Source organism: Diabrotica undecimpunctata, chromosome 2 (assembly GCF_040954645.1).
Source record: "Diabrotica undecimpunctata isolate CICGRU chromosome 2, icDiaUnde3, whole genome shotgun sequence".
NCBI classification, from domain to species: Eukaryota; Metazoa; Arthropoda; class Insecta; order Coleoptera; family Chrysomelidae; genus Diabrotica; species Diabrotica undecimpunctata.
The window spans coordinates 43,531,014-43,603,102 of NC_092804.1; the positions used below are offsets into that span (position 1 = coordinate 43,531,014).

General features: G+C 32.8%; 1 protein-coding gene across 1 annotated transcript; it reads left to right on the forward strand.

The window, feature by feature from the left end:
• Positions 1 to 46,924: 46,924 nt before the first annotated feature.
• Positions 46,925 to 50,079, forward strand: LOC140433662 (facilitated trehalose transporter Tret1-like). The gene is made up of 2 exons (XM_072521641.1): positions 46,925 to 46,969; positions 48,709 to 50,079. The coding sequence occupies exons 1-2, from the start codon at positions 46,925 to 46,927 to the stop codon at positions 50,077 to 50,079; spliced, it is 1,416 nt and encodes a 471-aa protein (XP_072377742.1).
• Positions 50,080 to 72,089: the final 22,010 nt, after the last annotated feature.

A 72,089-nucleotide genomic window follows, 5' to 3' on the forward strand; every position in this document is an offset into this window, starting at 1 on the left:
AAATAACGGGCTGCGCCAGGGACACCCTCTTTCCTGTATAGGGTTCAATCTGGCTCTGGAAAAAGTAATACGTAAGTCACATATTACAACTATTGGTTCAATCACAGAATACACCAACCTAACAAGAAGCGAAACGAAGGGCTTTTTCGCAATCCAAATTTGGCGACTCCTCTCTTGCCTTCAATCTTTCCCTGAATGAAGGACTTTTTGGCGGAGCAAGTCAAATGTGAAAATCATTACATAGGCGGTGTAGCGTTCCTAATAAACAAACAAGCTCCCTATAAAGTAACAAAGTTCTGTACAGTATCAAACAGAGTCATATATCTTGTCATCGCTTTGAACAGCAGATACAGCTTACAGATAATACATAGATATGCACCGACAGCAAACTCAACAAAACAGGAAGCTGAATCATTTTACGATAGCAAGGAACCAAGAAAAATTACACTTTGTAATAATCACAGGAAATTTTAATGCGAAAATTGGAACAAAAGAAGAGGGCGACACACAATATATCGGTCGCTTTGGGCTGGACACCAGGAACGAAAGGGGTGAGATGTTGTACAAATACTTAAACAAGGAAAATTTATTTTGTCTCAACACTTTCTTTAAAAAATCTAAACAACATAAATGGACATGGATCAACCCAGACAAGAAAACGAACGAAATAAACTATGTACTCTCCAATAACCAAAACATATGCACCGACGTGACAGTACTAAACAAATTCTATACCGGGAGTGACCATAGATTGGTTAGAGCGAATATTAAAATACAGACGAGAGTAGAACGAAACAAACTTATTAAACGAGAACGATACCCAACCACCGATGTCCTGTTTCAAAAACAAACGGAATACCAAAAAGAGCTAAGCACAAGAGTAAAATCAATAGAGACACTGAAACAAATGGATATAAACGGACTAGCCAATAAAATAAAAGTAACTGTAACAACATCGGTTAAGAAAATATGCTCAAACACGAAAACAGCCAAAACATCAAAATTCTAAACTAATACAATTAAACTACTCCAAGAAATACAAAACAGAACAGATCGAACTTAGGACAGCTTAAAAAGTTTAAACAAAAACGTAAAGAAAGAAATTAGGAACAATCATAGAAACTATACTAACAATTTAATAAAAGATATAATACAAGATAACTGCAATATGAAAGTACTGAAAGCAAAAAACTCAAGCGGCATAACAAAAATCGTAGAAATAAAAAATGAGAAAAACGTCACCGTCCGAGACAGAAAGGAAATAAGCGAGGCCATTGAAAAACTCTACACTAAATTATACTCGGTAAATACACAATCACAACAACGACGTACTAAACGAACAATAATTAACACCGGCTCAAAAGAAATACCGGACATAACCGACTATGAAATAAGAATGGCCCTAAATTAACTAAAAACGAATAAATGTCCGGGAGAGGATAAAATTAAGGTTGAAATATTGAAAATTGGTGGCAGAAAAATGGAAAAGGTATTAAATATTTTATTTAATAAAGTAATTGATGAAGCAAAGATTCCTCAAGAATGGTACAACTCCGAAGTCATTCTACTATTCAAGAAAGGAGACAAAGCAAACATCGAGAATTACCGACCAATATCCTTGCTATCACATCTGTATAAATTACTAACTAAAATCATAACCAACCGCCTAACACATAAGCTCGATTTCTATCAACCTATCGAGCACGCTGGATTCAGAAAACATTTTAGTACCATAAACCACTTGCACACTGTAAGAACACTGATACAGTAGCGCACCTAGAATTTGCCTCTGGGGGGGGAGGGTTTCGGTTGGTCACCGAAATTTTTTTTATGATGCTACCTCCATTTTGAGTCCTTAAAATGTTTGAGTAACATTGTCGGAATAGGGTCCTGGGGGGAGGTTAACCCCCAAAACCCCCCCTGAATGCGCCACTGCATTGATAGAAAAATGCATCAAGTATAAGGTTCCAATTCATATGGCGTTCGTCGATTTTTATAAAGCATTCGATTTCATCGAATTATGGGCAGTGCTTGAATCTCTAGAAAATGCACGTATAGATTCAAAATACACTAACATAATTAAAAACATATATGAAAATGCCACCATGCAGATAAAGCTGGACGAAAGCACAAAAACTAATCCCATAAGACTACAACGGGGAGTAAGACAAGGAGACACCATCTCTCCCAAACTATTTACCCTTGCTCTAGAAGACATTTTTAAGAAACTAGAATGGAACAACAAGGGCATCAACGTTGACGGATCATACTTAAACCACTTGAGATTCGCAGATGACATAGTTTTAATAGCCGATAATATCCAGGAACTAAATGATATGTTACAACAATTTAATGCAGTTTCAAGAGCGGCAGGCTTAAAAAGGAACTAAAACAAAACAAAAATACTGAGCCGAGACCAGACAAATATAACAATACAAAATCATACCATAGAAAATGTTGAACATTATGTATACCTAGGCCATATCATCAAACTGGGAAAACCAAATCAAGATACTGAAATTAAAAGAAGAACACAACTGGCATGGTGCGCTTTCGGCAAACTAGCATATATCTTGAAAAACACCTCCATTCCTGTAAACTTAAAGAAAAAGGTGTATAACACATGTATACTACCAGTTTGTACCTACGGCTTGAAGACAGTAGCCCTTACCAAAAAATCTGCTAAAAAATAGAAACAACGCATAGAGCAATAGAACGAATCATGCTTGGAATATCACTGAGAGACAAGATTAGAAATACCGAGATAAAACGTAGAACGAAGATTAGGGATATTGTGAAAGAAATTACAAAAATGAAATGGCGCTGAGCAGGTCACGTAGCCCGATATAATGACAACAGGTGGACATGGAGAATTCTAGAATGAAAACCAAGGACGACAATAAGAAGCATGGGAATACCTCAAAAAAGATGGGTAGATGACATAAGAGCAGTGGCAGGCAAACAATGGAAGCAATTGGGAGAGACCCACATTCAGGAGTGGATGGAAAATGGTTGACAAAGAAGAAGTCAAATGTGACGACTTTAAAATCATGTCCGACTATAATTGGCTTCCTGAATTCGAATTTTTTACAGATTTGCTGTCACACCTAAATAAATTAAATAAGAAACTTTACGGCAAAAATCAATTCTTAGATGAGCTTTGGGAATATTTAAAAGCCTTCACACTGCAGCTTAAATTATTTTACAGATGTATAGAGAGGAATGAACTCACCCATTTTTCCAAAATGAGCTGTATGCCACCTATTTCAGAAGAAAACTTACAAAGGTTCGCTCAACAACTGAAGAAACTACATGAGAAATTTGAGAAGAGATTTCTAGATATTTATGGAAATAGAACCGTCGCTTAACATTTTTTCCATCCCTTTTAATGTCAACGTCGATGAAACGTCCGCCAACCCTAACTTGAACTAACAAATATGCAATGCAACACCCATTTGAAGAAACTTTTTCTTAATAGCAGCAAATTGGAATTTTATAATGCCATATCTAGAATACAATACCTAAATATAGTTGCCCACGCACAAAAATAATGGCTATGTTTGGTAAAAGTTATTTGTGTGATCAAACATTTTTAATAATGAAACTAAGAAAAAATTTTATTCATAATGGGCTATTGGATGACCAACTTTTTTTATTACTAAAAATTTCAGCCTCACAAATGCAGCCGAATTATAACGAACTTATGCAAAAACAGTTCTACATGTCACAAAGTTTAGTTCTGCTCTGCCTACACCGCATCTAAAATAAAATTTTAAATTAGATATATCCTCCTGAGACCTGATGTCCAATTAAATGGACATTTACGTTTTATATATTTTTTTGGAAAGAACTAAATTTACAGCGCCGAGTCCCACGGTCCATCGTAGTGTATATACAAGTGACCCTAACAACAGCGCGCCGTATTACTGTGACCACATTATAACTTAGTTAACCTGTTAATCTCAAGTGACAAAAATGGCGGGCAGTTATAGAAAAACAATTGATGGTAAGTAGCTAATTTTATTAGATTATTAACCTAAATGTTGCTTAGTCTAATAACTTAGGATATTATAAATGCATTCATGCGATGTAGTTGTCTTATCAAACCATTTTTAAATTGTTTTTTATCTAAAACGGGGATGTCCTTTTTTATGGACGTCAGGTCCTTAGGCATACATAAAATATTATATTAGACTTTTTTGTTTCAGCTGTGTTTGGTAATAAAAAATATTTAAGACCCGAAGTTGACATTGAAAGACTTCTTGAATGCCTGGAAAATTCAGATATAGACGTTTCAGATTCTGAAAACTCTGATGACGGCTTTGATCCAAATGAAGAATCGTATCAGCCTCAGCAATCAGATTCGGCCCAACATACAGATGATGAACAAGATACAGAAATGCCACCCGAAGATGAATTAGATAACGTGCCACTCAGTGAACGAAAAAAAAAGGAGAACCGAAATACATGGAAAAAAATGGGTGTTTTTGTCCCTCAGCATATAGACTTTACTGAAATTGTCGATACAGTCTACGAGAGGCAAAATTGGAAAGTTGAAAACTATGTCGGTATGTATTTTGATGATTCAGATTTTGAGAATATTTGTAATTGTACAAATATTAAATTTTTGCAAGAAAAAGGAAAACCTTTGAACGTTACTCTAACGGAGGTGAAAAAATTTTTTGGAATATCTATTCTAATGTCCTGTCTAAATTATCCACAAATTAGAATGTTTTGGGCTAAGACAACAAAAGTCAACAGCATTGCACAAGCCATGACTTGTGATAGATATTTTCAAATCAGGAGCAACTTAAAAGTAGTTATTGACGCTGATGTGCCTCAAGATCAAAGAAATGCTGACAAATTATTTAAGATCCGGCCTTTAGTTGACAGAATACGAAGAGGTTGCTTGACACTTCCAAGATACAATGAGGTTGCTGTGGACGAACAAATGATACCTTTTACGGGCGTGTGTAACATGAAACAATTTGTTCGAGGTAAACCTAACCCAGAAGGATTAAAAAATTTTGTCTGTGCCACTCCCAAAGGATTAATATTAGACTTCGATATTTATCAAGGGAAAAATACATTTCTGCAGAATGATGATGATGTTAAGAAGTTAGGTGTTGGTCCATCCGCAGTTATTAAGTTATCTACAACGTTATTAGAAGGAACACATGTGTTCATCGATAGATATTTCACCACCTTACCTTTACTTGAGTACATGTTAAACAAAAATATTTTTTTAACTGGTACAATAATGAGATCCAGAATACCCAAAGCAGTTCATGTAACATCGGATAAGGTGATGACTCGATTGGGTCGTGGTTCATCTGAGCAGGATGTAAGAGCTGATGGAAAAATTAACATAGTCTAATGGTATGATATGAAATCAGTTATGCTAGCGTCAACTGCATTGCAAATAGAACCTTCAGATGAATGTAAGCGGTGGTCAAAAAAGGACTCCCGATATATTGAGGTACCTAGACCAAACATTGTTAAAAAGTATAATGAATGCATGGGGGGAATAGATTTAATTGACAGGATGATAAGTTATTATAGAATGGGAGCTAGAAGTAAAAAATGGACAGTCAAAACCATTTTTCACTTATTTGATCTTGCGATTGCCAATTCTTGGATTCTATACAGAGATGACCATAAGCAACTTGGTGATGCTAATAAAACCGTTATGAAGTTCCTGGAATTTAAAATAGCTGTTTCCGAGTTGCTCCTTAAAGACAACATTTCTGAAAATTCTGATTTTGGGAACACTTCAACATTAGTAACTAGAAATAGTTCCAATCCTAGACCATCACTTCAAACTTCTACTAAAAGAAAGATACAACACATTCCTGCAATGGCATCCGAGTTAAAAAATTCTGTTAGATGCAAGCTTCCAGGTTGCAAGGGTAAAACAAAAGTTTATTGTGAATCATGTGACATATTTTTATGTTTACCGGGAAATAACAATTGCTTTAAACAGTTTCATTTATAATAATTTTGTATTGATGCGATCCTGATGTCCTTTTGAATGGACATAATTTTTTTCATATTTAACAACAAAATAAAAATTTAGAAAAATTTACATGTGTTTTTATAATCAACATCATACGAATTTTACTATTTAATCAAAAAAAAAAAAACAAAAAGAATCAGCTCAGGTCTCAGGAGGATATAAGATTGCTTTTGTATTTCAATCGTTTATTTTGAAATATTGCATATTGAGTGTTTCCGAAAAATCAATATTTTTATTTCAGCAAACCACAAACAACCAAAAATGCACGACCTTGGCTTGCCATATTTCCCGCCTTTTTGTAATTTACGAGTTAACAACGCCATAACATGCATCAAATAGATAAATTTTCAATAGTAATACCACTAGTGATTCAATTTTCGCGATAAGTCTGTCGATTTACTTCTAAACGAAACTGAGTTGCTTGAAGTCTGTACGAAACTGAGTCCGTAGGACGAGTGGTGTTTTCTTTAAGAAACTCAGTTGAGTTTAGAAATAAAAGACAGACTTATAAGCTAAATTAAATCACGAGTGGTATTTTATTAGACTATTTCATGAACAAAGTGATAGGTCAAAAATTTAGTAGAATGAGAGGAAGGAATTTAATAATAATACATTTGATCTAGGTAACCTAATTTTGCAGTAGTGTTCCATATGGTTTTAATAACACTCTTTGTAATCACTACCATCAATTTTTCGCATGTTGAAGGCCCAGTCTTTTAGAATGAATGCTAGTCTTTCGTTATTATTGTCTGCATCTAATTTGTAGTTGCGATCCACACAGAACATCATAAATTGTCTCCATATATAAGATTTAGATTTTCTTGTGTTACTCGGTATATTTTCTTCAAAGTTTTGGTTTATAACTTCGTTTGAAGTGCCACCGAAACGACTCATTTTGACGTATACAGCTACAATAATTTTTTTGGCAAACGTCAAACTTAGCTTTGCGATCGGTATCCATGGTTACGTCGTTGAAAACACGAAGCTGATAGACCAATCAGAATTGAAAGACAGTTGGTGTTTTCGCGATAACACAAGCTGTCTTTGGTTTGTGATTGGTCAGATTATGTGAAAATTTTAAGATGAGTGAAATAGTCAATGTAATCATGAACCAAGTCCTAGTTCTAATAATATCCGCTAGGTAGCAAATGTTTACTGACAGATTGTTATTTTCTGTCAGGATAGTACTGAACCAAGTCCAGGTAGTGTTTGTTCAGTGTACAGTTCTGTGTTGCGTGCTTTAAACCTTTAGTTACAGCCTTTGACAGTTTATTACACATTATTTGTGTTGGCTAGTTGTATTATGCGATGGATATTTTATCTGGACCAGGTGAAGAGTGGTCGCTAGGCGAATTTGACACAGGTAAATACAATGTTGTTATACTTTAATTTAGAATTGCTACTCAAAGTTTTTAATATTGGTTAAAAGGTGTATCTCAGCCTGACTTATTGCACTAAAGATCTAATTTCATATATTTTTTTTAGAAGGTAATACTTCATCTAACTATAACAAGACTGTTATAGTTATGTCGGCAAAATTAAAACTGAGGTGTCCGCCCAAGGGTCTTCTAACCGAAAATAGTTCTCATGATCTGACTCAACCCAGTACATCAAGAGAGAAAGGTATTTAAATCCCTCAAATATTGTTTCAATAAGTTTTTAACTACGCCTAAAGCCTAAAAAAGAATATTTTAATGCTTGATGAAATCAGATGTTTAAAATAAATTGGTTCTAGTGCAAGATAATACTATACAACTAATTGTCAATAATGAACCGATAACAAAAGTTAACCATTTTAAATACCTCGGATTTTGGATAAACGAGACACTAAATCCGGATGAAGAAATTAAAACTCGTATAGAAATTGCAAGAGGAGCATTTATGAAACTTAGATCTATTCTGAGCAATTCTGAGCTGAACTTAGAGCTGAGAATTAAGTTCCTTTATTCCATTAAAATGTTATGTGTATCCTGTATTACTGTATGGATGTGAAACCTGGATTATGAAGGTTAACATGATGAACAAATTAGAAGCTTCCGAGATGTGGTTATATCGTAGAATGCTCAGAATATCATGGGTTCAACAAATTTCAAACAGAGAAGTCTTGAACAGAGCAGGTCAAGGTGAAGGCGACTTAATAAAGATGATAAAAAAGAGAAAACTCGAATATCTGGGGCACATAATGAGAGGATTTCTTAATATTGTTCTGAAGCTATTTTCTTGTGGCATCTTAAAGTAATCACTATTTAAATGGGAATAAGCCACAATTAAAGGTTCAAGTACATTTATTGACGTTTCAATTTCCACTTCGGAAATCGTTCTCAAAATACAAACATTAGTAAATTAAACAAATTTTGTTTTTTTGTTACTTAGTGAAAAATTCTTCTAATAATTTAATTTTATCTGACTCATTTATATTGACAATTCAGACATACATTATACATTTTAAAGTACACGACTTTAAAATGATATTGTCAATATTGTTAAGTTGCGCTCCTGGGGCGACTTTACTTATAAGATAGTTCATTCGATTACATGAAATCAACTTTAATTTGAGAATATCCATCAGAAAAGATCATAGCATGTAATTCGTCTTTAAAAAGACAAATACATGCCATGATCACAGTAAAATTCTCCTGTTAGTGATTCCATAGTAAATTATGAAGGAAAACCAGGAAAAACACCTCACAATACTATCTCGACATGGTAAGTATTTTGTCGTGCATTTAGTTTACCTTCAATAAACGCCAAATTCTGATTTAATATGTTTGTTATTTAAAAAACATAAATAATGTATGCTCTATATGTTACTGACTTACTAATACTGGTATTTTCCTTTTAATAACTTCCTCTTTCCATATGGGTAACCAGATCCTACTACATTCTGCCGAGGAATTTGCGACACAATTGATCTCATTTAGCATAATTAGAGCCGCTTCTTTGATTTTTCTCTTTTTACCATCCGTTTCTTTTAGGACTATATTTGACTCATTCCATTGAACCCTATGTTCATTATCCTATGCGTGTTTACATATTTGAGATCTATCAAATTCTCTATTTTTAATATAAGATTGATGTTCACTTATCAGGAAAAAGGACACTAAAGGTAGGTAAAACAATTGGCTTAAAATACGGTAGTTGAGGTTTAAAAAGAAGCACCTTTCCAAATAAAAATAAATGAATCTTTTAGTGAAATTTTGAGTTTCCGAACCTTGGACATCTCGAAAAAGACAAGTAAACACGGCCTGGAAGACCCGTGGAAGTGCAAACCTTATTGACTGTACAGCAGGATCAGCTTTACCCAACCAGAAAACAAGTGTATTTAAAAAAAAAGGACATGTTGTCTCTGCTACCTTACATACCTCCTATTCATTATGGATACTTCAGAAACCTTCTAGGGAATCAGTCAACTCGTCAAACTCAGGACAACAAAGCAACTGAAGGAAATGATACCGACGGCGACGATATATAATTTTTTCTGTCATCTAAGAAGTCATATTTTGTTTCAATATTTCTAATTAGATCTCTAAGTAATTGTTAAAATACAGTGTATCAATCAGAAATCAAATTCTTCAGAATACATTTGAACCATTTCCAAAATACAAAAAAGTCCACTTTTTGCATTTTTTTGGGTTATTACATCAAATTTGGCCAATAAAAGCAATGTAAATGTCTATGTTACTCATTGACCTTCTTAAATTGAATATAATATACTTTTTAAAATGTTAACGGGTAATTTTGTTATGAAGCTTTAACTTTAAATTGTTGGATATTATCAATCGTAGGACTCTGATGTCCTTTTTAGAGCAGCGATGTGTATGTTTCCTTAATAAAGTGAAATCCTATAATATCGGCCTCATGTCACAACTTTTTTAAAATATAATATGTACAACACGTAATCTGGGTTATTAGACCTTGCTATGTGGCTAGTTTCTACTACACTGATATTTTCACTGTTGCTGGTTTGATAGGACCAAAAACGTTCAGAAAATCTTTAATCCTTTTGGATAATTTAAATTTTATAATAAATATATACCATTTGATATCAGAAGTTGTTGCTTCATTGTAAGTTTTTAAAACTATGATATACAGCCAAACACTGGGATTTTCCTTTTAAGTTCTTAACTTCTTCATTTTTTTTATTTTATAAAATTTAACATCGTTTCTTTAAATTTACCGGTATTTTCATACGAACAAAATAGAAAAATTAAACACCCGTATCTAAATAAATGCACGTTCATGTTATGTATTGTAAAAGTATATTTACATAAATGTATCATTCCGAGGTCAATAAAAAATGAGAAAAATTTAACAAAAGCAACTGTATGTTTGCTTTATGTAAAATATTATCCTTCCATATTATTTCTACCGAATACTAAAAAATGTTAGATTAGAGTTAGTTACATTGGATCCTATAGACGTTATTATCGCGCAATCAATTCAATTTATTATTTCCTAAACCAACATTATCGTGGCACTTATAATGGAAAAATAATTAATGAATTAAATACAGTTGATTTAACATCTACATACTTCATTAAAAAAAAACTCTGCACCTCTTGCAAGAGCAATTATAACTTGCAACGAACTCAAGTTAATAAATTCCCCTTGTAATCTTATCCGGGAATCGTTGGATATACCACATCTAACAAGTGTTCTAGCTATAAATATTATTGTTCCTAAATACAAAAACGAATTTTATTACACTACTCACAAAGAAATCTTAAGTGGCTATACAGACCATATTGTGATCTATACAGACGAGTCAAAATCACCAACATGTACAACCAGTGCTTACTTTGTACCAAAAATGAAGATTAAAAAATCATTTATTTTAAATAATCAATCCAGCATCTTTTCTGCTGAAGCATGTGCTATATACAAAGCCCTTGAATTGTGCTGTGAAAACCAGTGGAACAAAATTGTCATATGCAGTGATTTACTGTCAGTATTACACTCCTTACAAAACTTTAAATTTACAATCAATAGCAATATTAGAAATTTTTCAACAGTTACTAAAACTATCAGATCCATACGGTGTTAAATTTGTATGGGTTAAGGCACACTAGCTAAAAATCCATTACAGCACCCACATATGGTGATAGAAGAATTCAACATTTGTGACCTACTTGCCTATATCAAACAACATATTAAATTTAAATGGGACAGACGATGGATTCAGTTTGGTGAAAGCACAGGCACTAATTTATACAAATTACATGTTATGATTTAACATACCTTAAAGCTTGCCGAGACCATAACGTCATTCCCAAATTTCTAATAATTAACCACCTTACTTCTTCTGCTTCTATTTCCCAAGTTCTTAGAAAGACCAGTTTTGCTTCTTTTCCGTGAAGTTATTCATTCCACTAGACCAAAACTAGATGTCATAAGTATCAATATTTTCAATATCTGGTCATCTATTCATTCTTTAAATGTGCATCCTTTATTATGGGACAGTTTCGACCATATCAACACACAGACAGCTATAAACACTTTTGAATCTAGGACTTAAACTCAGAAGCGCAAATCCTAATATCCTAAACAATTCTTATTACATTATTAAATTCTCAAATCTCATTAATACCCCAAACTACAGACCAATTCCTAATAATCCAACAACCTATCTATAGAAAATAACAAAAGACATTATCAATAAAACTTCTCTTCCTGTTAATATAAAACAATCTCTAATTCCTCGTAAAAAGTCTTCCAGAATACCTTGAATATATGGCCTACCCAAAAGTTACAAACTTGATATTCCTCTCCGTCCCATTGTCAATACATAAACTGCCCTACATAACCATTGGCCAAGTACTTGACCAAAACTCTACAACCTCTCACAGAAAATGATCCATCCTTCGTCAGAAATTCTTTTAATTTTTTCGAACTTCTTAAACAATACCCTATCTCACCGTTAGACATTGTAGTAATTTTGGATATCGTTTTATCCTTTACAAACATTCCTATAGACAAAACTCTAAATATTTTGAAAACAAAATACAATATCCAGCAAGACAACTATCTCTAATTAAACATTGTATGTCCAACACTTATTTCATCTTCCAAAATCAATTCTATGGACAAATAAATGTTGTCCCAAAGGGCTCCCTACTATGTCAAGTCATTGCCAATATCTTTATAGAAAACTTCGAGACCCGAGCGCTATCTACATCAATGCTCAAGCCCACGTGTTGGCTATGATATGTTGACGATACATTCGTCATTTGGGCCCACGGGAGGGATGCTTTGGTGTCTTTCACACCCATCTGAATGTATACAGCCTAGTATCCAGTACGGGATGGAGATGGAAACTGATTTATCCTTACCGTTTCTCGATGTTATCATAAATATTTCATCACTCTATTTATCGAAAACCCACCCATACCAATCGTTACTTACATGTCAACTCTCATCATCCACCTTCACAAATTCATTTAGTCATTAATACCCTTGTCTTCAGATCAATACTTTTTTGCGATGATGCAAGTGGACCCGCTGAGCTCTTTAGTTTAAAACAAGCCATCATTCAAAACGGTTCAGATATCAATCCCCCACTTAATCTGAACCCAAAGACCCTCAGACCCTCATTATTCGAAAGCTTTTCTTGCTTACATCAAAGGTGTCACTGACAAAATCGACAAAATTCTGAAATCAAGAGGAATAAAGGCAATATTTACACCCCAGCATAAACTTTCATCTCTTATCCGATCTTATATAGGCTAAAAGAATCGTAGAATTCAAAATAGGATTTATGAACATTCCATTTCTGTTCGCAAACGATTTAATTTCAGCTCTAGGTAAACACCCTCTTCATACAGGTCACAAAATTAATTTTGAAAACTCCAGAACCATAGTACCTATCCGCTTCTATAAACCAAAAATTATCCCAGCAGCCAAAGAAATTGAAAAAAGGTCAAATTGTCTCAATCAAAGCAATGACGGCATCCGGTTACCTTCGACATGTAGACCTCTCATAAAGAAAATATCGTCCGCTCCACCCTAAAATCAACATCCTGCCGTAAGAAATGTTCGCGCCAACCTCCGCGCCTATCCCCACGCCAACCCCCACGCCAACCTCAACCCAAACCACATCACCATAGACGGTATAAATTAACCGTCCGCTGTTCCCAGTAGCAGTAATGCATTGATTAGTGATCAATGTAGTAGTGTCGGGGGACTCGGGGAGACTGAGACCTGGGAAACCCAGAAGAAGACATCAGAGAGGATGGCGAAAGCTTAGCGCACTGATAAGCGACGCGGTTCAATCCGGAAACCTGTTGAAATTAATATTATATCTTGCAATAGTATCAATCTTAGCTTTGGGTTAAACATTTATATATATATATATATATATATATATATATATATATATATAAATATATATATATATATAATATATATATATATATATATATATATATATATATATACATATACATATACATATACATATAAATATACATATACATATACATATACATAGATATATATATATATATATATATATATATATATATACATACATATATATATATATATATATATATATATATATATATATATATATATATATATATATATATATATATATATATATATGGATATTTACTTTAAATAATGTGGTATTATTTCCAAGAATAAAAATTAAAAATATTTTTCTAGGTAAGTGATATCGAATTAATATAGTATAGATAACCAGCTGATGGCAATGTATAATAATGTAATATTAGAGAAGCCGTCTCTGGAAACAGCTGGGTTGGGATGGCGATGGCATCTCTATCGACCCAAAACTCTTCGATGCGATACGATGCGGCGGTGGTCTAGACCGCACCGGCACTGCCACTACCACCTCCACCACCACCGCCACCGACAAATTTATTATAATGTTGCTTATACATCCCCTACGGCACGTTACATGCTCCATATTCAATTTAAATTCATTAACTTTTTTCCTCAATCTACAGGGGTGGATGCCAATGGCTCGTAAAAACTAAATACACAAAGCAGGATACGCCGGGACGAGATTCATTTATCCGTTCCTTTAGAGATGGCAAAAAATATTACTGCTTTGTTTATAATTAATAAAAACAGTCTACAAAACTAAAGAAAGTTTGTAGGCTTCATTATGGCATTTAACATATTCTTTAAAATGGAAATTAAGAGAAGGATATTTAAAATTATGTTAATTATATCACAAAGTTTAAAAACAACTTCTTCTTAAAGTGCTATCTCCTCGACGAAGGTCGGCAATCATTATAGCTATTCGGACTTTAAAGATGGCTGCTCTGAAAAGTTGGTTTGATGTACATCCGTACCATTCTCTTAGGTTGTGCAGCCATGATATTCTACGTCTTCCTACGCTTCTGTTTCCTTGGATATTTCCCTGCATAGTAAGTTGGAGCAAGTTATAACTCTTTCCATGTGAAATATATCCGAGATATTCCAATTTTCTTGTTTTGATTATATTTAAGATTTCCATTTTCTTTATTCATCCTTTTCAGAACCTCTTTCTTTGGGACGTGTTGTGTCGACGATATTTTCAGAATTGCAACAAGAGGATCACTCTAAAAGTAGCTTTAAAGCAACGCAAAGGAACTTTGTTATATTTCTTCTTCTTAGGGTGCCTTCTCTATTACTGAAGGTTGGCTATAACTACAGCAAATTGCTCTCTATCTTGAGCTGTTATTAGTATCGAATGTGTGTCTATGCCTGTCCAGTCTCTTACATTCTTCAACCAGGAGCATTTTCTTCTTCCTGGACCTCTTCTTCCTTCCACTTTCCCTTCCATTATAAGTCGTAGGAAGTTGTATTTTTCTTCTATGTAAATATGTCCTAGATAACTCGTTTTTCTGTTTTTGACAATATTTAGGAGTTCTCTCTCAGTACCCATTCTTCTTAGCATCTCGTTGTTAGTCACGTGCTCTGTCCAAGAGATCTTCAGCATCCTTCGAAAAACCCACATCTCAAAGGCTTCTATATGCCTCATACTTGTAATTCCGAGAGTACATGTTTCCACTCCGTATAGCAATATGGAATAAATAAACGTTTTTACAAATTCGTTAAATTTACCAGAGCATAAAGAGACATAACGAAACTTTACAAAAGAAAGAAGAAAGTCGAAAACCTTGGTTGAACCAAAAGAAATATTGGAGATCATGGAACAAAGAAGAAATTATAGAAACAGAACCCAGATAAATACAGAGAAAAACATAAATTAATAAAGACCAAATAAAAGAGCATGATCATTATAATTTACATAAAAAAGTTATAGAGTAAGATCCCAGAGCGATCAGATATAACTTATTTTCACACAGATGAAACATTAGAGTCTGAGTAGCGTGTTGTGTGCTTTGAATACCTGCGTATTTATGAAACTTGCTGAGTGACACCTGGGCAGGTACCAGGTGAGAAAGGTAACTAAAAATAAGAGCTATTTAACTTAAATTTACATAACTAATTTTTATACATATTTTGCAGAATATTATTTTGAAAATACTGTAATAAGTGTCAGACACTTGTCATAGACCAGAACTTTTGTCAGACGCTTTAAAGCTCCACTAAAATTAAATGAACTTTACTAACTTTCACATGTCTGATTTTTAAATAGAGATGCAAAAATATTTAATCGGATCGAAAACAGTAAGTATTCTTAATGTATTTGAATTTTTTACTCTGAGGCTCATGCGCACAGCACTCTCGCGCTCATACTTCTGGTTAACTAATTTTTGTGTTTGAGGGATGTTAAGTCATTTTAATTTGTCTGACTGATTAAATATAACCTTATTATAGTTCCAATATTAACATATTTAAAAATCAAATATGTAAAAGTAAGTAAAGTTCATTTAATTTTAGTGGAGCTTTAAAGCGTCTGACAAAAGTTCTGGTCCATGACAAGTGTCTGACACTTATTACAGTATTTTCAAAATAATATTTTACAAAATATGTATAAAAATCAGTTATGTAAATTTAAGTTAAATAGCTCTTATTTTTAGTTACCTTTCTCACCTGGTACCTGCCCAGGTGTCACTCAGCAAGTTTCATAAATACGCAGGTATTCAAAGCACACGAGACGCTACTCAGACTCTAAGGTTTCATCTGTGTGAAAATAAGTTATGTCTGATCGCTCTGGGATCTTGGACTATTAGAGAATTATCTCACACTAAAATCACGAACACACACACCTAGCCGATTAATTGACAAAAACAATAAACATATTAATGACCCAATTGAAATAAAACAAGTATAGACTAAATATATTGAAGATCTTTTCATGGACACAAGAACGGAACCAACAAAAAATTGGAAACTACCATAATATTAAAATCGGAAGTACACCATGCTATAAACAACTCAAAATCTGACACAGCCCCTGCGCCAGATAAAGTTCACATCGAGCTGATTAAGCTTATAGATGAAGACATTTTAAGCGCAATAATTATCTTCTTTAACAACATAATACAAATCTGCTGAGGTTCCTACAGAATGGCTACTATCGACCTTTGTTCCGCTACCAAAAACCATGAGCCCTAAACATTGTAATGACTATAGATTAATCAGCTTAATATCACAATTATTGAAATCACTTTTAAAGTTTTAGACAGGTAATAGACGGTTTGGCTTTCGTACTAACAGTAGAAGCTCTTTATAATTTCACAACTTTTGCTCAAAAATGTCGGGACCAACAAAAAAAAGTTAAAGATAACGTTCTCATGGAATGTCTAAAGCGAAAAGAACAACAAAAATTGTCACCACGACAAGACTGTGTACTTTCACCATTACTACTTAATATATATTCTGAAGAGTTATTTACACAAGCACTTGAAAATTGTACAGAAGAGATGAAGATAAATGCTAAGAATATAAATAACATTCGTTATGCCGACGACATTATCATTGAAAGTGAGAAAGACCTGTAGACGCTACTAAACACAATCGGTGATCTGGGGAGCAGTTTGTTTTAACAATAAACATAAATCAAAAGATTTCGGCTTTCGGCTTACAAAACTATGTTCAGAGCTATGCTACAAGAGAACAATGATGTAAATAACTAATTTTAATTTAACAATTACTCACTTACGTCAAATATTAAAGTAGGTATCCTACTAGGAGAGATCATACGGTAAGAAAATTACAGAAAAATGCTAGTTCTATTTTATTTTTTCTTTCTTTTTATTAATAAAAAAAACACAAAAAGGACTGTACATTGGACTCCACAAAAAACACGTTAAAAAATTTGGTTATGGTACGGGTATCCGAACCTGATCATTTAGTGGAGTTGAAGCAGCAGATAGAATGGGCAAAATCGAATGCCAGCCTTTAAATGATTCTTCAAATGTGACAGTTGACATATGCCATTAGAAAAATAAGATTTTTAAATTATTGAAAATTTGCTGAATTGATATTCATAATAAAAGAAGACATAATTAAAGACTTTTAGTCTGTTTTAGAGTATTGACCTTCTAGAAGAATCAAACTTTGGACATGACATCAAATTTAATAATCATTCCTTTTCTCAATATTGATCAAAATCTGTTTTCTTGTGGCATCTTAAAGTAATTATTATTTTAATGGAAGAAGCCACAATTGAAGTTTAAAATAAATTTATTGACGTTTCAATTTCCACTTCGGAAATTAAACAAATTTTGTTTTTTGTTACTTGGTAACAAAAATTCTTCTAATAATTGAATTTTATCTGACATTTATATTGACAATTCAGACGTACATTATACATTTTAAAGTAGACGACTTTAAAATGATATTGCCAATATTGCTGAGTTGCGTCCCTGGGACGACTTTATTGTAAGATAGTTCATTCGATTATATGAAATCAACTTTAACTTGAGAATATCAAGAAATATATAGAAATATGAGAATATATCAGAAAAACTCATAGCATGTGATTCGACTTTAAAAAGACAACCACATGCCATGATCACAGTAAAATTCTCCTGTTAGTGATTCCAAAGTAAGTATTTGGTCTTACATTTAGCTTACTTTCAATAAACACCAAATTCTGATTTTATATGTATGTTATTTAGAAAACATAAATGATGTATCCTCGATATGTTATTGACTTACTAATAATGGTATTTTCCTTTTATTAACTTCCTCTTTTAATATGGGTAACCAGTTCCTACTGCCCTCTGCCGAGGAATTTGCGTCACATCGCAATTAGCATAATTAGAGCCGCTTCTTTGATTGCCCTCTTTTTACCATCTGTTTCTTCTAGAACTATACTTGAATCGTTTCATTGAACCCTATGTTTTTTTTTATTTTATTTATCCTCATCAACCACTAGGGTTATTAGCGGCAGGTTTATGATACAAATAGAGAAAATAAGATACATATTAAAAGTCATGACTTACAACATTATGGTACAATGTACATGTATGTACATGTAACAAAAATTAAATCATAATTTATTATAGAGTTTACAGTAATTTAAAAAAGACAGAACTTCATTGAATTTTGTAACCAGTGCTTCTTTCAGGCTGTTGGGTATCTTGAATATCGCCTTGGCCGAGGTATACTCTGGACATTCTATTATTATATGGTTGACTGTGAAAGGTGTTTGGCATCTTTGGCACATTGGTAGTGGTTCTTTGGATATTATGTAGCCGTGCGTAAGTCGTATATGTCCAAGCCGGAGTCTGCTGATAATTACCTGGTATTTTCGTTTTGGTGATATAGGAAGATTTTTTGAAGATACGTCTAGTTTAATGCTTTTAAGATTTGCGTTTGTTTAATTGTGTTTGCCAGATTTTATTTACATGAGTCTTGAATAAAGTTTTAGTATCTGATATTAGTATACCTGTTGTAGTCGGAATGTTCACATTGTTTATTGCTTCAAACGCTGTTTTGTCTGCTAGCTAATTACCAGTTATTCCGACATGGGATGGGACCCACATAAATGATATGGTTTTCCCAGAAAATTGGATCCGTTGCAACGCGTCTTTAATTAGGAATGGATTGATGTGTGTAGGATAAACATGTTTAATGGCCCGTAAAGAGCTTAATGAATCTGATAATATTAGTATTTGTTTTTCATTTGTGGTTTTACAATGATTTAGTGTCAAGTATTGCTTGGAGCTCTGCGGTATAAATTCTACAGCCGTCAGTTAATCTAGTAGCGTAAATTACGTTTTCTGATACAGTAGCAGCTGCTACTCCGTTGCAATCTTTGGAAGCATCAGTGAAGAACAATGTGTAAGTGGAATATTTGAGTAAATTTGCATGATACTAAAGCCTGACATCCGCAGAAATGTGTGAATGCTTATCATAATTAAGTAAGGAGAGGTCTACTATTGGTAAAGAAACTGTCCAGGGAGGTGTCTGGTATATTTTTATGGAACCCTATGTTTATTTTTCCGTGCGTGTTTAGATATTTGAGATCTATCAAATTCCCTATTTTTAATATAAGATTGATGTTCACTTATTCTTATTATTGTGAATGCGATCAGCAGTATTTAGGTGAAACATCAAGGCCATTAAATGTTAGAAGAAGTGAACATCAATCTTATATTAAAAATAAAGAATTTGTTAGATCTCAAATACGTAAACACGTATGGGAAAATGAACATCAGATAAAATGGAACGATTCAAGTATAGTCCTAAAAGAAACAGATGGTAAAAAGAGAAAAATCAAAAAAGCGGCTCTAATTATGCTAAATGAGACCAATTGTGGTGTGAAGCAAATTCCTCGGCAGAAGGCAGTAGGAACTGGTTACCCATATAAAAAGAGGAAGTTAATAAAAGAAAAAGAGAAAGGATTACCAACGAAAGCATTAGAGAAATAATGGGAATCAAACGAACAATCACAGATGACCTTACAACAAAACAACTTATCTGGTTCGGACACATACAAAGAATGGACGAACAACGAATGCCAAAAGAAATACTAAGAGCGAAGGAATAAATAAAGAACTGAGAGAGAGGACCATAGAAGAAGATCTATGGAACAACCGGTCTAAACCGACAAGTAGTAGTAGTACTAATAAAAGAAAAATACCATTATTAGTAAGACAGTAACATATCGAGGATACATCATTTATGTTTTATAAATTAAATAACATGCTATTATATATATTAATATATTATTTCTATTAATAACTTTATAACCGAACATGTTACAAAAAATAAAAGTTTATATGGCTAGTATCCGTATTAGATAAAAAAATTATCCTAGTTAAATAATGTTAAATTTACACAAAACTACATAATATTTACTAATGAAACAATATAAATCATTAATGTAAGATTTATTTAAAAAAGTACGGAATAAAAGTTTTTTCAATTTTATCACACAAAGGTTTTATACAGTCCTAAACCTAAAACATATACGAATCTTGGGACAGTGAATTTTCGCGCATCTGAAACCTTATTCTTTTCGTAATCAGGACAGCATTGTGTTGCGTTCCTTTAATCTCAATTCAACCTTATCTTTAGAGACGCACCACTGTTGTCCCATCTTTTGAGTGGTGAGAATAATTAGATGGAAGAACGACACAGTAGATTTTATCTTAGCTACAGAAGCACGTAATGTATGTAAAAGACTCATGAGAACAAGTATGTATTATTAAAGAAATATATTTTTTTGAACCGTTAAACTTATTCTGCATGCGGAAATAACGTTATAAGATCCTAATGATACCGATTCATACACAGAATGTTTGACGAATTGTACTGTTGCGCCTTTCAATTCATATATATATATATATATATATATATATATATATATATATATATATATATATATATATATATATATATATATATACTGAAAAATAAGGCTCCAACTACACAACAATAAAGAAATTAAATAAAGATATCCACCGGTCAATCCGAAAAGACGTAAGAGAAAACAATACAAGTGAAATAACTAAAATAATTCAAGAAAACAAAATTTTAAAAGTTTTGAGGCGAAATACGAACAATATAGGCAACAAAAATATGAACAATATAACAATCAAAGATGGAAACATTATTACTGATAGAACCAAAATCCTTGAGGTTGTCGAATCCTTTTATCGCGAAATGTATGAGAGCACCGACGAAAGGCACGATCAGCCCCTGCCCAAAATCACAAACCATGGATCAGTATTAATGCCAGAAATAACTTCATACGAAATCAAAACGGCAAAATCCCCTGGCATGATGGAGTAGTGATCGAAGCGATCAAACTAGGTGGAAGTAAAATTATCCAGGCTTTGGCCAAACTTTGCACCAAATGCATCTACCAAAAAAAACCCCTTCTCAATGGAATAATGCAGTCATTACTTGATTACACAAGCAAGGAGACATAACAGATTTAAAAAACTACCGTCCCATTAGTTTGCTTTCACACATATATAAACTTTTCACAAAAATTATAAAAAAAAGACTGGGCGCTAAATTAGACTTCTATCAGCCTAGAGAACAAGCTGGATTTAGATCGGGATACAGCACTAACGACCACTTACTAGTGATAAAGAACCTGATAGAGAAGTCTGCAGAATACAACAAACCATTGGCACTGATATTTGTCGACTACGAGAAAGCATTCGATACCATAAGCCATCAGAAAATGTTAAAAGCATTCACATAATGCCGAATAGACCATCACTACACTAACATAATCAAATATATCTACCAAAATGCCACAGCTAGCGTAAGACTATCTGAACAAGAAACAAATAAATTCTTTATACAGCGAGGAGTACGGCAACGAGACACAGTCTTTCTAAAGCTATTCATGACGCTTTTAGAACATACTTGTAAGTAGGCACATCTAAACGAGCATCGTACCAACATAAATGGAGAGAAGCTCAGTCATTTAAGATTTGCAGATGACATCGTCCTTATAGCCGATCGTATGGATGATGCGATAATAATGCTTGAAAAGTTATATCACGCTTCCTTAAAGGTCGGACTAAAGATTAATATGAACAAGACGCAAATAATGACTAATCTGGTACTAAATCGAAATATTGCTGTAAATTAAAGTATGAATTTAAATCGGATTTGCCCATATGCCTCAAAAGGAAAATATTTGACCAATGTCTGTTACCTATACTTACTTATAGAGCGGAAACATTAACATTCACAAAAAGGTAGTTAATCAGATTCGCGTGACTTAGACGCCTATAGAGCGCCAGATGTTGGATGTCTCTCTGAGAGACCGAATCCCAAACGAAGAAATACGTCGTAGAACAAAAACAACAGACGCTATTGCAAAAATCGCGTCGTTAAAATGGAATTGGGCAGGATACGTCGCCAGATTATCAAACCAGATTATTTAACCGATGGACAAAACGTATTTTAGAGTGGAGACCAAGGCAAGAAGCAATACAGAGCAGAGGACGCTCACCAACTAGATGGACTGACGACCTGACGCGTGTCAGCAATAACACTATAAAGAAATATTGTAGATCATAATCAACTCGTGTAAACAAAAAGAAGTTGACAACATATCAGAAAAACCCATTAAGTTGATCAGAAAAGAGCTGAGCGATAGGTTAAATAAAACAGACTAACAGTTACCGTTGAAAAAACCGTTGATACAACTTGTAGTTTTTTGCTGGTAAAGGCTCCTGAGAATTCTGTGTCGAGAAGCGATTCTTCATGTAGTCTGCTTAACTTTTTTTATTGTATCGTATATGCTGGTGATCTCATATAGCTCCAGTAAGAAAAAGTATTCTTCAGGCTATCTGGTCTAATATAGACAGTGAATCTTGACGGAAAGATGGACTGCTTTTGCCAAATGTTTTTAATAAGCTCCATGCTTGACTGCTTGACTTTTTGAAATTCAGGACATTAGGATCACTTATACAGGGATGAGTGCCTTAAGAACCGGCAAAATAACGCAAAAGATAGAACATAAAACGTTGTGAAATAAAAAGAGATGAAAGTAGTAGAGGTGAAAAATTATCGATATTAACCTATAATTTACTTTACATTACATTAGAATTATCGAAAATTTCCTACCTTTAGAAGTTAGCTTATGAGCTTGTTGACTTCAGTCATAGTAATACGTATCACGTAATGTAAGTAAAAACAGTTTAAGTAGGAGTATTTTTTTATCCAAAATTAAAGTATTGATCAATAATAAACTATGATTTGAGACGTCGCATACACTCTTCTCAATACAGAATTATCATAGCTTGTTATTCTGGATTCGTCAAAACAGAATTAATTATCAAATTACTACTAATTAAACTGTTTACTTACATTTGCTTTATTGCCTTCAATCAGTTTTTACTTTATGCGAAATTTAAAAAATGTAAATATTCGACGTCATACTTGTAATATTATGACTTTAGTCTGTGTATCGTGATTATGACTGAATTCAACTAGCTCATAAGCTAACGTCTAAAGGTGGGAAACTATCGATAGTCCTAATGTAATTTAATGTAAATTGGAGGTTTCTATCGATAATTTCCCACCTCTACTACTTTCATCTCTTATTATTTCATAACGTGTTATGTTTTCTATCTTTTGCGTTATTTTGCCGGTTCTTAAGACACTCATCACTGTATATAGTTCATTACATTCATTGTTCCATCCCCGAATGCATTCCTTTTGAACACGACAAATCTTTCGTAATGATTCACTGTAGCCAGGATCCGCCTAATAACCTTACCAAGGTATTTATTCCTATATTTAGATATTTTATTCCTATTTTGTACGAAATAAGGCGCTGTTGACTGGGTAATAGTCTCAGAGCATTTTTCTGTTCATATTGAGTTGTTGGTTCAGAGTATTTTGTGTTACAAAGCTCTATCCCACGCTGCTGATCTGTATATCTCCCTGTCTTTGGCATCAAATACAAGGTTTAAGCGCATTTAGCTTATTAGTCCATTTTACAAGCATATCTCTATTTTGGCAGTTTCTGTTAAATTTCCACAGTATCGTGAGTATTAAAGGTCCTTACGTAGATGCCAGGATAGTAACACTTCTCAAGTCTATTTTATTTGACAAAGTTTATACATATTTGTGATTGATAGCTCTTTAACTTTTATTATGCTGTGTATATCGTTTTAGTAACTGGTATTCACTAAGTGAGCATCTTCTAAGTCATTGCAATATATATATATATATATATATATATATATATATATATATATATAAAATGAAATTATATATATATATATATATATATATATATATATATATATAATGAAATTATATATATATATATATATATATATATATATATATATATATATATATATATATTATATTATTATGATTGTTTATTTTGACTTTAATCTTATTTTATTGAGCCAAAAAAAAAATATAACATTTGTTATCAAAAGTAAAATAAACTCCTTATACTACCTGTGTTCGATGGATTCAAAGATTTTCTAGTTGTCTTTTATCGGGATAGAGAAGAAGGATAAGAATAAAAAATATATTATATTACAAAAATTTACGTTTCTTTATTTTATATGAACGAATAAAACAATTATCAATTTCTGTCGTTATCTTATCAATCAGCATACAAGAAAATAAATCAAATTTTTATAATAATAAGATTTTAAATCTACATACATTTATATTAAGTGAAAACCACTTTTACTTAAATTTTTCTTTACTTGAAACAAGAAACAACAAAACTTTAAACTTTTGATTAGCCTAACAAAACCTCAGTTCTTAAATTTTAATGCTAATGACCATGATGTCAAAACGATCCTTCACAGATATAAAATTCAATTGTACAAAACACTTACAGCTTATTTTCTTATTGAGTTGTATGTTGGAACATACCCAGAAAAGTCCAATCTCCTCAACGATGTGATCTCTCCTCTTTGGCACCTCGACTCCTTCCTAACGTCTCTGCAAACCTCCTGCAGACTGCACAAAAACACCTGATTCACTTCTCCAAACTCAGCTACTTATTTATGACACAAGGACCTCCTTTTGTCAACTTGATGCCGTAAAACTACTTTCACATATACTTCACAAAATGCCCACGGTAGATACAAGGACCTCTTTTAATCTACTTGTTATCTCCTTCTGCAAAACTATTCACTTCTTTTCACAATGCCGGTATCCAAACTCACGAACCATACTCTATCTTGAGACAAACGACTGTTTCTTTCGATGACCAAATTATAACTAACTTCTCCGGTCTCATGATCGGCTCACAAATTCCCATTTAAAAACGACCGTCCAATCAAATGCTCAAATTGTGTTTACCATGATTTTGGAAAAGCCTAATTTCGGTTTCAGAGAATAACTAAATAGCTTACTTTAAAATTGGTTTTGTCAATACACAATTTATACATATTTCAAAAGATTAGAATATGGTCATTTAATACTCGACTATACAAACAATGAAAAGATTAACTTACAGGTAAAATGTCTTCTAATTCTAAACAAAGTTTTTTTGATAATTTTGTTTGAAACGGAAAAAGGTCGTTTGCCAAACAAATTTCTATTCTTATCTACACTAAATCTTATCTTAAATTACTATATACAATTTGTTTATATTGATATCTTAAAATTTTATTTCGATGGATTTTTTTATTTATTTTTCTTTGGTTGGGAAAGAAGAAACATAACAATATATATATATATATATATATATATATATATATATATATATATATATATATATATATATATATAATTTAAATAAATAAATATATTTATATATTATAAATAAATTTATATAAATCCGAAAGCTTGGAATAAAGATTTAAAAGAGTACACGTTTCATTTTTTATTGCTTCAAACCCAATATTTAACGTTTACTTCTATATATATATATATATATATATATATATATATATATATATATATATATATATATATATACCCGATATATATATATATATATATACCCGAAAATTTACTCGATCACATATCAATCAATATCAATGATCAATATATTGATCAAATACCTGGCAAAAATTTCATTACATTTAAAAAATAAATCAAATCAAATATGGATATTGCTATGCTATATACGCTATATCTCACAAATTTGAAAACAAAACTGCGCAGTTTAAATTTAATCCGCCTGAATTATTTTCCTATATTAAGTTTTTGAGCTTATAAACAATTAAACAAAGCATAATAACGGTATCAGATTTTTGTTTCGATACAGGGCAGCGGCAAGCCGCTTATACGTATTTCGACCTCTTTAGGTTTTATCAGTGCGGTATATGCCACTGCTCTGAATCGAAACAAAATCTATCCCGTTGTAGGCCAATAATTATCGAAATAACTATTTACATCCGTAAGAACGATAGATTTTGTTTCGATTCAGAGCAGTGGCATATACCGCTCTGATGAAACCTAAAGAGGTCGAAATACGTATAAGCGGCTTGTCGCTGCCCTGTATCGAAAGAAAAATCTAATACCGTCATTATGTTTTATTTCTTTACTCTGTTTGGAGTACCAGAAACTGAATTCACTACGAATTTTGACTATGATGAACGGCAGGTGGAATGCATATTTTAGATTCCCTTGCCGAGTAATTCATCAAGCTGTTTGCTTTGCAAATTGTAGAAAGCACAGTGGAAAATATTGAATTCAGTTTCGCCAGGTAAGAAATCGTATGATTTCTTTTGTTGTAATTAAACAAAGTTTTAAAATTTTATTAACGATTTCGTTTCAAAATTTCTCTGTATGAGATTGTTTAAAATCACGCCCTGGATTCTCGTGTAAAACTCGTTCGCTAAATGATTAACTTAGATCTGCTCCCAAAACCTAACATAGATCTCTCGTACCGAAACAAACTCCTCTGCCCTATGGATACTGAGTTACCCAATGCAAGTATAAATTGGTTGTACTTACAGATAATGTTGCTATTAAACCTGCTATCCTTGTCTCAGTTCGCATACGAAAAACCAAAACTACTTCCACTATTTCTTTCCAATTAAACACTTTCAAAAAATAAAATTATTTTTTTTTTCTCAACACAAACTTAACACTTAAAAAACGGTAAAAACCTTTCGGTATATAAGTCTTTCGACTTTGATGTTATTCGTTTGAAAGAACAGAAACACATGATGTTTTCTCTACCTTTAAATAAGCTTCTAACGCTTTCACAACAAATTCCCTTTCCAACTTTTTCTCTCTCAACCAATCACAGTCTAGCATTTTCAAATAACCCAAAATTCCATTTCTTTCCTTTCTCCGAAATATCCCAATTATATATTTTGGTTTTTTCTTTCAGCAATCAACAAAACCGCTTTGCCTAAATTAAAATTTTCTCTCTTGTCGGCCTTCGAAATAACAAACAGATGTCTAGTCGTTTGGACTTTCCAAACCAATGCTAAACTTACTTTGTTCCTCGAATTCTTATGAAACGAAATCATTCTGATCCTACTTAAATTAACTTTCTTACTAATGTCTTAATCTATATTTTGATTATAATCTAATATTTGTCTTTGTGTACACCAGAAAGAATCTTTTAATGTGTACTGATCACGTGCTTACATCTAGAAATACAATCTTTGTCAAAATTTTCTTCTTCTTTGGATTTCAAAAACTTTATGCATATTTGTGATTCATAAGATTATATATATATATATATATATATATATATATATATATATATATATATATATATATATATATATATATATATAACCCATCCATAAAAATGCTAAAATGTGGCTTAGAGTGCCGTCTCCCTGCGGAGGTTGGCAATCATAATGGCTATTTTTATGTTTGAACTTGTTGCTCTAAACAAATCAATCTATCTGCATTGATACCAATCATGTAGATTCTTCAAGCATGAGTTCTGCCTTCAGCCAACAGATCTTCCCAGTGCCTTACTTGTTGTTATTCTTCGCCTTGTCTTCAGCTTCTTCTAGTTATTTATGCTTCTCTTGATTGATAACGATGTCAATCTTTTTATCTAGAAGAATTTTTGATCGGTCCCCGTATTTTTACCTTCTGAGTCCTTGAATGTAGAAATATTACACAAAGCAAAGTAAAGGAATTAATTTAGTACACAGGTAAATAATATAACAACAGAAATCACCCTAAACACAACAGAAGCACAACAAAACTTTTAAAAATTAGTAAATTGGTATGGGGATATCAACAGAATGGACCAAGGACCAGACAGGAAAGACCGAGGAATACGGATAGACCATATATAAAGAAAAGTCGAAAGACCTACTTTGTTGAAGAATTGGAATTATGGTTCCTATGTTCGAATTTAAAACTCTTTTTTTCCACCATATCATTTCGTTTATTTAATTTTTTAAATCCGAAATAAGTACATAACATCTGTTATGTTACCACAAAACTTTTTTTATCATATTTTCTTTGTTTTTTGTTAGATCTATAACTTCTTTTCTCAAATTTTGGTATACAATTAAGACGCTCTTTTCAAATGCCAACTCAGACAATTTAATTTGACTAATTGTCTAACATCAGTAAAATATCTAAAATTAGCAGCGTAATCATAATTTTCCATTTTCTCTTTCGTTGCTGATCTTGTCATTTTAAAACTTTTGATATATCAATTAGAATGATAAACGATAAACGAGATTTTTATACGGGTCGTTTTAAGCGTATCAATTAGAAAACTAGAAATGGAGAAACGAAGGAAGTATTGTTTCTATAGATCCATTATGTCGTCGTTGCGCGTGTTATATCTGCCATGTGCACATTTATTGAATTTGCTTTTCTTTGCTTAATGTGCACAGGCTTGGTCATTCTATGGGCTAGTAATATCTGCTATGTGATACAAACTTATTTTTGTAAGGTATTAAATCGAAATTCAAATCTGTCATGTGAGTCCGGAAAAATTCTAACCTCGTACTATCAGCCATGTGATAATGCATCACATGGCAGGTATTTTCTTGTAGTTGGCTGTTCTGCGTTTCACGTAACAGACCGACTAGTAGTGTGAATAACTGTCATGTGTAGCAATATCATTGGTTTTGTTGTGAATTAGCATTGTTTTGAAAAGCAAACTGTTCGTTTTAGTAGTTTAAGTTATTTAGTTTCTGAAGCTGATTGATACCCCATTAAGGTAAGTGAAGGTATACATTTCTATAACAAATATGTGTTTTCAACATTTTTGCTTTGAGAATCAGATGAAAGTATATAATATAACCTAAAATAAAGCAAAAATTTACTTTTTCGTTAACTTTTTGAATAAATATTAAAGCTAAATTATTTGATTGACTTTAGTATAATGTGTCATAAGTATTTATTTGAATTACTTTTTACAAAAATTAAGCGGTATTAAGTTGTTATCAAACAGTTCCGCCAAAAATATTAATTTTTAATTTTTTTTATTCAGAAAATGGACTTACGAGGCAAGAAGATAATGTTAATGGGGCTAGAGGAATTTCGTACAAATAGTGAACTCACAGCTATTACTAACACTACTGATAATAATAAAAACAGTGAACCAGAAGAAACATCTATATCAGTGACCTATAATGAACTGCTTAGCATAATTGACGATGCCTTGAACTGTGAAAATGAAATAATTTTGAATGAAATACAATATGAAAAGTTAATGCAATACGAAAATAAAAATTATGATGATGTTGCTGAAATTGAACGTCCCGAAGATACACAAAACAGAAACATTGCCACTGTTACCATTGATGAAATGCTCCAAAATGAGATTATTGAAAACAGCGACGACAAGGATTGTAATGGAGAAGAAACGGAAGAAGAAAATTCCATTGAAAATAGCAACCAGTGGGAGCTTGCTAACGTCAACAGCCTGAATGAAACTGGAAGTCGCATTTCAAGAAAACGCAGTTATTTAAGAAGAAGAACTGGGCTCAGCTATATTGGTTACAAAAGAACGCGCGAAGGAAAAGTGTCTCATAATACTACTAGAACTCCAAGAAAAATTAAAGAACGCTGCACTCATAACGTTACCGCATAAAATCAGAAAAATAAGTACATTAAGAGAATTTTTCGATGTACTGAAATTTCTCACGATGATCGTAGAAAAATTTTTCAATAATTTTGGAAATTCAATACATAAGGGGAAAACAGGCTTACGTGAAAGACCTAATAGTTACTAGAGATATTAAAGGAAGAAGGAAACAGGTCGATAATAAAACAAAGAAGAATGCAGGTCATGACATTTATTTGCCAAGCAACGATGGCCAAAAAGTCAGTGATACGTTTAATAGATGGAATCAGATTTCTAGTATCCTTCCCATGAACACGAATGACAATCTCGAAGACTCAGAAGATGAACTTAATCAGATAGATCTACCATCTGCTAAATGAAAGAAAAAGTTTTTCGATGAAAGGTTTTTTACCAAAAGTTCCCAGTCATTACTGCAGGTCCTCCTCCACAAAGACTTAGGTGGAATCTATTTTTAGGTCTATATGCCTGTTTATAAACAATGGTGCAAAGAGAACGAATTTAAGCCTGGGTCTAGAAAGCTTTTCACTAGTGTTTTGAAAGAGGAAAACATCGCAATTCATAAGCATAGGAAAGATCACGGTGATCTATGCTGCGGTCAAAAGCTAGGTCTTGTAGATAAAAATACATTTCAAAAGCATATTAAAATGAAAGATGAAGCTAGAGCTACCAAGCGTGAAGCTGAAAAAAGTACTAGTCATCAGAAACTGGTGCTCGCGATGGATATGCAGAGTGTACTTCTCAGTCCAAAACCTCTGGCATCTAAGATGTACTATAAGCAAAAGTTACAATTCCATAATTTTACCATCTACGAAATAAATGATAGTAATGTTACCCTGTATGTATGGCATGAGGTCAATGGTGGCGTAACCAGTAATGAATTCACTTCTTGTATAAATCATTTCATCCCAAACTTAGAAGGAGGCTATAAACATGTAATCTTAATTTCAGGTGGTTGTTATTATCAAAATCGAAATAATATTTAGATACTGCAAAATCTAGGAATATTATTATTGAACAATTATACCTGGAAAAGGGGCATACTATGATGTAAGCGGATTCTGTTCATTCCACTCTTGAACACTACTTTCAGCCTTCCATTAACTCCCCAGCGGATTACATATCTCGCATGAGAGCAGCAAGGTCAAAGAAACCATACCATGTTATTCCGTTTGGTTATACTTTTTTCTTGAATTATGAAGCACTTCCAAGTACACTACGTTCACTCAGACCCGGTAAAAATGTAGGAGACCCTGTTGTCACCGATATTCGAGGTCTAAAATACTTGCCTAATGGAGAGATACAGTTTCGACTCCGCCATAATGAACCATGGGATAGCTTACCTCATAGACGAAAATGTGCCAATGAAAATCCAAAATCATTGTATTCCTCCCCACGTCCTATCGCAAAAACTAAATACGATCATCTCATGAACTTGAAGTCAGTGATAAAACCAGACCACCACGCGTTTTACGAAGAGTTACCGTACGTACCCGATAAAGAAAAAAAACTAAAACATAATCTGTAGATTTTTTTCCTTGTTTGCAATACTGTTTTATAGCTTTAATTTTATCAATTTGTATTTGATTAGGTTAATAAAATCCTTAGATGTGTTTAATAACTATAATTACCTAATTTTTCATCAACTATTAGTAAATTTACTATTTAAATAGGAATAAGCCACAATTAAAGGTTAAAGTACGTTTATTGACGTTTCAATTTCCACTTCGGAAATCTTTCTCAAAATATAAACATTAGTAAATTAAACAAATTTTGTTTTTTTGTTACTTGGTGAAAAATTCTTCTAATGATTTAATTTTATCTGACTCATTTATATTGACAATTCAGACATACATTATACATTTTAAAGTAGACGACTTTAAAATGATATTGCCAATATTGTTGTGTTGAGTTGCGTTCCTGGGACGACTTTACTTGTAAGATAGTTCATTTGATTACATGAAATCAACTTTAACTAGAGAATATTCGTCAGAAAAAATCATAGCATGAAATTCGTGTTTAAAAAGACAAACACATGCCATGATGACAGTAAAAATCTCCTGTTAGTGATTCCATAGTAAATTATTAGTGAAAATCAGCAAAAAAACCTCATAATACTATCCCGACATGGTAAATATTTGGTCGTGCATTTAGTTTACTTTCAATAAACACCAAATTTATGTTTTTGATTTTATATGTTTGTTATTTAAAAAACATAAATGATGTCTCCTAAGAAAACTACCAGTATTAGTAAGTCGGTACCATATAGAGGATACATGATTTGATCCTTTCCCAAGTTAACATGCTCCTTTTCTTACTTGACTGCACCGTACTGAAGACGACCAATAGTCAGAAATACGTATATAAGGTTGCCTTCCATCGATATACCTTTTTTGGTTTTCTGTTTTGCGAGACATGCCATTACATTTTACTTGGTCTCCAGTTTGTTAATCTCTGTGTCCATTTTTCGGAATTGATGACAAAAGTTCGGACAAATGACTCAGAAGTACACCATCAATGTTTAGACCTTTTCGCTCCCAGTCGAGCTGGTTGAATACATTTTCCAATGCTAATATAAAAAGCTTTGGTGAAATAGTATCACCTTGTCTAATACCTTTACCAAGACAGTTTTCAGTTTTTTCGTCTTCATTGATTTTGATGTGAAATGTGGCCTGTTCATAAATGTTTTTAATAACTGTAGTGTAACGTGAGTCTATTCGAACATCCCTCAGGGTTGACAAAAAGGACCAAGTTTCAATACTATCGAAAGCCTTGTAAAAGTCAATAAATGCCATATGTAGAGGTACATTATATTCTGTGGTTTTTTTTGCCAGTGTTCTGATGGTTTGTAAGTGATCGTTAGTATCAAACACTTTTCTAAATCCCGCCTGTTCAACCGGTTGATACAAATCCAGTTTTTGTGTTATGCGGTTGGTAATTATTCTTGTTAGTAATTTGTATAAGTCTGACAACAAACTTATAGGTCTGTAGTTTTCAATATTAGTAGTGTCTCCTTTCTTGTGTAAAAGTATTATTTCGGCGTTTTCCCACAGACTGTCTATTTTTTTTTTCTGTTAGACACTTATTCAATAAAACTTCCACAACCTCTACAACGATGTTGCCGCCCATTTTTAACATTTCAGACGTTATACGATCCTCACCAGGAGCTTTTTTATTTTTCATTTGCTGTAAGGCATGTCTAATTTCCGAAGAAGTTATTTTAGGGAGAGTTTCCGAGCCGACATTTAGAATTGTATATACAGATTTTCATAGAACGTTTGTATTTCCTTGATTATTTGAGTTTTTTCCGTCACCGTATTCCCCTGTTGGTTTTTGATTTTAGTTATCTTTAATTTTCCTTTAGTTAAATTTGATTTCAATACCTACATGTTTCTATTGTTTTCGATGGTTTGCAATATTTGTTTTTTTTATAGACTCGCAAGTCTGACCTTATGCTCGTTTTAACTTTATTGTTGATAGCCTTATACTCTGGTGATTCTTTTGATGTTCTTCTTCTTTCTTCCATTAAATCTAGTGTTGTTTGTTTCAATTTCGTTTTTCTCGGATTTCTATTTTTACCGCAGATCTTTGTTGCAGTTAATGTTGTCATTCGTTAATTTCGTTAATTCGTCATATTTAGTGTTGAATACTGGTAGAGATCCTACCTTTCTCTTTTGAGAGTCTCTTTTGAGTTCACTTTGATATTCCTCTTGATTCATTTCGAGTGCTTCTATGTTTGGTAATTTATCCTGTGTTAATAATTTTCTTCTATCTAATTTCGTATTTACTTCTAACTAATAGATGATCACTACCAGTGTTGACAGAATTCAATACAATAACATCTTTACCAATGTTTTTGAAGTTAGAGAGTATAAAGTCAATTTCATTTTTTACTTTGCCGTCTGGGCTGTGCCACGTCCACTTTCTCTGCATCTATTTCTTGTAGAATGTGTTTAAGCAGAATAGTTTTTCTTTGCTGAAGAAATTTGCGAGCATATCTCCCGTGTGATTTCTACTTCCCAGTCCAAATTTTCCAATATATTCGTTGTCGTTGTTATTTTCGTTCTTTTGCGTTGAAATCTCCCGTAATTATTACGTAAAAAGAGAAAAGTTTCTGAAGGAATACGCAATGCCGTGGGATCTTCGCAATTAGACATAATACTCGTACTTTTGGGCGACAATAAGCACAAACGTTCACAAAACTTAACGAATAGCACAAAAATCGATGATTTTTCTTATTGGTCAATGTGACAATCAATAGAAGTAACCATAGTCACATAAAAATTATTTGCGACGTTTGAAAAAAAAATAGTATGCTCTATTCGGAATAAAAATGACTTTTTGTGCCTTGTCTTAATGTATGTCGCGCACAAACGTACAGCCTCGCCACAAAAAATAATATTTTTACTCCTAATAAAACAATATACTATTTTGATTAAATGGAGATAATATGAAAAGTATATTTGCTGTATTTATTCCCATAACACATTTCGTGATTAGAGCACCAAAAATAACGTTATTATGCATGGAAACAAAAAGGAGGAAAAAAATTATTTTTTGCAGACCAGTGTTATTTTTTTTTTCTAGATATTCACAAAATCAAATTTGTAGTTGAATTTCCCTTAAGGTTTTACGGTTAATATACCTATTTACTATTTGATGTGTGCCCTCGTCTATTATCATTATCTATTTTTATTAATTATCTTATTTATCTTTATTATATATTGTTATTATTTATTCATTGGTTACTGTCTTTTTTAGATGTTGAAATGATAAAAATTGTAGTTTGTATTTAGTTAGTAAAAACTTGGAAAAAGCAACACATGGAAATAACTTTATAGAAAGTTTAAAATTAATTCAACTTTGATTCAAGTTTTCTTCGTGTAGATGATTGACCACCTATTTTAGGAATTATGTCGCATTCAGCTCTGCATCTGCACCAATCTGCAAATCCATTAATAAAAAACGACGTTGGCCCCTTAGGCCTAACCTGTCGAAACGGCAGATCGTTGTGCGCGTACGCCCGCGCCGGACCCAACAGCAGAAGTGATCCCAGTTGGCAGTGCTGCGAAAATCACCCAAATCGTGAGTATGTCCTAAAATCTGCCACCACTTTCACTGTTCGCCTCTTGCACACTTTCAAGACTATTGGAGGTATTGAGTGATCGTTCGTGGGTGTGAAGCTCCTGCAGAAAAACTTGGCGCGCAATGTAGCGCGATGCACGTGCATTTCTTATCAATCATGACGAGGAACTTTTACACCCACACGGTAAGTATAATTTCATGTCAAGAACAAACGACGAAAGTAAACTAGAGTATACCTCATAAACTTCTTGTCTAAGGCTTGATTTAGTCTCCAATGATTATGTCATTATGTCAAAATATATTTTCACATAATATTTACTTTCTAAACATACCCCAGAAATTTTATTAATTAAATTTGAATGTTAATTTGTTTACGTCAATATAAGCCACCACAAGATCATAAACAAAGATTTTATGTATGGGTTCTAGAAAAAATAGGAAAAATTCTATCTTTTTTGTTATACTGTGAGAAATCTTTTAGTATTTATTAAAATCTCGTTATTTCTTCAGTACACATACCTTCGTTGTGTATTCTCGATGTAAGTAAGTAGGTGTCAATGATGTAATTTTTCTTGTATAAGTTTCACATTAAGTTTGACGTACATTCTTGCCTTATAGCTAGCTGTATTTTTATGTGTTGAGTTTTGAAAAGCAGTTGTGAATTCAACATTAAAACTGTTGTGAAAATGTTGTCCACGAAAACAACTCTTAGAAACTAATTTGAATATTGCCATTCTTCTACCATTTTTTTAACCTTGATTTGCTTTAAATTTTTTGTGCTTCTATTTTAAGATATTTTCCTTCTAGTAGCAAATTTTATAACTCAAAAATTTTAACATAAATCGTAACACAATAACTAATACATGATTCAGAAACATGAAGATATTCATGACATGACTATAACAATGATAGGGCATTATGGTCATATCATTGTTATAGTCATGTCGTGTTTTTTAAAATGATTAAAAAAAACTTTTACTTTCGTTTATTGTTGATGTTGTTAAAAACGCCTTAATTTCATTAGTCTACAAATTTCTGTTGTGCATTATTCTTTGATGTGCGTATAGATAAAGAAAAGAAAGTTGGAATACTTGGGTCACGTTATGAGACACAATAAATATAGAGTACTACAACTGATCGTCCAAGGGAAAATAGACAGCAGAAGGGGTCCAGGGAGGAGAAGACACTCGTGGCTCCAAAACTTGCGGCAATGGTTCGGATTGTCATCTGCTGAACTATTCAGATCTGCCGCAAACAAAGTCAGAATAGCCATGTTGATTGCCAACGTTCGGAACGGACAAGGCACATGAAGAAGAAGTGCGTATAGATACCATTTCTGGTTATATTTTTGTTTAAAGTTAAGAAAAGTATTCCAGTTTAGTTTAATTACCCTTGTGTGAAAATCTCGTGCACAATAAACTACTTTCAAAAACGGCTGTGCATTTTCCCACTCCTTAACCATTTTTTTATTGTGTCTGTCTTCAATTTGTTTTGAGATTTATATTTAACCCGTATTTGTGCGTTTTTATTTTTTGATACTTACAAATTATAAATGGTGTACTTCTCTTGCCATTTTTTAATCTGCCATATAATTTTATCTTTGCAAATTATCATCATCAATGGCGTTACAACTCTTCGTAGGTCGTTGCCGTATTTACTATTGCCCTCGATGTGTGTCATCGTGCCACTATTTCATATTATCTTACCCCCATTTTCTCCAGGTCCCCTTTCCTACAGACCTTTTCCTTTTTGTTTGTAGAAACATACTCAATAACAAAATTTCCTATATTTACCATATCTTTTAAGAAATGACGTTTTATATCAATGTCTTGAGCGTTTGGTCTCATAAGTTTGATCCATTTTTATGCAACCTTAATAGTCCTCAAAAATTTTAATACGATTTAATAATAATATAATAGAATTTAATAATATTTACTTTCCCAATATAATAATTACTTTGTCAATCTCACTCCCAATTAATGTTAAATCTGCTTGCTTAATTTGCTATTATTTAGTTAATTTCATAATCATTGTTTGTTTTATGTTGCTTTAGCTTGTAGTTTTAAATATATATGAAACTAATCTACTAGGGCCTGATGATGAGGCAAAAATTGTAAGCCTTGAAACCGGTAGCCCAAACATTTACCATCATTAAACAATAACAACTACATTTCCCATACTGGTTTTAATAGGACATTGAAAATCAAACATTTCTTTTAAAAGTTAACTTAAAAACAAACACGCACACGCAAATATTGAGCTTCGCTTCTACTAAGAGCAACTACCGATTCCTTTTTAGAACACCAGATTGCATTTTTAAGATGCTTCCAAGGATTACTATTAAAATTATTTTGAAATCTTTTAAAAAATGAAACTGTAAACATAAATCTGGCCTAGTGCCAAGCATCAAATACATCAAGTTACCAAGTACATCCTTATAAGGAAGGCACTTTAAAATCAGTTTGAGCTTCTTTTTCTAAATTAAATTTAGGTTTCATTGGAATTTTACTAATCTTGCAATTTACCACGTTAAAACGATTAACAATTTTTGTAACTAAATTTTTCTGGCTAACAACTAAAGTCTTATCTTTCCTTTCAAGTTCTATCCTAAAAAGTCAATTTTTGTTTCATTTGATAAATCACTTAATTCCAAAATTGTCTCTAAATTTGAATCTAAAAATTTGGCATCATCTTCAGAAATTGAAATAGCAAAATATTACCTACCCATATCGAAACATTAATTTTTCCATTGAAATACAAGCAAGGATCAATCTTTTAGATCTTTTAAATCCTAACTTACATAAATGCTTATTAATAGGTCTATTCCAACATTTAGGCCTTTAAGTAAAGCGTATGAAGGTTTTACCAACTTACATACTACACCAGGTTTAACATTTAACACTGGCCTTTTAAAAAAGCACTTTTCACATCAATTTGATGAATATCCATATTACCATCTACAGCAATGGATAACAGTATTCTCAGCGTAGTTAATCTAGCTACTGGTGCATACACGTCTTTGTTGTCTAATGCTGGCTGCTGATAGCCTCTGACCACTAATCGAGCTCTTTTCACTAACTGACCATCAACATATTTCTCAACAAAAACTCACCATTAATAAATGATTACGTAATCCGTCTTAAATTCTACCAAAGTCTAGCGCCACTCCAGTTTCTAACGCCAGACGTTCCTTATCTATGGCCTCCTTCCATTCATTCCCCATCGAAACAGCTTCAGTGTAATTTGTAGGTAATTCAGAAGGTCAGCCAGCAGATAAAGCCATCATTACACTCACTTCATAGTCATCAAGATAAGAAGGCATACGTCTATCTCTTGAACGTACTGATTACTATCAAGTTGTATTACTTCGAGTTAAATTTTAACAGGTTTAGTAATAGTTTGCTCATCCAGACATATATGTCTTATCACATGAACTAGAACTAGAGATTCACTTTCACAAGTTTCATCAAATCTAACGAACGAGAACGTTCATTTCTTTAATCGTGTGTTGTAATTTTTATCTAAAAACTGATTTGTTCTTTATATATAACATTTCCAAATGTCTTTTTTTTATTTATTTACAAATTCGCATCAACCCGAAGGTTATTAGCAAGAATCAGATTTACAATATTAAATATATTATATGTTAACAAAATTAATAGCTTTTAAGTAGTTTAACATATTTGTGAATGAACAATTTGCACCAAGTGCTTTCTCTAAGTTTATTGAGATACCGTAATTGATTCTTGCTGTGGAGAAAACTGGGCAGTCTACAACATGTTTCACCGAGAGTTTAACGTTACACTGCTCACATTTTGGTTCGGACTCTTTAGTAATTAAGAACTTGTGCGTGGCACTGGTATGACCTAATCTAAGACGAGTTATTGTCACTTGATCCCTTCTTTTAGTGGGGAAACACCTCCACGGTTTAATGTCCGGTTTAATATTCCGAAGATTGGACACTGAAAATTCCCACCGGTTTTGTCACTCACTTAGGATCCGCGATTTGATAACACTTCAAACATCACTAGCTATCACGTATTTCACAATAATAGAGTCAGCTGAATTGACGGCTTCACGCGCACACTTATCTGCTTCTTCATTACCTCTAATACCGTTATGTGATGGGATCCAAATAAAGATTACCTCCTTATTACAATTTTCTATCTCTATCAGATTTTGTTTTATTTTTTCAAGAATATGATTCTCTGGGTATATTCTTCCTATAGATTGTAGTGAGTTTAGTGAATCAGTCAAAATTATATATTTCTGATTTGGTGAGCATATAATATATTTGAGTGCCTCGTATATGGCATATAATTCTACATTAAGAGTACTATAGTATATTGGCAACTTATATTTTTGACACATATTAGAGGATATAACTGCTGCTCCCACGCCATCTGTTGTTTTTGAAGCAACTGTGTAAATTTGAGAGAAACTTTGATAATAAGTTTTGCAGATTTTGATGTATTATACCATGGTTAGTAGTGTGTTTGTCCAATGATGTTAGGGTAGTTATTATTTTAGGTACTCCCAAAGTCCATGGTGCAGCAGGTTCAAAACTAACGGGAAAGCAAGGAGGTAAGGTGGTGTTCAGAGATGAGAGATCCATTTTGATTCGGTGGTAGAAAGGTTTATGTAGACGTGGTTTATTGGAGAAACATGTTGATAATCGGTTAAGGTGATCATATTTGAAGGTGCGGTTGTTAGGATTTGCATTTGATTTAATTGCATAGGTTAACTTTAAGTACATTCTTCTGTGATATAGTGATGGTTCAGCTGCTTCACAATACAGGCTTTCTATTGGTGTGGTTCTGTAAGCTCCCAAGACAATGCGGAGTGCAGTATTGTCTATTGAATCTAAAATTTTAAGGAAAGACTCAGTAGCCGATGAATATGCTATCGCGCCATAGTCTAATTTAGATCTGATTAGAGTTCTGTAGAGAGAGAGCATAGTTTGTCTATCTGCCCCCCAGTCTTTTTTAGATAGTGATTTAAGGATATTAAGTCTTGCTTGGCATTCAATTGCCAATTTTTTAATATGTTCTTTCCAATTTAGATGTTGGTCGAATGTCATTCCTAGAAATTTTACATAATTTTTTCGAACTAGAGACTTGTTAAATAGTGAGAGTGGAGAGTGATTAGGGTAGCTTTTCTTTGTGAATAATATAAATTGTGTTTTTTCTGTAGAAAATTGAAATCCACAATTTTGCGACCATTCCTCTAGTTGATGTAAAAACGTTTGTAGCATACTCGTGATATTTCCATATTTTGGCTTCTCGCTTAGATAACAAGGTCGTCTGCGTATAAGAGACCTTTCAGTGGTGAGTTCATATTGGCTAGGACATCATTTATTGATACTAAAAAAAGTGTAGGGCTTAAAACTGATCCTTGAGGAATACCATTCTCTAGTTTTGTTTTTGGTGATAGCATACCATTAGTTTTAAGGTGGAATGATCGATTGGTTAAGAAATTATTAATGAAAGCTACGCAGTGTCCTTTGATATTTAAATTATGTAGTTTTTTAACTATTAGGTGTTTCCAAGTGGTATCATATGCTCCCTTGATGTCAAAAAATATTGCGAAGCATTTTTGATTGGCAGCAAAAGCTTCAAGTACGTCATTTTCTAATGCTAAAATATTGTCCATTGTTGACCGATTTCTACGAAAACCACTTTGATTTGGAATTATTAGGTTTCGATTCTCAAGAGTCCATAAAAGCCTTTTATTTACAATTTTTTCCATTAATTTACCCATAGCACATGTCAAAGATATTGGTCTATATGAATTTGGATTTTTTTTTTATTGTTTGGTTTTAAAATTGGTATAATAATAGATTATGACCATTTTGATGGAAATTTATGTTGCATCCATATTAAATTAAATAACTTTAGTAAGTACTGATGAGCCTTTGAAGGTAAATTTCTTATAAATTTTACCGGAATATCATAGGTCCCGCTGCCGAATCTTTAAACGAGGTAAGGGCTTCATTGTACTCTTCCATTGAAAACGGTGAGTTAAGCCAAGTGTTAGCCATTTCTTCTGCGATTTCGTTGTCGTTGGTAATAACCTTATCTTGAATATTAAGTGAGTTGATTTTTAAATTTAAATTTTTTCCCGATATTCGTTTTATCTTCTTCCATATGTCATAGGAGTAGAGCTGTTTATTTTAGAAACATAATCAATCCAGGACTGACGTTTAGCTGTCTTTATTGTAAATCTAGTTATGGCTCGAGTTCTCTTATATTCTAGTTGGTTTTCGAGTGATTTATTTCTTTTGTATTTATTAAAGGCAGTTTTACTTTCTCTAATGACCTTTTTACAAGATTCGTTCCACCATGGAACTGGTGTGGAGCGTTTCGTTGGAGCTGTTTTACCGATTGAGTTTTCAGCTGCCTTAATAATTATTTTGGTCAAGTTGTCTAGAGATTCTTCGACATTAATTATTGTTGTCGAGTACTTGTTTATATCCGACTCTATTTGTTCGACAAAAAGCTTCCAATCTGCTTTATCCATTTTCCATTTCGGAGAAAAATGGGTTGTGCGGTTATGTTGGTTGTTTTCTATAATTAATGGATAATGGTCACTGTTGTATGTGTATTGCATTGGATACCAAGATAAATGTGGGTAAAGATCGCTGTCACATATTGTTAGATCAAGTGGAGTAGCTTCTCCAGTTCTTATATTAAATCTAGTCGGGCTTCCGTCATTTAAGAGAGACAAGTTAAGATGATCTAAAATTTCTTCAATTAGTGTATCCCGTTGGTCTTTATATGCTGATCCCCAAATCTGATTATATGCGTTTAGGTCTCCCAAGATGATTCGTGGAGTAGGAATTTGTTTGAAAAGATCCTCCAGTTCATTTCTGGATATTACTGTTCCAGGAGGTAGATATATATTGCAAAGGTTTATATTAGTTTTTCCAATGACGGTGACAGCAATGACCTCTAAGTTAGTATTTAGAGGTATTCTTATCGAGTCATATGAATTATTAATTAAAATTGATACACCACTACTTGCAATGTCCAAATGTCTTTGTTTTCACAATTTTAGCATTTAATTTACCCATTATTATTGTTATGCCTCTTTTCTGATCAGATTTAATGCCGTGTCGAGTTGTATTTTTCATATCTTATATTTTCAAACGGACTATGAGACACTACTGTATATAAATAGAACAAATATCATAGTTAAAACATTCTAGCATTGTTTTTATTGTACATCGAGATATGAAATTCTATTCTTGTTTTCGACTACATACTTTGTATCTTTTCTCGCACGAAAAAGCCCTAGTATTTGTTTTTTAGAGATAACGATACAACATACTTTTCAAAACTAACGTCATCTTTTCTATGCCAAACTATCCTCTGTATTCCTTTGTTGAATTAATAAACTGAGTACACATAACGCACAATGCACTGTTTAAACAATGATAATTGTTTATTTTTTAAACCGTAAAAGTATATTCAGTAGTTTTATTATTTTGTAGTGTATAGCAACTCTATTTTTGACTACAATTTTAATTAAAAATATTTTATTTTGGATGTTTCGATTTGCAACTCAGAAATAGTTGGCAAAATATACATTAAATATATATTTTGATTTCTGTTATCTAAAACTGTAAAATTTCTTTTAATGATAGTTCAGGGATATAATAGAATACACTAGCTTCGAACTTCTTAACGCCTTAATTACTATAGTTAATTATCTTTTTTATATTAGGATCAAATAATTAAATTCAATAAAAGTTTAAAAGTGATCTAATTAACGTGGCAACCAGAGCCGCCGCTAAGGTACTGGCCGCCCGTGAGCAATTTAATATTTGCCGCCTCCCTTCCAACACTTTAGACATACATACTATTATTTAAAGAAATGTGCAGAAGATGCATAATATAACAATAATAATTTGTAAATAGATAAATACTTACTTGAACTTTTAGACTAATCTCCATGATCCAACGTCCATATATTATCCTAATGTATATCCTTATGTATATCCTAATATCCTAATTTAAACGTCCATTTAATTAAAATAAACCGTGAATAGAAACATAAACACATAAAAAAACTAAAAACGCACTTTTCGGGCTTTCGTCTAGGAAAACTTTTTGACAATATCTTTAATGTCCAATGTCGCGCACACTTCATATTCTATAGATAACATTGCTAAAGCAGAAAGTCTATCTTGCTTCATTAAGAATCGCAAATACTTTTTAATAATCTTAAGTTTTGAAAACGACCGCTCACTCGTAGCTACAGTAACAGGTAGAGTTAATAACATACGTAATATTCAACAGAAAATGTTGATACAAGATTATTTTCGTAAATATATTCAAGAATATCACTAGGACTTTTTTCTGCGGAAAAAAATGGTTGAATAGCTTTAATTTCTTCATATAAATCGGTTGCACTAATGTCAGTCTCTGGGCTGTTTATGTCTGTAAGGGCTTGATTCACTTTCTCACAATTGGTTTTAACTTCATCATCGTTTTTAACTTTGGTTATATATTAGACTAAAAATGTATGTGTGCTGTTGAAGTAATTGGAACCGTTCTTCAATTGCTGTTATGGCAGCATCCAAAATCTTAAAATAAAAATTTATTTTAAATGACAATTCCGGAGATAATATAGGTTCATCAGCTCCTTCATACTCAAAATGCACTTTTCTTCTTCTAATTCGTTCGGTAGAGGAGCTAGGGAAATCTTCTTCTATGTTAGCTTTTGTAGATATCTCTCTGGATTCGGTTACAAAATTTTGAAAATGTTTATCAGAACGTTTGGTTATGAAATATTTTTTTAAATTATCAAGTGCATAAGTGAAGATTTTATGTCAAATTTTGGACTTTTTTGCTAGGAAGGATTTTGCTGACGATGTTTATTTTACTTAAAATATCTTGCCACACTACAACAGAACACATGAATTTGAATTTCCAAATTTTATTTTTAAGGGATTTTGCTAAAGTCCTAGTATTCATATCCCTTGTGTTACCATTTTGCAATTTTTCTAAAGCATCATATATTTCACTAATCTGGGTTTTTAATGGTGCGATTGCATCGATCCGTGCTTTAATAAAATGTTCCATCTAATATTGGAAGAAGAAAAAAATACATATAGTTCCTGTACAGTATTAAAAAATTCCACTGACTCAAAACTTAGTTTTACTGCATATTGGTGGTTTCAGGTTCAGGCGTTTCAGCATCAGCACTCGCACTATCGCTATTATTGTCATCAAATCCTCCGTCTCTCTCCGCAGGAATATTCAATTGTTTGGTACTTTTTTCTATGGTTTGGACTTCGCTTGAAGTTGAAGGTCCTAAATTTATATCCGAGTCTTCTATATTTTCATGTATATTTTTCATCAAAAATGATTCCAGTGCACCGCTAAGTTCTTTTTTCTCCTCAGTTTTTGCCTTTTTTATTTTTCTTTATTGAAAGCCTGAAAGTCGTTTTCTTTTTCTTTCGGACATTTTGAAATTATCACTTAAGAACGAAGCCGGGCGAATTTAACAAAATAAATCCAAAAACACTTCAAATAAGTTGTCCAAATAATGTTTCTCCAAATAATATGTAGCCGTAACGCGTATACGAATAAAATTTGCTCTGATCTCGACGTTACTTCGAAATACAGTACCTACTGTGCAAAAGAAACGGGCACACTACTATATTTTACAAACAAAATCGTTTATCAAAAGCGTGTCTAAATTCATCGAATTCTCAACTAAGACTGAACATAAGACATAATAACCCATCTATAAACATAACCATAGGAACAATATTATAACTTTACAACCACTTGCCTAAATTCTTGTAAAGTATATACGTGTGAAATCCCAAATAACTGAAGTCCGAAAGCCGCCAGCCGCTTTGAATTAAAAAGTATTCCCGAAACTGCTTTATGACTGTACCTGCAAAAGGGCGGCAGTTCATACAATAAATAATATTTTCTTTCTGACATTTTTTTTAGATTAGGATGAAAAAAAGAAGTATACATGATAAATGAAACGCATTTGAGTATTATCACGTACTGAATAATTATTATTGTTTGGAATATTAGAGTTCACAGAATTATCTGAATCATTACTATTTAATTATTTGAATTTATTTTCGTTTTAAAAAAGTATTATCATCAGTAGACTGCTTTTGGCCGCCCCTATTGTTGGCCGCCCGTGTGCGATGCACACTTGGCACACATGGTAGCGGCGGCCCTGGTGGCAATAAAGTCATCATTTGCTGAATGGGTTGCAGTTGTGTCGATTATTTTCATTGAATAATCTTGTGAACCTATATTTTTCGTTCTGTTGGCCTACACATCAACATACTACGTACGATTGGCCATGAAAGAAACAATTATTTTCTATATTCAGTCCACAAACATTCAATGATTGGCCTTGTGATTTGTTTATCGTCACAGCTAATGCAAGACGAATTAGATATTAAATTCTTTTAAATTCGATTGCTAACTAAATTCTTGGAATGCTAACTTTCTTATACTTAAAATTTCCTTTGAGTATCGTCGCGTGTATTATATTGCATATGACTTTTCATATCACCCAATTATACATAGTTTTAGTTGGTTCATATTTGAAATTATTTCTTATATCTTCAAATTATATCTTCGTTTGTTACATAATCGATAAATTTGAAGAAACGCAGTTGACTAACGATTTGGTTTCGAATTATTATGTCTATATCATCTTTATATTTTGCTGCCAAAATTTTCGTTGACTCAACCAATTGTGATTATTGTGGTTATCAATGATGTTTGGGAATACTTTATTAATGAGCTCGTTCTACGTTCAAATGAAATTTCACACATTTAGCGGAAAAGAAACCAAACTTCTTTCGTAATCATAATTCTTTCGTATTAATTAGTTCAATGCATCCTGATTATATTCACTTTCACGTTCCAATTCTCGATTAACTCGATTAAAAAAGCTGAATTCACAATTTGGGCGATAGCATTCCTAACTTGTCTAACAAGCTGCTGCACAAGACTTAATACATGACTTCGATTAAAAGCAAAGCCTGGTTATGTATATCCTCATTCACCTCTACATTGGAATTCATTTCCCAATTAAACACCTCTACATTGAACTGACACGAATTCGATGTAAAATGTCATCTAACAGTCATCCTTGTACTTTACATTCCTTCTATAGCTTGTACTGTACATCTTTATAAATGAAAAGTTATAAAGAGGTTACGATTTAAACAAAAACAATAATGTGCTGTAATCTGGTAACAATTTTTGAAGCTTTATGGTTAAATCAACACTTTAAGTAGCAAAACTTTTTTTCATTGATTTTTACCGGAAAAATATTTAAAATTTTCCACAAATGATTTTTTCAAAAATTTACGTAAAAAATGACTGGTAAATATAGCTACCAGGGTTTCTTTAGGATAACAACAAAGTGCCGAAAGATCACTGGTAAATATAGATACCATTATATTTTTTTTACGTTTTATTACAAAAATTGAAATATACAAGTATATAAACTTATTTATTACCTAACAATTATAAAAATCAAAATATTAATTTTTGTGGTATGGTTCAAAAACAGGTTTTGCATAAAGCAACATTACATTTTTTACAAATTATATTTGACCTAGTTTGTTTTTTATTTAGGCTACACCCTGCACATCTACGGTAGGTTCCCTTTAAGGCAAGGTCCTGTATTATCAAATTGGTTCGAATTTATCTGGGATTCTGTGCGTTTTCGACACGTAAATGTAGAAATAAGAGAATTTGCCAGATCACTTCTGAACTGCAAATGAGACATGGGCTTCTGATTATTTTTGTTATTCCTTATATCTTCTTTGTATAAAATTTAGCTATTCACAATTGCCGCATTAAGCAGGTAATAAAAAATTTTCATCCACCATCTCTTGGACTTCCAAGTTATTATCTACGTGGAACGTAATTGATCAAACTGATCCACGCCGCCCATATATGTATCTGTTGTAGTCCACTATGGCCATAGGACAAGGAACTTTCTCCGATTGCCCTCTTTTATCGGTATGTGATACTTCTGACATATTTTGTATATTATGCATGATACTGGCAACTGTCACACATTTCACACATCTTTCCACTCGTATACGAAAGTATTTTCCGAAGACACAGCGTCCGATTCAATCATTTTTAACTTTTTGTCGGAGCATAAGTTCTTAGAAAATTGTTTTCTAGTTTGCCGGATTGTCTTCTTCTTCTTGATGTGCCTATTCGTTACGAATGATGGCGATCATCATGGCAATCTTTATCTTAACTGCAGCAGCGCGGAAAAGCTGCACAGATGTTGTATTGAACCAGATTCTTCTTCTTCTTAAAGTGCCTATCTGTTCCGGATGTTGGCGATCATCACGGCTATCTTTACTTTATTTATTGCAGCGCGGAACAGTTCAGTGGTAGTCGTGTTATACCACTTTCGTAAATTTTGAAGCCAGGAAATGCGTCTTCTTCCCGGTCCTCTCTTACCATTTACTTTCCCTTGGAGAATCAGCTGGAGAAGGCCGTAACGTTCTTGATTTCTCATTACATGTCCTAGATATTCCAACTTTTTAGTTTTGACGGTCATGAGAATTTCACATTCTTTCCCCATTCTACGCAGGACCTCCACATTAGTAACCATATTTCGAAAGCTTCGAGCCGATTCATAGATGCAACAGTCAGTGACCATGCTTCCATTCCGTAGAGCAGAACTGTGAACATGTAGCAGTTCAATAGACGGCATTTTGTTTTTAATGATATGTCTCGACTGTTGAAAATGGTTCTCATTCTAACGAATGCTGCTTTTGCTTTTATTATTCGCTGTTTAATTTCTGTTAAGTGGTCCCATTGGCTATTTAAATTGGTGCCTAGATATGTATATTGCTCGACTCTTTCGATATTCTGTTGGTTGATTGTAACTTGAGCGTTTAGTATTGGTTTTTTACTACTTGTCATAAATTTGGTTTTCTTTATGTTAAGAGCTAGTCCGTATCTGTTGCTGACTTCTGTTATGCGATTTGTTAATATCTGTAAGTCATTCAGATAACCAGATTCTAAGGTTCTTTAACCAAGATGTTCTTCTTCTTCCTGGACCTCGTTTTCCAAATATTTTTCCTTGCTTGATGGCCGGATTGTACATTGTACATTTTACAAGCAAATAGTTTCTTCCTAATGAGTTTTTCAAATAGCGGAATTGTCGAAAAAAGTTATCAAAGTAAAGGCAATAACCTTTGTCAGCAAAAGGTTTGCTCAAATTAAGGATGAACATTTTTGTTTACAATTATCTAAGCTACATTTTTTATTTAAAAAATTTTTTCTACGGCGTACAGATTCTTGGTAAATCGATTTTTTTGCGTTTTTACCCCCCTATGAGGGGGATTTTTGGGGAAAGCCCGGGATTAAAAGTGGTAAACTTTTTTGCATCTTTTTTGGGTCCCAAAATTAATATTCATGGCAAAATTTAGCTTGTTCGTATGATTTTTAGAGGTTCAGATGCATTCTCGTCTCTGATGATTAATATTTGGATAGAACATGTTTTAAGCTTTTAACTAAGATAATACTAAATTTTTCATGGATAATAAAGGCGATTTTAAAAATATGACACGATAATCCTAGTAATCGAAAATAATAAATTAATGACTTTTTAATTTGCACAACTTTGTTTCAATCTTTGTTTGCTAAAAAATTTAATAGCAATTCATATGTACTCATTACATCATATATTATTAACTTGAACTAAATTTACAGCGAATCTATTTATTTTTTAGGTGGCAGGCCCCAACGGCGAAATCTTTGTAACGCAGAAAACAGAATATTTGGGCCAAGTTCTAGCGTCACTAGCAGTTTCCCTTGGACCACTTACCGCTGGACTTGGAAAAGGATATAGCTCTCCAGCCATTGCATCCCTGCAACAAAGCGATGCTGAAGCATTTCCAGTTAGTGGACAACAAGCATCCTGGTTAGCATCTTTATCTCTTCTTGGAGCTCTGTTTGGAGCACCGGTAGGTGGATTGGCAGTCCGTTGGGGCAGACGAAAAACGTTGGTATTTGCTGGAGCTCCTCTTACTATATGCTGGATCATAACTGTATTTGCTGTAAGTGTAGAAGTGATGTGTTTTTCAGCTTTTATTAGCGGATTCTTGGTAGCAATTGTTCAACTAAGCGCACAAGTTTATGTCAGTGAAATTGCAGCTCCATCTATTCGTGGAGGTCTCAGTGCTCTCTTAAAAATAGCAGGACATGCAGGAGTACTGGTATCATTTATTGCTGGAGCATTTCTAAATTGGAGGCAGTTAGCTGGTTTTATCTCTTTAGTTCCAGCAATTATGTGTCTCGTACTATTAAATGTTCCAGAAAGTCCAGGTTTTCTTGTTCTGCGCGGTCGAGACCAAGAAGCTGAGAAAGCTTTACGATGGTTACGAGGAGATACTGCAGATCTACAACTTGAACTAGCGTTACTCCAAGCACATGTGCTTTCGAGACCGATGCCAAAAAATCCGCTACTGCTCATGCAAACTTTAAAAAGTCCAGCATTAATCGCTTGTGGTCTAATGTTTTTTCAACGATTCTCAGGAGCTAACGCATTTTACTTCTATGTGGTAAGTGTCTTCAAGGAGACTTTTGGCAACACTAATCCTCACACTGCTGCCGTTGCAGTAGCCGTAGTTCAGTTATTATCCTCATTATTATCAGGTTTATTGGTCGACTCTGCAGGGCGACTACCTCTATTGGTAGCTTCTAGCGTTCTTATGACAATGGCCTTGGCCTCCTTTGGCTCATTTGCTTATTATGAGGAAGTTAATACGAAATCTGTAGCTAATTTGGACTGGATCCCTTTACTATGCGTTCTAGTTTTCACGGTGGCTTTTTCTTTAGGAATAAGCCCTATAAGTTTGCTGCTGGTCAGCGAACTATTCGCGTTAGAGCATCGTGGATTCGGAACCGCTCTAGCCACAGGTTTTAGTTATTTTTGCGCTTTTGTTGGAGTAAAAACATTCGTGGACTTTCAGGAATTATTAGGGCTGTACGGAGCCTTTTGGCTCTACGCTTTTATATCTATTTGCGGGCTGTGTTTTATTGTATGCTGTGTACCGGAGACCAAAGGACGAGATTTAACTGAGATAGACACGGGTAGGTGATCCAACGCCATGAGACAAATGCACAAAGTCTCAATAAGCGTAGTAGAAAGATATTGCTAGCAGTTCAAATTGCATTTCAGAAAACCATATCAACGATATTGAAAAATACAACTATACAAAAGATTGTTTTGAATTATAGAGATGATTTTTAGCTTATTGGTGCTGAAACTAGTAATATTGCCAGCCAGGAGAAAAAAGTGAAATAAAAAATATTTTTAGAGAGCCAAATCGTACCCAATATAACAATAAAATTTAATACTTAATTAGAACTTAGAGAAAACACTGAGTATTTTCACAAACATTAGGATATACAGTGACTAACATCTGTTATATGGATAAATCGTGGAATATAATGGAGTAAAAGTAAATATAAACAACATAATCTTTCCAATATACACTTATATACCAAACAAATAAAAAATATATTAGTTATGAATAATTCTTAGACGAATTTATTGTCTTCATTCAAAAGAAATTTATTGATTATTCCATCGAAGATTACTCATTTGATCGCTGGTGAAATGGGTCATTTCATTTCTAAAGCTTATTTTCAGAATGAGGATTGCTGAAGGTAAAAGTATGTATAATAAAAATGTAATGGCAACGTTTCTAGTACTTTATTATTAGACAAAATGTAAAGGATATGTAATAAGTATTAAGCTAACTGCAGCGTGGGTTTAAAGTGCTAAAATAAGAGCTTTAATATTTTGGTACGACGATAGTGGAACTGTGTGTATGATAAGAATAATAAAACCTTTTAAATAAATGGGCACAATTTTTATTACATTGGCTATAAAACTTAAAGCTTAACAAAGTTGGTTAAAGTGAAGAAAACAAATATTAAATAAATCTGTTAAAATGTGGAAATAAAAATATATACTCTATAAAATGGGTACGTTTTGGTTCTACTCAGATACCAGGTATAATTTCTCCATACCAATATTTTTTGCAAAATTCTATAACCTCTTAGGTACCTATAATTTTAAAGAATAACTAAATGTTTCAGCGTCATTTCTAGCTTATCTTTTGAGATTTTAAAGGACGTAATTAGATTAAGAAGTTAATTTTTCAAATCTCAGGAAGATTTTTAGATATTTGTAAATCATTCTGATGAGTGAATTCATTTGGTATACTAATCAATGGCTCAAATTACTGTATAGCTTCAGTATATTTACTATAGTTGAGTAAATACCCTATACTTAAAAATGTAAACCATAGTTCATTGCCGTTTCAAAATTTATATATCTTGCTGAGCAATAGCATTTTATACACTTTGAGATTTACTAGAAACCGTATAAAAGATTGTAGATTATTTTTGGGCCAAATATGCTTTAATTTGAAACAGAAATAGTTGGTATATTTGATAAAGATTATAGAATATAAGAAAAGTATTGTAGTAGTCACATTACCAGAGAACTACGAACACACTGTGTTCGTAGTTCTCTGATATTACTATGAATTTAAATTTGGTTGGAAAACAATTGATCTTTCTGAAAATATTCTTTATTTCCCACCTATAGCAGTTTTCATGGACTATAAAGTTCTGTCCGGCATTTTTTATGGAAAAGTAACGACCGATCATGCCACCAGCCCATCAAGCATTCCAAACAGTGGCTGGATTACTTCAAGATAGAAATGTGGTAGCTTTGCTTATTTATGTAGTGATTAAATCAAAAATTAGTTTCATCCAATATAAGCCGACAGTATTGCTTCGATCTACCCAAAAATGATAGATGTACGCCACTATCATTTTTACATTTAATTAGCATCTCTACATTCTAAATACACCAAAATATCCTATTTTCCTAAAATATGACACCAATATTTCCCTTTCTGTTTTTTTCGTATTTATATTTAAAAAAATGCCTGGTTAGATGAATGACGTTTACTTTCTCTAACTTTTTAGATCCCGCAAATCAACAACTGGGTTGTTTTTATTCCTATCATCATCATCATTCTGGCTTTACAACACTGCGTCGGTGCTAGCCTCCTCAAGAATTTCTCTCCAGCCGTCCCTATCCATCGCCTTTCTCCGCCAAGCACGTATTCCCATATTTCTCATGTATTCATCGATGTTATCAAGGAACCTTGCTCTGAGTTTTCCTCTTCTTCTCTGACCTATACCAAATCTAAATTATTAAGTGCAGACTGATAGCTGCTGGAATATTGAAGATTACAACAGTCCCTTGTAATCAATATAGCATTATATACAGGGTGTCCCAGACTAAATTACCCACGCTATATCTCTTAAACGAATAGAGATTTTCGAATAGGACAAAAAGTGATCTATTCTACTTGTAATACACTTTAATATGGCGTAGAAAAAATCATCCCCTAAATATTCATCCCTTAGTTACAACCCCTAACTTTAATTTTTTTAATAGTACCCTGTATATTTTTTTATAGTTTTGGATGTGGTCTTCTATCGTCTGTTCAACAGATTTATTAAAAATAAAATCGGTTTGTAAATAATCAAGAAATCAATTTTTTTTTAATTTTGTTAATTAAGTGTCCCAGACTAATTTATCCAGGCTATATTTATTAACAAAATAGAGATTTTTTAAAGGGACAAAAACTGGTCTATTCCATTTGTAATACACTTTAATATGGCGAAGAAAACATCATCCCCTAAATATTCATCTCTTAGTTACAACCCCTAACTTAAATTTTTTAATGACACCCTGTACATTTTTTATAGTTTTGGATGTGGTCTTCTATCGTCTATTTAATCGATTTTTTAACAATAAAATGGGTTTGTAAAGTATCAAGAAAATATCAGTTTATTTTTTATTTTTGTTAAATTAATCAAGATAGTCTTAAAAAAAAGAATAGAAAAGGAATATTATGCTTTATTATCATTGAAAATTTTACTATTTTAACTACGTAGTATAACTTCTTACGTGCGTACGAAGTACACAGTCTTTTTATTTAAACATTATTTTTAATATTTTAAAATTTGGTCTTTGTAGGAGCATACGTTATCTTCCAGTGTGCAAAAATTAACAAAATACAATATTTGAAAAACTTTTGCGGTTATTTTACGTCTTGGATATTACCCTTAATTCAGATTGCCATGATTTGATCTGTCAAATCAACAATTATTATTTTTGACGTTTGGTATTAGACCAGTAATAATTATATTTGTTGTAATTGTGTATCTATAACATTTCAATATGCCTTATTTATTTTCGCCTGACGAGTACGTTGATATCATTTTGATTTATGGAGAATGCCTAAAAAATAGGAGAATTTCCCTACAATTATATCAAGAAAGGTTTCCAAATCGAAACTTTCCAAGCGAAAAAACCTTTAAGAATTTGGAACGCTCACTTAGACAGGGCCATTTTCCTAATAATAAAAGAGGTACGTACAATTGAACGCACAGTAAGATGTAACCAAAACCTTATTAATGTACTAGCATATGTTAATTTTAATCCCAAGGTGTCTGTTAGAACCCTCGCCAGTGAATATGGCATTCCAAAAAGTTCTGTGCATAGAATTCTCAAATATTTTAAGTACCATCCTTTTAAAGTGCACCTAGTTCAAGGATTACAGCCTGGTGAAGACCAAAGACGTCCTGAGTTATTGCAAAAATGATGTTAAAAATCAGTGATGATCCACTTTTTTTATCAAAAATATTGTGGAGTGATGAGGCTAGATTTCACAATAATGGTGTTGTCAACCATCACAATTCCAATTATTGGTCTCCCGTGAACCCACATTGGATGATAAAAACAAGATTTCAGAATATTTGGGGTATAAATATGTGGTGCGGTTTATTTAATGGCCGTGTTATAGGTCCTTACTTTTTTAACGGCACTCTAACAGGTGTTCGATATTTAGACTTTTTAGAAAACATTCTACCCGATTTGCTAGAAGATATTCCTCTTCATGAGCGTCAAGAAATGTGGTGGCAACAAGACAGAGCTCCTCCACATAATGCGAGAATCGTTAGCGACTACCTACAAAACCGTTTTGATAACCACTGGATAGCAAACAACTCTCCAGAAATTATGTGGGCCGCACGTTCATGTGATTTGTCACCTCTTGACTCTTTCTTTTGGGGAGCGATAAAAGATATTGTTTGTCAATCAAAACCGCAAAATTTAGAGGAATTAAAAGAAAAAATAAGAAAAGCATGTCGCCAAATTACTCCAGAAATGATTCGAGCCACATGTACCAGAAATCTTCTGGAACGATTCGAAATGTGTGTTGCAGCAGGTGGGTTACAATTCGAACATTTAATGTAAATAATATTAGTTAGTTAAATTTTGAAAAATTAAAAATAACGTTTAAATAAAAAGACTGTGTACTTCGTACGCACGTAAGAAGTTATACGACGTAGTTAAAATAGTAAAATTTTCAATGATAATAAAGCATAATATTTCTTTTCTATTCTATTTTTTAAGGCTATCTTGATTAATTTAACAAAAATAAAAAATAAACTGATATTTTCTCGATACTTAACAAACCCATTTTATTTTTAAAAAATCGATTAAATAGACGATAGAAGACCACATCCAAAACTATAAAAAATGTACAGGGTGCCATTAAAAAATTTAAGTTAGGGGTTGTAACTAAGAGATGAATATTTAGGGGATGATGTTTTCTTCGCCATATTAAAGTGTATTACAAAGGGAATAGACCAGTTTTTGTCCCTTTAAAAAAATCTCTATTTTGTTAATAAATATAGCCTGTATAAATTAATCTGGGACACTTCATTAACCAAAATAAAAAATAAATTGATTTCTTGATTATTTACAAACCGATTTAATTTCTAATAAATCTGTTGAATAGACGATAGAAGACCACATCCAAAACTATAAAAAAATATACAGGGTGCCATTAAAAAAATTAAAGTTAAGGGTTGTAACTAAGGGATTCATATTTAGGGGATGATTTTTTCTACGCCATATTTAAGTGTATTACAAGTAGAATAGACCACTTTTTGTCTCATTCGAAAATCTCTATTCGTTTAAGAGATATAGCGTGGGTAAATTAGTCTGGGACACCCTGTATATTATCAAAGTTAAATATCAAAAACATGCCTTTTCCAGTTAAATGGATGTTCAAACACTTAATCTTAAATTACTATACTTTACTATATTATTCGAAAGCATTCGATAAAGTACGACATAAATAATTAATGACTGTCCTGAAATCAAAGAAGATTGACTACAACGACCTCAGGATCATATCAAATTTATACTATAAACAGCGAGCAAAAGTACCTGTTAACGAACAGCTGTCTGAAGAAATTGAAATTAGATGTGGAGTGAGACAGGGATGCGTATTGTCGCCAATTATTTTTAATGCATACTCCGAAGGGATCCTGAAAAACGCTCTTGAGGGTGAAACAGCTGGAATAAAGGTAAATGGAGTTTCCATTAACAACATTAGATATGCGGACGACACTGTGATCTTAGCCGAAAATATTGAAGATCTTCAGAGACTGGTGACCAGAATAGCGGAGTATGGAAAAGAGTATGGTCTAACTATGAAACCTCAAAGAAATAACTAGAATCTTCTAATAAACGGAACCAACGTCGAACAATTGAACAAATATGCATATCTGGGAACAATGATTAACTCCACAAATGATTAAATTCAGGAGATCAAAATCAAAATAGAAAAGGCTAGAGCAAATTTCAACAAAATGAGAAGAGTGCTATGTTCAAGGGATTTAAAATTGGAACTAAGAATTAGGTTGGCGAGGTGCTATGTTTTTCGACTTTATTTTATGAAATGGAATCTTGGAACTTGAATGCGACATCAATGAAAAAACTGGAATCATTCGAGCTGTGGGTGTATAGAAGAATTCTGAAAATATCGTGGACAGAACACGGCACAAACAAAGAGGTTCTGAGAAGGATGAATAAAAAAATAGAAATTTTAAATATAATTAAAACAAGAAAATTGGTATATCTCGGACATATTACACGTGGAGAGAAATACACCTTGCTCCAACTAATTATGCAGGGAAAGATTCAAGGAAGGAGAAGCATAGGAAGGCGTAGAATGTCATGGCTGCGCAACCTGAGAGAGTGGTACGGATGTACATCAAATGAACTTTTCAGAGCAGCCGTCTCAAAAGTCCGAATAGCTATGATGATTGCCGACCTCCGCCGCGGAGATGGCACTTGAAGAAGAAGACTATATTAATAAATTAATTTATTTTAGTTTCTTTTACTGTGCTACATCTTCTTCTTATTGTGCCATCTTCTAACGAAGGTTGGCGATCACTTCTTTAAACGCTTCCCTATCTTTTGCAACGTGAAATATCTGTTCAACACTGAGGTTAGTCCAATCTCTGATATTCCTCAGCCAAGATTTCTTCTTTCTTCCCAAGCCTTTTTTTCCCTCTACTCTTCTTTGCATGATGACGTACAGCACAGAGTGTTTACTGTTTCGACGTATGTGGCCCAGATACGATGTTTTTCTTATTTTAATTGTGTTCATGAGCTTTCTGCGATGTCCAATTCGTCTTAAAACTTCTTCGTTTAAAACTTTTGCAGTCCAAGGAATTTTAAGAATACGCCTATATAGCCACGTTTCGAATGCCATTTTTTACGGATTTTGATTTCAGAGTTTTAAGCTTCTACCTCATATAGCACTTGCAACAATGTATAACATTCGACGAATCTGTGTTGCATAAACATATCTTATTTGAAGGTTTTCTGCTTTTGTTTGTATATGGAATTTCCTTATGAAAGTGTAAACTTAAAACTATAACAAGGAAGTTTCATATGACCAACGGGTAACAGTAGCCTACTAAAATCAAGTCAGAGCTTCAATTATATTTGAAGTAAAGCAGGATGCATACAAGATTGGGGATCATAATTTAAAAAAAGAAGCAAACCACTGAACTATACTGAACAGAATAATGTAGAAAACTTCAAAAAATGTGAATTTTTCAATAAATAATATTATATACATTAGACAGGTAATTTGCATTAGACATTGCATTGGAATGAATTAATATTATATCGTATTGTTTAAATGATCAAAGTGTATAAAATATTACCGATTGTAGCGAAATACTATATCCTATTAACTTTTCTTTTGGTATAGGTTATTTACTATAAAAATCCATATACATTAATTTTTTTAAAACCCCTGTAGTTAAGCAAGCTGGTAAAGAAAGCTTAATATCCGTAAATCAACACAAACGCTTGAAGTATCAAAATGCTATTAAACATAGAGTATACAGTACAAATTTAGAATTTTTTTAGAAATATATATTCAATTTTTTCCACATATATATTGTGGGAAATTGAGGTTGTAAAATATTGGAAAATGCCCGATGTTGTATGTTAGATACCAGTAGTATACCAGATGTTTTTGTAGGTAGGTTGATGATACATTTACGACGCTATTTTAGTGAAGTAGTATTGGTGGTAGGATTGTGGGACAAATTATCTTATATTTATATTGTGGGACAAAAACCTATTAACTAACGAAAAAACATGTGTTACATAAATGTAACTCTAGGTTATTAGAATACCGTAACTAAAATTCTTAAAAAGCACAATGAAATTTATATTACAACTAGAATGTCTTCATATGAAAAGTATAATTGCAATCAATACATGCCGACATCAAATTTGCTACACATACACATTGTTCGAGTACTACTGCTACACCCCGAGATTGTTTAAAGTGCCTCCCTCATCCTCATTTCCAGAATCCTCATCCGTTAATTCACTGGCATCCGGCCGGAGGCCCAATGAAGATTTCATCGGCATTATCTATACAGTAGACTCGCGATTATTCGAGGTAATTGGGACCGTGACTACCTCGGATACCGAAAAAAACTCGGTTAAAACTGAAATTGGTTATCATCAACATCATGCCACATCCACTGCTGGACATAGGCCTCCCTTAAACTCCTCCACTCTTTGCGATTTTGTGCTCTTTATTGCCAAAATTGGCAACAAATAGATTGGTTATACTGATAGAAAAATGTGTACCTACGTAGAATTTTTAAATAATGATTAATGTGTTTATTTTAATAACTAAAAACTAATATAAAAGTAGTATAAAAGATAAAAAAATTACCTTATAAATGTTACTGTTTAAAAAAGTCTTTGATTGGTTTTTGTTTCAACTTCATTCCTCTTTTTGAGGCGGCGATGTTGCGCCAACGTTGAAAATGGAGGACGTCTAATGGTGTCGATTCTTGTTGCTCGATTGCCATTGTTGCTCGATGTAAGCGAGAGCTGCTTCAAGGGACTTCAATCCGTCGGAATGAGAAATCTTTTGAGTTATCTCATCTGTATCTTTTCATCTCAGAAATAGATTGGCAATTGCATCATCTGTCAGTTCCATTTCTTCATATAGATTCATCCAATCGATGATGTCTTGGTTTCCGATTGTTTAATATTGTTCTGAAGCTATTTTCTTGTGGCATTTTAAATTAATTACTATTTAAATATTTAAATAATATGGCTTATTCCCATTTAAATAGTAATTAATTCCGATTGTTTGTTCTACTGGTAATTGATTGGCTAGGTTGGCTATAGAATCAACTTCACAGTCATTAGTTTCTTTTTGAACGTCTTGTATTTTGTTGTCTATCTTAAATAATTTTTTGCACGACTTCTGAATAGTGCACACTTTTACGTCGTCCCAAGCAGATGCAATCCAATAGCAAACATCTTTAACCGAGATCTTCTTCAATGCCTCAAATAAATCGGTAGTTCAATTCACACTGATTAACATAGAAAGGAACAGGAAGTTGTAGACAAAACACGATATAGAAATTTCTGGAAATAAGGCGGTGACCCATTTCTGAGAATAACGACTCGACATTAGCTTGACTTAAAAGCATACCGTACACACAATTCTCTTCTTATCAATAATCCACAATTTTCAATGGATTGCCCATATAACAGCTGCCGATATAACTTTTTTTATTACTCGATATTGTGATTCAAAAAGTACGACTATAAAAGTAAAACCGAGGCAAAATTTTGCCTTGGTTAACCGAGGTGCTCGGATAACCTAGACTCGGATAATCGCGAGTCTACTGTATATACTAATTATATTGCTTCTTGTAGAGTTAAGTCTTGTGTAGAAAGAAATAAAGAGTGTTAATACTTTTTTCAAGGTCGAAAACGACACGTTCTCTAGAGAGCCTAGCAATATTTATACGCAAATCTACAATTCTACAGAAACAGATGTTTTTATCAAACATACACAAAGTAACTAACTATTTTCACAGACAACAATAAAAAGCACTATTTACCAGTATTCTTGTAAAAATATCATGCGTTTTACTCTAAAAATAAGGTTTCTGAAGCACTTACTCGAAACGAATGTTATTCTCCATGATACTTGCTAAATTATACTTAATTCAGACCTATTCACTGACTAAAACAACTATCAGTCTGGATTTGCACGGAAGACATTATTCAGCTGGTAACTGTTACCTGTTTAAGAGTTACCAGCTGATGTCCGTTTGAAGAGGTTTACTCTCCGGACTCTGGAACTCACGTGAGGCATGGTTATGTGTTGCCTGAAGTTAAATCTAATAAAGTATTAAACATCACTCACTTTTAAACACCAACATGTACATTTTTTGCTAACTTCATTTTTTTGTAAAGGGTTGTACCCTAATATTTTGGTGGCTCAGGCATGTTAACCTGCTTTTTAACCTGATGATGGAATTATTATTCCGAAAACGTTTGTGTTTTTTGATGTAGCCCTTTTAAGAGTTTTTAAATATACCTACATACAAAGATTAAACCTCTTTTTGTGATACATGGTATATAGCCAGCTGCAGGAATTTATTTTCGTTGTGGATTTTGATTTATAATAAATTTAAAAATGTCAAAACTTTAAACTTCCTACAAAAAAAATTAATTTTTATATTGATTAAACATAAAAGCTTTTTAGATTTTGTCCCCATACCACCATAAATTACATCACAAAGCTAGGGCATTTGAAAGCACTTTATGTTTATTTTTCTTATGTCATTTTAGATTAATTACACTATAGCGTTTGTGTTGACGTATATGGATAAAAGCAAAATTAGATGTACGATGTTTTTTGTATAGATATATTAACGTTACGGTAAAAAGCCGTAAATTATCGCCGGCTCTAAAATGTCTTGTCTTACAAGGTGGTAAATATATATAAACTTATTCTAGTATAAGAAATCAATGAAAAATTCTATAATTGCATTTTACCACTGAGTCTAGGGGAGTTAGAGTAGCATAACTAATATGTGATTATTTGGCAAACGGTAATTTTCTTGCTAACTCCTTGCTATTAAAAATGTAGATAAAAGCAGAAAGCAGTTAGTACAATTATTTATAATAATTAATATTAATTACAAGACACTCTATTTATTAAGTAGAATTTGTCATAGCTATCGAGATTTCAGTTTTTTTATTCACATACAGTAGAATGATAAAATTATAAGAGGTCCATGCCTGGTTAAATTCTTTGTTTAAAAAGGGTTTACCTACAAAATAAATGTATTTGTTTATAGGGTGATGCTGTCACATCGTCAATTCGGCAATGTAGATTTCAATTTTGGCTAAAACTTTAGCCACAATTCATTTTTTTATTTTTAATCACGCGGGAGAAAAATATTTATAAGACAGCATAATATTCGGGTCAGAGGATAGTATGGAACTTCTACCTACTAAAAACCTTTAACCATTAAAATCGGTGTAATGGAAAACATTAGAGATTGTACTACACCACGCTCTCTCCACTACTTCATCTACTCAACTAAACGTTTACTTCAATATTCTGCTTCGTACTGCTGTTCTGAAAATGTTTAATGCATTGACATGATGCCGAATAGACCATCGCTACACTAACATAATCAAATATATCTACCAAAATGCCACAGCTAGCGTAAGACTATCTGATCAAGAAACAAATAAATTGTGTATACAGCGAGGAGCATGGCAAGGAGACACAGTCTCTCCAAAGCTATTCACGACGCTTTTAGAATATATGTACTTGTAAGCAGGCACATCTGAACGGACATGGTATCAACATAAATGGAGAGAAGCTCAGTCATTTGAGATTTGCAGATGACATCGTCCTTATAACCGATCGTATGGATGAAGCAATAATAATGTTTGAAAAATTGTATCAAGCTTCCTTGGAGGTCGGACTAAAGATTAATATGAACAAGACGAAGATGCAAATAATGACTAATCTGGTGCTAAATCCAAATATTGATGTTGATGGAAGGGATATTGTGCAGACTACATCGTATAAGTTCTTAGGACATGAAATTCGATTGAGCAGAGATAACCAGACATGTGAGCTCCCACGTCGCATAGGATTAGCCTGGGCAGCGTTTGGTAAATTAAAAGGAAAATCTGTGACCAATGTGTGTTAACTGTTCTAACTTATGGAGCGCCAGATCTTGGTGTCTCTCTGAGAGACCGAATCCCAAACGAAGAAATACGTCGTAGAATAAAAACAACAAACGCCATCAAAAAAATCGCGTCCTTAAAATGGAATTGGGAAGGACACGTTGCCAGATTATCAGACAACCGATGGACAAAACGTATTTTAGAGTGGAGACCAAGACAAGAAGCAATAGTGATAATATAGTTTATAAATAACATATATTGTTTAGAACAAGTTAACACACTCCATTCGATGTAAGTAATTTAGTGGGCGTTCAAACCAGGCGCTCGACAGAAAAATCAAACGCATCAGTATAAAATTCTAAATAGATCTGTGACTTTATATTGTAATTCGGAGAAAATCGAGGCGGCCGATGGATTAGTAACACACTAATAGAGTAAGATCCCAGAGCGATCAGACATAACTTATTTTCACACAGATGAAACCTTAGAGCCTGAGTAGCGTCTCGTGAGCTTTGAATACCTGCGTATTTATGAAACTTGCTGAGTGACACCTGGGCAGGTACCAGGTGAGAAAGGTAACTAAAAATAAGAGCTATTTAACTTAAATTTACATAACTCATTTTTATACATATTTTGTAGAATATTATTTTGTAAATACTGTAATAAGTGTCAGACACTTGTCATTAACCAGAACTTTTGTCAGACGCTTTAAAGCTCCACTAAAATTAAATGAACTTTACTTACTTTTACATGTCTGATTTTTAAATAGAGATGCAAAAATATTTAATCGGATCGAAAATAGTAAGTATTCTTAATGTATTTGAATTTTTTCCCCGAGGCTCATGCGCACAGCACTCTCGCGCTCATACTTCTGGTTAACTAATTTTTGTGTTTGAGGGATGTTTGGTCATTTTAATTTGTCTGACTGATTAAATATAACTTTATTATTGTTCCATTAATAACATATTTAAAAATCAGACATGTAAAAGTAAGTAAAGTTCATTTAATTTTAGTGGAGCTTTAAAGCGTCTGACAAAAGTTCTGGTCCATGACAAGTGTCTGACACTTATTACAGTATTTTCAAAATAATATTCTACAAAATATGTATAAAAATCAGTTATGTAAATTTATTTTTTTTTTGTCTTTTTATTTATCTTTCTCACCTGGTACCTGCCCAGGTGTCACTCAGAAAGTTTCATAAATACGCAGATATTCAAAGCACACGAGACGCTACTCAGACTCTAAGGTTTCATCTGTGTGAAAATAAGTTATGTCTGATCGCTCTGGGATCTTGGACTATAAGGGACGAGAACTTGGTGACGCTCATTCGATGATCCCAACCGGAAGACATTAAGATACTAGAAAAACGGAATGTTCATCCAGATTATATAGTAAAGTAGTCTATGAAGTTGTTGTTCTAGTAGAATTAGTGTAACATACACTGCTAGATATAACTGTTCAATTGACATTAATATAGAATAACAATAGACAGCACTAAAACAGTTGATACGTATATAAATAAATATATCTTGTAACGTCTAAACTTATCATGACAGCACTGAAACAAAATGCGATCAGATTAAATGCTTGTTCCCAATTCTTTTTTTATTGCCTAGACTTATTTAAATGAAGAAATTAAATAAAGATATCCACCATTCAAATCCGAAAAGACGTAAAAGTGAACAATACAAGATAAATAACTAAAATAATTCAAGAAAACACAAAGTTTATAAGTTTTGAGACGAAATATGAACAAAGAGAACAAAAATATGTACAAAATAAGAAACAAAAAACATTTCTACGGATAGAACCGAAATCCTTGAGGTTGTCGAATCCTTTTATCGCGAAATTTATACGAGCACCAACGAAAGGCAAGATGCCTGCCCCTGCCTAATGTCACAAACCAGGAATCAGAATGTTTGCCAGAAATAACACCGTACGAAGTCAAAACGGCATTTTTGGAAATGAAAAATAACAAATCACTTATCGATGACAAAGTAGTGATCGAGGCGATCAAACTATGTGGAAATAAAATTATCCAGACTTTGGCCAAGCTTTTCACCGAATGTATCTACCAAGGAAAGACTTCTTATTAAAGCAGACATTGTTTTATTACACAAGCAAGGAGACATAACAAATAAAAAAAAATACCGTCCTATCAGCTTGCTCTTACACATATATAACTTTTCACAAAAATTATCAAAAAAAGTCTAGACGCTAAGTTAGACTTCTATCAGCCTAAATAACAAGCTGGATTTACATCTTGATACAACACTAACGACCGCTTACTAATGATAAAGAACCTGATAGAGAAGTCTGTAGGGTACAATAAACCATTGGCACTGATATTCGTGGACTACGAGAAAGCATTCGATACCATAGGCGAGTAAAAAATGTTAAACTCATTGACATTGTGTTAGCGGTAACTATATGCAAGGCGCACAAGACAGAGACAGAAGGAAAGAGCTGAGAGAGACCTATGTCTAGCAGTAAACGCATACAGGTTGATTATGATGATTTAAATGTAATAGCCTAGAACGAAGTATATATGATTATGTTAATATATTTTGTAGCCTAATTACAAATCCTTTGTATACAAAGATTTTACCACTGGCTCTAATAATTAATTTATTTAAAATGAGTTTAATTAGTGAGTTGACAATTAAAAACGACAAGATTTATATTAAGATTTTTTTGATTTTGCGTCTTCGATGTAGTGTTGAAAACTTCGCAATAGTTAGACATTTGACGAGTTTTTCTGTTAATATATACATATTGACATGTTTATTTTAACAGGTTAAACGCCACAATGATTTCTAAAAAAATTGAGAGGGCCAAAATATTAAACACGTTTAGAGTATTAGTTTGTGTATTTTAAATAGTTAGCCTTCAGTTGAGTACAAAATCTTTGATTGCTATTGTTTTTTCGAATTATTTAAACTGAGAAAGAAGTACATATGCATCTCATGGCCACAAATAACGTTTGGATTCACACTTGCTTTTCGTGGCAGTTAACGTGTTAATTAATTTACAGTCTGATAACACTAAAACTAAAAACACAATTAATTTATAACATTTATTTACTAAAGGGTACTAATTTATTTTATCGAATGAGCTCTGCAATTTAATTTATAATTAATTAATTTAGTTTATATATGTCTCCCAGAATTCGGTAGAAATTTGGAACGTTTTTCTATCTCCTAACAAATAAAATGTTTATATTTAATGCCTAAATTTCTGTAGAAGTCGTATATTTTTTCTTACTATAGGTATATATTAACAGAAAAACTCATCAAATACCTGGCTATTGCGAATTTATGAGACATACTTATTTCCTGGACTATATAGCCGTTGCTACATTTGGTTTACTACTATAATAGGGCCATTATACCAGTGAACAAACTGCGCAACCGGCAACCCACAAACACGTTTATAGTGTATGAAGTTGTTTGATGTGCTTCTGTTCAAACTTGCTTAAAATTAATTGCCTAGCTATTTGACACAGGTGTGTAAAGTGGTACAATTGTCGAACCCTGCAATTACCATATTATTTCTAACATAAAGCAAACATTTCAAAAAGTTGCAAAATACTGCTTCTCTAGTAACTACTCAAAAATTTATTTTGTACTTAAAAGATTTGGATTATAGACAGTTTTCTTATAGAAGATTAAGTATTTATATGTTTACCACCTTTTTATATATACCTTTAGAAAACTGTGATTAAAGTAAGTATATATATTTTCCAGTAGTGCCATATTTGCTTATCGAAGTGGTCTTTTTCCAATCTTGTGATATACATAAATGTAAGGCCTCTTGCTAATATCCTATATCAATGTCACTATCTGTTTTAAATCAAATTTCAATTAAACAAATTAACATATCTGATTATAAATCATATCCGAAAAATTATTTATCAAAACGTCTACCGATATTTCAAAAATAAAGGCAAAAGGTTCCATGTATGTTTTTTTAATTGATGGCATGTGTTTAAAAAGCAACAATAATGTTAATTTCAACATATTTATATTAATTAAATAGAATTATGCGAATTACACAATAATAATTGGCACGATGACAATAATTCAGTGATGACAATAAATAAGTTCTTTGGAATTTTCTCTTAGTCAAATCATAGATATATAAAAATTGATATAAATATTTACCAAAAATTAGCGTGCACAACAGATTACAATGTAAGCATAACTTTAAAATAAAACATTAGAATATTCGTTAAAAATATGATTATTTGTTTTTATTTATGTGGAAGTTAATTATTCTGGTATTTAATAACAGAAACATACAAAACTGTTTTCTTTATGATCAAAGTAATAATTAAAAAAATTGACTAAAAATTTCCATTATTACAGTCAAATTCAATACTGCTAAGAAATAGTTTATAAATAGATGCAAAAGATTAGTGATTTATTCATTATTAGCATCGTATAAGAATTACTGCAAGTAATACCTGTATCTATCTATTTTACTATATTATATTGAAAAAATAAAAAAATATAAAAATTTTCTATTAGAAGTAATGTATATTATTGCTCATAAGAGTGGATATATATTAAATATGTTTCGAAAACTTACAATTGAATTAAGTCACAAACGAACACCCTGTAGCAACTGATAACTACAAAATCTTTATATTAAAAAAATAATAATGTAATAAAAGATCTATTATTGGACAAAATTTAAAATCGTACTCGAAAAAGGGAACAATTATTAGTATGGTTCCTATTGAAAAATTACCTAGCCACAGGATTTATAGTGCCTCCAAGTGGGTATGATCAAAATTTCAAATTGCACAGTCACAAATGAACAACTTATACAGTGTTAGTCAAAAGTCGGTTCCTCCCCTCGTAGCTTTTGAACGGTTATTGTTATAATAGTGAAATTTGGAGGAAGGTGATAAACAAACGTAGGCTTCTCAACTAGTCATAACAGGTGCCGTAATTCCATTTAATAATATATAATAATAATTCTCATTTAATTAATACCAGTTCTTATAGTAAGTGTCCAAAATGTGCTCCATCTACTTCCTGACAGTAATGCATCCAATTTATAAACTCTTGCCGTACTCGTTTAAATGTGTCGGGACAAATTGCCCTACATTCTTCAACAATTCGTTGTTTCAAAATGTCAATATTGTCGGCTGCTGTAGTGTAAACTTTAGATTTCAAGTATCCCCACAGAAAAAAATGTAATGGTATGAGGTCCGGTGACCGAGCTGGTCATTCTTTCGTACCTCGTCGCCCAATCCATCTACCACGATATTCCTCATCTAAGTAACGTCTTACTGCACCATAATGGTGTGCAGGAACACCATCTTGTTGAAACGTTATTTCCAAGTTGCCGAATTCATCTGGATTATCCTCCAGAATTTCAAGTATTAACGGCTCAATTGCATTTTGTAACATCTCCAGATACACTTCACCGGTTAAGTTAGTATTGAGAAAAACAGGCCCAACTATGTGGTTTTTCAAAATATCTGCCCAAACATTTATTTTTTTTTTTTTTAAATTGAGTATGTGTTTCTCGAATGACGTAAGGATTTGTGTCACTCCAATACCTCACATTGTGTGTGTTAACATTTTCATTGAGAGAAAAAGTACTTTCGTCACTAAAACAACATGTTTTTATGTAATCGGGCTGTTGGTTAATTTTATTTGACATATTTTCACAGAATTCTAGTCTTCGGTCGGGTGGTCGAGTGAAAGTTGGTGCACAATTTTTAATTTGTATGGATGAAATTTGTTTTCAGCCAACACTCAGTGTACTGTCTTTTGACTGATTCCATAGATAGATGCAACTTGGGCTGTAGAAGAAGTAGGGTTCACTACCATTTCTGAAATTATCTCCAATTTTTTTGTCATCACTAATTGTTGGTCGACCAGATCGTTTGACATCTTGAACACTACCTGTTTGTTTAACCTTCCGAAGAAGCTTCCTCGAATAAGTTCTCGATGTAGGGCGATCGGGATACCTCTCAATAAAAAGACGATCTGCTGCATGGAAATTATTTCCACATTCACCAATTATTAACACAGCTGCTACTTTGTCGGCTACAGTACATACTCCTTTGTAAAAATTTAAACTTCTCGTTAAACAATAATTAAACTAAATATTAACTAAGAACAACTAACTAAAATTTGACTAAACTCAAGTTGACTCCACAAAGCAGAAACAGAAACTAAATATTCATGAATAAACGCGTTTGCAAATTAAAAAATAACTAGAGAATTGACTAAACTAAGCAGAAACAGAAACTAAATATTGAGCTATAAACGCTTTTGCAAACGAAAAACAACTACAGAAATGACAAACGTCAACTTTTTTGACAAATTAAAAAAACTACAATTTTAGTATTTATTTAATTTATTGATCAAAATGAGTTTAAACTCACATAAAATTAGTATGGTTGAATAGGTATTTTCAATACCTTTCAAACGAGGTATCACTTGCCATAAGGTCCTATTTAACATTATCTGTCACAGTGGCGCTGTAACGTCATCTGTCACTATTATGTCACTTGTTATGACTAGTTAAGAAGCCTACGTCTATTTAATACCTCCCTCCAAATTTCTTTGGAGACTTTGGACTTTTGACTTGCACTGTATAAAAAAGTATATTTTGTAATGAAATATAGTTAACTTGAACAAATAATTATTTGAATTTTGAATATTTTAATTTATTGTACAAATTTTATTTTCTACTTGCGTCTGCGAATCCACTATCTACACTACTCCGTCAAGTTAACCGGACACTCAGTTTATTTTAAGTAAAATAAAAAAGTATTAGAAAAACTAAGAATAGACTGGTAATCTCGTTTTGCGGTATTTATTCCCACTCGTTTACTTGCGCCTGTTCTAACGCTACCACAGTTTCAAACTCGCCATAATTTTGCTCATCTACTCTTGCCCAGTTGTTCCACAAATACTGTATGACGTTAAGGTCTTGACTTTTAGGAGGCCAAACTAGTACCCAAATACTAACGTCTGTAAAGTATTGTATTGTTATTGTTAACCCTGGCTATGTTTGGCCGAGCTTTATCATTCATTAGAACATTTTTACATACAAAAGGCATATAAGGTACCACATGTTCTTCCAAACATTTCCCAATGTACCTATCAGCTTTAGGGCCACGTAATCCTAACATAAGAAGACATACCAATATATCTCCACCACCAAAATTGTACTCTAGTTGAGAAGCAACATTGGGCAAGCTTTCTCCACACTCATTGGCGACCATCAGGTGAATATCTTGTAAAACGAGACTCGTAAACGTCTTTAAACATAAAGTTCCTCAATCTTCCATATCCTAATCTTCATGAGCACGAGAGAATTTCAAGCGTTGCCTTCGATGAGTTGCGTCCAATAAAGGGCTTGAAGCAAGTACATGGTTATTGATCGCCAACAACACTTTTGCATTGCGGGGTGTGAGGTAGTTTCCTCTATGATTATCTTTTAGCTCTAGTTAACAACTTAGACAGTTGTGATTCATAAATTCGCAGACACAGACAACTAGCAAAAGCAGCAATGACAAACAAGAGGAGACTCGTTTTAACTCTGGTCTTTTCCATATTTTACATTGCATGTGAGACATGGGCAGTCAAATAATCACATTAACGACACATAGACGCTTTTGAAATGTGGACATGGAGACGACTGCTTCGAATTCTAGGGATGACTCGCGACATGAATGTCTCGGTTCTAGATAAAAATAAACCCAATCAATATCTCTCTAGTACTGTTTACTCCAGAATTTTAAAGTCCTTTGATCATATCCATTCAAGCGATCACAAAATTGAGCTGTTAGTTGTCCAAGGAAGGCCTCAAATTCAACGCAAATATGGCAGATCTCCACAGCGATGGACAGACATTACAAAAAAGCTTCTCAACAAACAGTATACTGAGGCAGTACATGTAACAGATGACCTCGACCTGTGGGGAAATATCATTATTCAAACTATTCATGCTGCTGAAGCTTAATGATAAACCACGACATAATTGCTAAGATGTTAATGACTATCATGATAACCAAGTGCTTAAGATGATAAATTTTGTACCACAAATATATGCAAGTCTTCTAGTTAAAGTTGTAGCAGCAGCTGCGCGCTCTAGAAGCACTTGAAGTCAAAGAAACCGATCTTTCCATGACGTTTGTTGCCCTTGGTCTACCAAATGAAACTTCGATAATTATGCAAAGTAACAACTAGCGCTACTTGATCTAGTTGAACATGCAGAAGAAGAATGTTCAGGTCCTTTTTTCTTTGCCGTGGTCGTTGCCGTATATCCGTGTTGCTCCACATCTCGTTAGTTCTCATAACAAGGGAGTCTTTTACAAAGTAGAATTGTTAGTAATACGCTTAACACCTATTTCTCCCTTCCTCGTCGGACCTGACCGTATCTTCCATTAAGGGTTGGTTACTCAAAGTCCGGCAGGATTGCTCAAGTTTACTAGGGTTCGCCCGTGTAGTCTTAGTACATTTTTTGTAGGTGAGGATAGGAATCAAATAAGAGAGGCTGTAGGTACTGTCTGGAAGCAACACCTCATGATGCACATTACTGCCCCTTTGAATGCCTGTTATAACTTCGTTAGTACTAAATACGTATATGTTTATGAAATTTTGGTCACGGCTAAATGGAGGTAATGTAAATAAAGTAACTAAGTAACATTTGTAGTAAATCGTTAATTAGCATTTTTCATTTACGACTATGGAAAGTATTATAGTATAAAGCTCCCATTGGCATCTGTTGTTAGAGGGTGTGAATTGTTACTGTTAGCTTAGTTAGTTTCCAAATTTTAAGTTATAACGGTATTAATGAATACCTATACTTTTATGATTGTGTTCAACACTGGTATTGCAGTTCTACGAATACTTTCCGTTAAAGTACTCCATATTATATTTTATCATAAAACACTTAAAAAAAATTGTAAATTTATGATGTATTAATAAAATTGTTGCTTTATAAACACAAGTCATACATTGAAACATTTATACTCGTTGGCTGAAGATATTGCTTTATATAAAAAAAGAACAACAAAAGTATTGAACAATCAAAATAAAATTTAATAATTATATTTTGAATAAAAATTATATCGAGATTGGACTAATATTATATATAATATTAAACGTTTGCTTCCAAAAATAGACAGAGTAATGCCTTTAGATAGTTTTTATCGAGTTATCTATTGACAATAAATATATATTGACAATATTTGCAAAATAGAACATGACAATATTGAATATTATGACAATATCTAGACAATATTTCAAGATTTAGAGTGACTATAATTAAACATTTGGGTTAACTAGAAGCTGGAACATCCTTAAAATCACTGTATTTTATGTAAAATACGATACTTGAACATTGAGTGTGATATTTTACTTTTGTAGATGATTTTCACGGATAAGCTTTTAATTGAAAATTAAAAAAAGGCTTCATCAGCCCTAGACTGTATGTCAAAGAGTGATTATCAAAAACGAAAGTAAAACGTCGATATATAATAGGTATATATTACGTAAAACTGAATTTGGCATCATTAAAACCTCATCAACTAACCGATGTCTCAAACTGGTAGCTTAAAACAAATGCAAACTGGTTGTATTTATTTTTAAATTAGAAAATATCCTCCCCTAGTATTGATGTATAAATTTGCTATTATAAATAATAGGTTTTAGAAAAATATATTACCAAAAAATTATTGGAATCTATTCGTCTGGATGTATCGTTTCACATGTTAAATTTTAAAGGTAACAAAAACAGCTCATCTATATTCATCATGACTCAAATATTCTACTTCTACCTATTCATTAATATGTTGCACGCTGATTACGTAGTCTGATTAGTCCAAAATAAATTGGAATTGGAAAACTGGAATTGGAAAATTGGAATTGGGAAATTCCAATTCAGTATCCCAAATACTCTTCGTCGGCAGATATTTTTTCCATATTTTCTAATTAATTCCAAAGAATTGCCGAATCAGAAGATAATCTTCATAGACAGCTCTTTCAGTTCTTTCAAATAAGCCGCCAACTTAATATGACCATTTCTATCAACAAAACTAAATGTATGACAATAGCAAAAGATCCGCTCAGATGTAAGTTAGTGGTTGAGAACAACCCCATAGAACAGGTGATGCAATTCAGATATCTGGGCATAGATATATCAAGCAGACACGACCCAGTAAAGGACCTGAGGAGTCAGATCAACAAAGCATTGTCGCATTGTCGGGATGTCTGCGGGAGATAGTCTGGTCAAATCCGTATATGCGCACAGATAGTAAAATTAGAATCTACAAGACTTGCATACGACCGATCATGACATATGGCATAGAAGTGTGCGAAGATACCAACAAAACGAAACAGATGCTAAGGGTTGCGGAGATAAAAACCCTAAGAACAATAGTAGGCAAAACAAGAAGAGACAGGGTGAGAAATACAAACGTTAGAGAGCAGTGCAAAATTCAAGATATTGTAAGATGGGGAAGGCAGCGTAGAAGGATGTGGTACAGTCATGTAAGACGAATGGATGAGAATAGACTCCCAAAAATTGCCCTAGAAAATAACCCGCCCGGTTCAAGACCTCCAGGAAGACCAGTAGAAGAAGAAGAAGTAGAATAAGAAGAAGAAGAATTCCAAAGAGGCAATATTGTTATTTATA

What these genes read in the sequence shown, in the direction of transcription:
- LOC140433662 (XM_072521641.1), top strand. Translation starts at nt 46,925, where the DNA reads ATGGCCATAGGACAAGGAACTTTCTCCGATTGCCCTCTTTTATCG. An exon ending in CCGATTGCCCTCTTTTATCG is followed by an intron (nt 46,970 to 48,708) that starts GTATGTGATACT and finishes TTTATTTTTTAG; the next exon opens with GTGGCAGGCCCCAACGGCGA.